This window comes from Oncorhynchus keta, unplaced genomic scaffold, assembly GCF_023373465.1.
Source record: "Oncorhynchus keta strain PuntledgeMale-10-30-2019 unplaced genomic scaffold, Oket_V2 Un_contig_6090_pilon_pilon, whole genome shotgun sequence".
Classification (NCBI taxonomy): Eukaryota; Metazoa; Chordata; class Actinopteri; order Salmoniformes; family Salmonidae; genus Oncorhynchus; species Oncorhynchus keta.
This window is the reverse complement of record NW_026288673.1, coordinates 60,125-132,213: the sequence shown is the minus strand read 5'-3', so window position 1 is coordinate 132,213 and position 72,089 is coordinate 60,125. Positions and strand designations below refer to the sequence as shown.

The 72,089-nt window shown below is 42.9% G+C and overlaps 3 protein-coding genes across 3 annotated transcripts; all 3 read right to left on the bottom strand.

Annotated features, from left to right (window-relative positions):
* Nucleotides 1-42,220: 42,220 nt before the first annotated feature.
* LOC118364794 (40S ribosomal protein S15a) lies at nucleotides 42,221-47,393 on the bottom strand. Its single transcript, XM_035746511.2, has 5 exons — nucleotides 47,265-47,393; nucleotides 46,180-46,317; nucleotides 45,859-45,938; nucleotides 45,543-45,628; nucleotides 42,221-42,353 (listed from the first exon to the last, which is right to left on the bottom strand). Exons 2-5 carry the CDS (start codon nucleotides 46,310-46,312, stop codon nucleotides 42,260-42,262), a joined length of 393 nt encoding a protein of 130 aa, XP_035602404.1. The 5' UTR covers nucleotides 46,313-46,317; nucleotides 47,265-47,393; the 3' UTR covers nucleotides 42,221-42,259.
* A 1,172-nt stretch (nucleotides 47,394-48,565) lies between these two features.
* On the bottom strand, nucleotides 48,566-55,968 carry LOC127925689 (carboxylesterase notum2-like). The gene is made up of 12 exons (XM_052510748.1): nucleotides 55,792-55,968; nucleotides 55,204-55,529; nucleotides 54,626-54,678; nucleotides 53,704-53,799; nucleotides 53,439-53,499; nucleotides 52,976-53,073; nucleotides 52,768-52,870; nucleotides 52,133-52,321; nucleotides 51,821-51,921; nucleotides 51,337-51,484; nucleotides 50,556-50,603; nucleotides 48,566-49,627 (listed from the first exon to the last, which is right to left on the bottom strand). Exons 2-12 carry the CDS (start codon nucleotides 55,515-55,517, stop codon nucleotides 49,321-49,323), a joined length of 1,518 nt encoding a protein of 505 aa, XP_052366708.1. The 5' UTR covers nucleotides 55,518-55,529; nucleotides 55,792-55,968; the 3' UTR covers nucleotides 48,566-49,320.
* A 12,101-nt stretch (nucleotides 55,969-68,069) lies between these two features.
* LOC127925690 (5-demethoxyubiquinone hydroxylase, mitochondrial-like) lies at nucleotides 68,070-71,905 on the bottom strand. The gene is made up of 6 exons (XM_052510749.1): nucleotides 71,713-71,905; nucleotides 71,175-71,356; nucleotides 70,817-70,931; nucleotides 70,402-70,541; nucleotides 69,911-69,979; nucleotides 68,070-69,361 (listed from the first exon to the last, which is right to left on the bottom strand). The coding sequence occupies exons 1-6, from the start codon at nucleotides 71,804-71,806 to the stop codon at nucleotides 69,284-69,286; spliced, it is 678 nt and encodes a 225-aa protein (XP_052366709.1). The 5' UTR covers nucleotides 71,807-71,905; the 3' UTR covers nucleotides 68,070-69,283.
* Nucleotides 71,906-72,089: the final 184 nt, after the last annotated feature.

Here is a 72,089-nt window from a genome sequence, read left to right as displayed (position 1 = left end):
TATTGTCTGTTCTCTTTCCTTTCCCCTTGTCTTATTGTCTGTTCTCTTTCCTTTCCCCTTGTCTTATTGTCTGTTCTCTTTCCTTTCCCCTTGTCTTATTGTCTGTTCTCTTTCCTTTCCCCTTGTCTTATTGTCTGTTCTCTTTCCTTTCCCCTTGTCTTATTGTCTGTTCTCTTTCCTTTCCCCTTGTCTTAATGTCTGTTCTCTTTCCTTTCCCCTTGTCTTATTGTCTGTTCTATTTCCTTTCCCCTTGTCTTATTGTCTGTTCTCTTTCCTTTCCCCTTGTCTTATTGTCTGTTCTCTTTCCTTTCCCCTTGTCTTATTGTCTGTTCTATTTCCTTTCCCCTTGTCTTATTGTCTGTTCTCTTTCCTTTCCCCTTGTCTTATTGTCTGTTCTCTTTCCTTTCCCCTTGTCTTATTGTCTGTTCTCTTTCCTTTCCCCTTGTCTTATTGTCTGTTCTCTTTCCTTTCCCCTTGTCTTATTGTCTGTTCTCTTTCCTTTCCCCTTGTCTTATTGTCTGTTCTCTTTCCTTTCCCCTTGTCTTATTGTCTGTTCTATTTCCTTTCCCCTTGTCTTATTGTCTGTTCTATTTCCTTTCCCCTTGTCTTATTGTCTGTTCTCTTTCCTTTCCCCTTGTCTTATTGTCTGTTCTCTTTCCTTTCCCCTTGTCTTATTGTCTGTTCTCTTTCCTTTCCCCTTGTCTTATTGTCTGTTCTCTTTCCTTTCCCCTTGTCTTATTGTCTTTTCTCTTTCCTTTCCCCTTGTCTTATTGTCTGTTCTCTTTCCTTTCCCCTTGTCTTATTGTCTTTTATCTTTCCTTTCCCCTTGTCTTATTGTCTTTTATCTTTCCTTTCCCCTTGTCTTATTGTCTGTTCTCTTTCCTTTCCCCTTGTCTTATTGTCTGTTCTCTTTCCTTTCCCCTTGTCTTATTGTCTGTTCTATTTCCTTTCCCCTTGTCTTATTGTCTTTTCTCTTTCCTTTCCCCTTGTCTTATTGTCTGTTCTCTTTCCTTTCCCCTTGTCTTATTGTCTGTTCTCTTTCCTTTCCCCTTGTCTTATTGTCTGTTCTCTTTCCTTTCCCCTTGTCTTATTGTCTGTTCTCTTTCCTTTCCCCTTGTCTTATTGTCTGTTCTCTTTCCTTTCCCCTTGTCTTATTGTCTGTTCTCTTTCCTTTCCCCTTGTCTTATTGTCTGTTCTCTTTCCTTACCCCTTGTCTTATTGTCTGTTCTCTTTCCTTTCCCCTTGTCTTATTGTCTGTTCTCTTTCCTTTCCCCTTGTCTTATTGTCTGTTCTCTTTCCTTTCCCCTTGTCTTATTGTCTGTTCTATTTCCTTTCCCCTTGTCTTATTGTCTGTTCTCTTTCCTTTCCCCTTGTCTTATTGTCTGTTCTCTTTCCTTTCCCCTTGTCTTATTGTCTGTTCTCTTTCCTTTCCCCTTGTCTTATTGTCTGTTCTCTTTCCTTATTGTCTTTCCCTTTCCCCTTGTCTTATTGTCTGTTCTCTTTCCTTTCCCCTTGTCTTATTGTCTGTTCTCTTTCCTTTCCCCTTGTCTTATTGTCTGTTCTCTTTCCTTTCCCCTTGTCTTATTGTCTGTTCTATTTCCTTTCCCCTTGTCTTATTGTCTGTTCTCTTTCCTTTCCCCTTGTCTTATTGTCTGTTCTCTTTCCTTTCCCCTTGTCTTATTGTCTGTTCTCTTTCCTTTCCCCTTGTCTTATTGTCTGTTCTCTTTCCTTTCCCCTTGTCTTATTGTCTGTTCTCTTTCCTTTCCCCTTGTCTTATTGTCTGTTCTATTTCCTTTCCCCTTGTCTTATTGTCTGTTCTCTTTCCTTTCCCCTTGTCTTATTGTCTGTTCTATTTTCCCTTGTCTTATTGTCTGTTCTCTTTCCTTTCCCCTTGTCTTATTGTCTGTTCTATTTTCCTTTCCCCTTGTCTTATTGTCTGTTCTTTTCCTTTCCCCTTGTCTTATTGTCTGTTCTCTTTCCTTTCCCCTTGTCTTATTGTCTGTTCTCTTTCCTTTCCCCTTGTCTTATTGTCTGTTCTCTTTCCTTTCCCCTTGTCTTATTGTCTGTTCTCTTTCCTTTCCCTTGTCTTATTGTCTGTTCTCTTTCCTTTCCCTTGTCTTATTGTCTGTTCTCTTTCCTTTCCCCTTGTCTTATTGTCTGTTCTCTTTCCTTTCCCCTTGTCTTATTGTCTGTTCTCTTTCCTTTCCCCTTGTCTTATTGTCTGTTCTCTTTCCTTTCCCCTTGTCTTATTGTCTGTTCTCTTTCCTTTCTCTTTCCTTTCCCTTGTCTTGTTCTGTTTCCTTTCCCTTGTCTTATTGTCTGTTCTCTTTCCTTTCCCCTTGTCTTATTGTCTGTTCTCTTTCCTTTCCCCTTGTCTTATTGTCTGTTCTCTTTCCTTTCCCCTTGTCTTATTGTCTGTTCTATTTCCTTTCCCCTTGTCTTATTGTCTGTTCTCTTTCCTTTCCCCTTGTCTTATTGTCTGTTCTCTTTCCTTTCCCCTTGTCTTATTGTCTGTTCTCTTTCCTTTCCCTTGTCTTATTGTCTGTTCTCTTTCCTTTCCCCTTGTCTTATTGTCTGTTCTCTTTCCTTTCCCCTGTCTTATTGTCTGTTCTATTTCCTTTCCCCTTGTCTTATTGTCTGTTCTCTTTCCTTTCCCCTTGTCTTATTGTCTGTTCTATTTCCTTTCCTTGTCTTATTGTCTGTTCTATTTCCTTTCCCTTGTCTTATTGTCTGTTCTCTTTCCTTTCCCCTTGTCTTATTGTCTGTTCTCTTTCCTTTCCCCTTGTCTTATTGTCTGTTCTCTTTCCTCCTTTGTCTTATTGTCTGTTCTCTTTCCTTTCCCCTTGTCTTATTGTCTGTTCTCTTTCCTTTCCCCTTGTCTTATTGTCTGTTCTCTTTCCTTTCCCCTTGTCTTATTGTCTGTTCTCTTTCCTTTCCCCTTGTCTTATTGTCTGTTCTCTTTCCTTTCCCCTTGTCTTATTGTCTGTTCTCTTTCCTTTCCCCTTGTCTTATTGTCTGTTCTCTTTCCTTTCCCCTTGTCTTATTGTCTGTTCTCTTTCCTTTCCCCTTGTCTTATTGTCTGTTCTCTTTCCTTTCCCCTTGTCTTATTGTCTGTTCTCTTTCCTTTCCCCTTGTCTTATTGTCTGTTCTCTTTCCTTTCCCCTTGTCTTATTGTCTGTTCTTTTCCTTTCCCCTTGTCTTATTGTCTGTTCTCTTTCCTTTCCCTTGTCTTATTGTCTGTTCTCTTTCCTTTCCCCTTGTCTTATTGTCTGTTCTCTTTCCTTTCCCCTTGTCTTATTCTGTTCCTTTCCTTTCCCCTTGTCTTATTGTCTGTTCTCTTTCCTTTCCCCTTGTCTTATTGTCTGTTCTCTTTCCTTTCCCCTTGTCTTATTGTCTGTTCTCTTTCCTTTCCCCTTGTCTTATTGTCTGTTCTCTTTCCTTTCCCCTTGTCTTATTGTCTGTTCTATTTCCTTTCCCCTTGTCTTATTGTCTGTTCTCTTTCCTTTCCCCTTGTCTTATTGTCTGTTCTCTTTCCTTTTATTGTCTGTTCTCTTTCCTTTCCCCTTGTCTTATTGTCTGTTCTCTTTCCTTTCCCCTTGTCTTATTGTCTGTTCTCTTTCCTTTCCCCTTGTCTTATTGTCTGTTCTCTTTCCTTTCCCCTTGTCTTATTGTCTGTTCTCTTTCCTTTCCCCTTGTCTTATTGTCTGTTCTCTTTCCTTTCCCCTTGTCTTTCTGTTCTCTTTCCTTTCCCCTTGTCTTATTGTCTGTTCTCTTTCCTTTCCCCTTGTCTTATTGTCTGTTCTCTTTCCTTTCCCCTGTCTTATTGTCTGTTCTCTTTCCTTTCCCCTTGTCTTATTGTCTGTTCTCTTTCCTTTCCCCTTGTCTTATTGTCTGTTCTCTTTCCTTTCCCCTTGTCTTATTGTCTGTTCTCTTTCCTTTCCCCCCTTGTCTTATTGTCTGTTCTCTTTCCTTTCCCCTTTTCTTATTGTCTGTTCCTTTTCTTTCCCCCTTGTCTTATTGTCTGTTCTCTTTCCTTTCCCCTTGTCTTATTGTCTGTTCTCTTTCCTTTCCCCTTGTCTTATTGTCTGTTCTCTTTCCTTTCCCCTTGTCTTATTGTCTGTTCTCCCCTTCCTTTCTTATTGTCTGTTCTTTTCCTTTCCCCTTGTCTTATTGTCTGTTCTATTTCCTTTCCCCTTGTCTTATTGTCTGTTCTCTTTCCTTTCCCCTTGTCTTATTGTCTGTTCTATTTCCTTTCCCCTTGTCTTATTGTCTGTTCTCTTTCCTTTCCCCTTGTCTTATTGTCTGTTCTCTTTCCTTTCCCTTGTCTTATTGTCTGTTCTCTTTCCTTTCCCCTTGTCTTATTGTCTGTTCTCTTTCCTTTCCCCTTGTCTTATTGTCTGTTCTCTTTCCTTTCCCCTTGTCTTATTGTCTGTTCTCTTTCCTTTCCCCTTGTCTTATTGTCTGTTCTATTTCCTTTCCCCTTGTCTTATTGTCTGTTCTATTTCCTTTCCCCTTGTCTTATTGTCTGTTCTATTTCCTTTCCCCTTGTCTTATTGTCTGTTCTCTTTCCTTTCCCCTTGTCTTATTGTCTGTTCTCTTTCCTTTCCCCTTGTCTTATTGTCTGTTCTTATTGTCTGTTTCCTTTTCCCCTTGTCTTATTGTCTGTTCTCTTTCCTTTCCCCTTGTCTTATTGTCTGTTCTCTTTCCTTTCCCCTTGTCTTATTGTCTGTTCTCTTTCCTTTCCCCTTGTCTTATTGTCTGTTCTCTTTTCCTTTCCCCTTGTCTTATTGTCTGTTCTCTTTCCTTTCCCCTTGTCTTATTGTCTGTTCTCTTTCCTTTCCCCTTGTCTTATTGTCTGTTCTCTTTCCTTTCCCCTTGTCTTATTGTCTGTTCTCTTTCCTTTCCCCTTGTCTTATTGTCTGTTCTCTTTCCTTTCCCCTTGTCTTATTGTCTGTTCTCTTTCCTTTCCCCTTGTCTTATTGTCTGTTCTCTTTCCTTTCCCCTTGTCTTATTGTCTGTTCTCTTTCCTTTCCCCTTGTCTTATTGTCTGTTCTCTTTCCTTTCCCCTTGTCTTATTGTCTGTTCTCTTTCCTTTCCCCTTGTCTTATTGTCTGTTCTCTTTCCTTTCCCCTTGTCTTATTGTCTGTTCTCTTTCCTTTCCCCTTGTCTTATTGTCTGTTCTCTTTCCTTTCCCCTTGTCTTATTGTCTGTTCTCTTTCCTTTCCCCTTGTCTTATTGTCTGTTCTCTTTCCTTTCCCCTTGTCTTATTGTCTGTTCTCTTTCCTTTCCTTTCTTATTGTCTGTTCTCTTTCCTTTCCCCTTGTCTTATTGTCTGTTTTCTTTCCCCTTGTCTTATTGTCTGTTCTCTTTCCTTTCCCCTTGTCTTATTGTCTGTTCTCTTTCCTTTCCCCTTGTCTTATTGTCTGTTCTCTTTCCTTTCCCCTTGTCTTATTGTCTGTTCTCTTTCCTTTCCCCTTGTCTTATTGTCTGTTCTCTTTCCTTTCCCCTTGTCTTATTGTCTGTTCTCTTTCCTTTCCCTTTTGTCTGTCTTATTGTCTGTTCTCTTTCCTTTCCCCTTGTCTTATTGTCTGTTCTCTTTCCTTTCCCCTTGTCTTATTGTCTGTTCTCTTTCCTTTCCCCTTGTCTTATTGTCTGTTCTCTTTCCTTTCCCCTTGTCTTATTGTCTTTCTCCCTTTCCCCTTGTCTTGTCTGTTCTCTTTCCTTTCCCCTTGTCTTATTGTCTGTTCTCTTTCCTTTCCCCTTGTCTTATTGTCTGTTCTCTTTCCTTTCCCCTTGTCTTATTGTCTGTTCTCTTTCCTTTCCCCTTGTCTTATTGTCTGTTCTCTTTCCTTTCCCCTTGTCTTATTGTCTGTTCTCTTTCCTTTCCCTTGTCTTATTGTCTGTTCTCTTTCCTTTCCCCTTGTCTTATTGTCTTTTCTCTTTCCTTTCCCCTTGTCTTATTGTCTGTTCTCTTTCCTTTCCCCTTGTCTTATTGTCTGTTCTCTTTCCTTTCCCCTTGTCTTATTGTCTTTTCTCTTTCCTTTCCCCTTGTCTTATTGTCTGTTCTATTTCCTTTCCCCTTGTCTTATTGTCTGTTCTCTTTCCATTCCCCTTGTCTTATTGTCTGTTCTATTTCCTTTCCCCTTGTCTTATTGTCTGTTCTCTTTCCTTTCCCCTTGTCTTATTGTCTGTTCTATTTCCTTTCCCCTTGTCTTATTGTCTGTTCTATTTCCTTTCCCCTTGTCTTATTGTCTGTTCTATTTCCTTTCCCCTTGTCTTATTGTCTGTTCTATTTCCTTTCCCCTTGTCTTATTGTCTGTTCTATTTCCTTTCCCCTTGTCTTATTGTCTGTTCTCTTTCCTTTCCCCTTGTCTTATTGTCTGTTCTATTTCCTTTCCCCTTTGTCTGTTCTCTTTCCTTTCCCCTTGTCTTATTGTCTGTTCTCTTTCCTTTCCCCTTGTCTTATTGTCTGTTCTATTTCCTTTCCCCTTGTCTTATTGTCTGTTCTCTTTCCTTTCCCCTTGTCTTATTGTCTGTTCTCTTTCCTTTCCCCTTGTCTTATTGTCTGTTCTCTTTCCTTTCCCCTTGTCTTATTGTCTGTTCTATTTCCTTTCCCCTTGTCTTATTGTCTGTTCTATTTCCTTTCCCCTTGTCTTATTGTCTGTTCTATTTCCTTTCCCCTTGTCTTATTGTCTGTTCTATTTCCTTTCCCCTTGTCTTATTGTCTGTTCTATTTCCTTTCCCCTTGTCTTATTGTCTGTTCTATTTCCTTTCCCCTTGTCTTATTGTCTGTTCTCTTTCCTTTCCCCTTGTCTTATTGTCTGTTCTATTTCCTTTCCCCTTGTCTTATTGTCTGTTCTCTTTCCTTTCCCCTTGTCTTATTGTCTGTTCTCTTTCCTTTCCCCTTGTCTTATTGTCTGTTCTCTTTCCTTTCCCCTTGTCTTATTGTCTGTTCTCTTTCCTTTCCCCTTGTCTTATTGTCTGTTCTCTTTCCTTTCCCCTTGTCTTATTGTCTGTTCTCTTTCCTTTCCCCTTGTCTTATTGTCTGTTCTCTCTCCTTTCCCCCTTGTCTTATTGTCTGTTCTCTTTCCTTTCCCCTTGTCTTATTGTCTGTTCTCTTTCCTTTCCCCTTGTCTTATTGTCTGTTCTCTTTCCTTTCCCCTTGTCTTATTGTCTGTTCTCTTTCCTTACCCCTTGTCTTATTGTCTGTTCTCTTTCCTTTCCCCTTGTCTTATTGTCTGTTCTCTTTCCTTTCCCCTTGTCTTATTGTCTGTTCTCTTTCCTTTCCCCTTGTCTTATTCTCTGTTCTCTCTCCTTTCCCCCTTGTCTTATTGTCTGTTCTCTTTCCTTTCCCCTTGTCTTATTGTCTGTTCTCTTTCCTTTCCCCTTGTCTTATTGTCTGTTCTCTTTCCTTTCCCCTTGTCTTATTGTCTGTTCTCTTTCCTTTCCCCTTGTCTTATTGTCTGTTCTCTTTCCTTTCCCCTTGTCTTATTGTCTGTTCTCTTTCCTTTCCCCTTGTCTTATTGTCTGTTCTCTTTCCTTTCCCCTTGTCTTATTGTCTGTTCTCTTTCCTTTCCCCTTGTCTTATTGTCTGTTCTCTTTCCTTTCCCCTTGTCTTATTGTCTGTTCTCTTTCCTTTCCCCTTGTCGTATTGTCTGTTCTCTTTCCTTTCCCCTTGTCTTATTGTCTGTTCTCTTTCCTTTCCCCTTGTCTTATTGTCTTTTATCTTTCCTTTCCCCTTGTCTTATTGTCTGTTCTCTTTCCTTTCCCCTTGTCTTATTGTCTGTTCTCTTTCCTTTCCCCTTGTCTTATTGTCTGTTCTCTTTCCTTTCCCCTTGTCTTATTGTCTGTTCTCTTTCCTTTCCCCTTGTCTTATTGTCTGTTCTCTTTCCTTTCCCCTTGTCGTATTGTCTGTTCTCTTTCCTTTCCCCTTGTCGTATTGTCTGTTCTCTTTCCTTTCCCCTTGTCTTATTGTCTGTTCTCTTTCCTTTCCCCCTTGTCTTATTGTCTGTTCTCTTTCCTTTCCCCTTGTCTTATTGTCTGTTCTCTTTCCTTTCCCCTTGTCTTATTGTCTGTTCTCTTTCCTTTCCCGTAGGTATTATTGTCTGTTCTCTTTCCTTTCCCCTTGTCTTATTGTCTGTTCTCTTTCCTTTCCCCTTGTCTTAATGTCTGTTCTCTTTCCTTTCCCCTTGTCTTATTGTCTGTTCTCTCCTCTTCTAGGATTCCATCCATGTCTTTCCTCCTCTGTTTTTTCTGTGACACGTCTCTAATCTCTCCAATTGTGTGCTTTTTTCGGCATCAGCGTTTTAGCCCCAACAAAGTGCTGTTATACCATGATCACATCTTAAATACATCTCTCTCTCCCTCACTCCCTCGCTCCCCCAAACCTGAATTACCAACAGACAAATCCAAAACTCACATTTACACAATTCCCCCCTCTTATTAAATCATGCTTATAACATTCTGGGGAGCAAATAATATTATTAGAAATATAATTGTCTGAGAATGAGGGAAAATATGACAACACAGTGGCTGGGGCAACCAACACTGCAGGAGGTGTGTGTGTGTGTGTGTGTGTGTGTGTGTGTGTGTGTGTGTGTGTGTGTGTGTGTGTGTGTGTGTGTGTGTGTGTGTGTGTGTGTGTGTGTGTGTGTGTGTGTGTGTGTGTGTGTGTGTGTGTGTGTGTGTGTGTGTGTGTGTGTGTGTGTGTGTGTGTGTGTGTGTGTGTGTGTGTGTGTGTGCACAATGTTGTTTTTTCCATACACCACTCCAGCTCCAATGTCATGACATAAAGTGTACCCCATAACTCTATGTACGGACTTCCTACTCCCTCCTTGACAGGAAGTGACATCTCAAGGGCTTTGTATTCGTTTTTTAAAAAGCATGAAAAATGTCCTCTGGTTCCCGGAACATACATTATGTGGCCCGTATACAGGAGACAACAGGAAAAAACAACCTCTTCCCTGTCCTTACTGTGTATACACATCATATGTCACTTGGGGCTGCATGTCATCTGGGCCCATCTAGTGCATCAACAATCATCCAGGGAGGGACTGTGTTCTAGAATGTACCGGTTGTATATCATTCCACATACCCTGAGTCGCTATTCACGTCATAAACAAGTCGTCCCCTGAGCAACGGCCACCGTTGGGGAAAAACCACTGCCGTTAGCCATCTGCGCCCATTCAAAATAGACTAGACTTAAGTAGGTATTTGTTCTAAACAAAAACACCTTTGTGCTTCATCATAATATTACAATGTTGTTGTTGTTATTATTTCTTGAACAGTCGCTAACATTACATTGGATTGTGATCTTGGCAAAATACCTATTTTGGATGCAGGAGTTGCTAGCTAGAATGCTAACGCTCATTGACATAGGCTGTTAGCCAAAGAGCATTTTTACTGGTTGAAGTTGAAGGGTTTTTTAATGTATTATGCAGTTGATTGGCAATGATGACACTAACAGTATATTAAGCAGGACATTCATACAAGTCTTGAGTGTGAAATCCCTGTACATGGAGGATTTTCCTGCTGGCGGTGTATGTGACCTTCCTCGTGGTGTCAGCCTTTCACGTAAAAGAGAAGAGTTATTCAATCAAATATTGTAACATATGACACTGTCATAACCTTGTTCTTACGCCACAGGAAAATGGGTTATAGAACAAAGACCATTGACTGCCCAAGACAACACAAATGTCACGTTCTGTCCATCGTTCGTATGTGTTTTCCTTGTTTTAGTGTTGGTCAGGACGTGAGCTGGGTGGGCATTCTATGTTGTGTGTCTGGTTTGTCTATTATGTGTCTGGTTTGTTTGGCCTGATATGGTTCTCAATCAGAGACAGGTGTTAGTCATTGTCTCTGATTGGGAACCATATTTAGGTAGCCTGTTTTGTGTTGGGTTTTGTGGGTGATTGTTCCTGTCTCTGTGTTTTGCACCAGATAGGGCTGTTTTTGGTTTTCCAAGTTTATTGTTTTTGTAGTGTTCATGTTTATCCATGTTTATTAAACATGAGTCAATATAACCACGCTGCGTTTTGGTCCTCCTCTACTTCACCACAGGAAAACCCTGACGACAAAACTAATTTCAATGTGTTTAAATGAATTACTCCCACCACACGGACTCCTAGATGGACCCTCCCTCCCAATAATATCGACTTCTGAAGTTCACTACTTCCCACAAGTCTTAAAGCATTGGATTGGACTGAGGGAGTTTTCTTTAACCAGTCATTTCCTTTCAAATCGGTGAAAGGAAGGGAACAAGTGCACACTTAGGGAGGAAGGGGAGATAATGGGGAGACAGCACAGCCCAGGAGAGGAGATAGAGGAGAGAGCGAGAGGGGAGCCCAGGAACAGGCTTAACCTGACAGAGAGATGGGGACATTCAGAGGAGCCTAATGATGGACTGTCTGTATTCCCACAGTCACCATATTCTCTCAATAGCCTCACCTGTCTCTCTGGCAGGCTCTCCTCCACAGTTCTCACCCTACACACTGACTGTGATGCCCAGCCCAGACAAACCTGTAGACAGGACTGAGGTGGGTGACAGAGAGGGATGGGGACATTCAGCGGGGTACCACTTAGTGCATACTGGCCTATTCTGTCCTCCACACCCTCTGAGCCCCACACTCCTAGCCCAGACAGCCTCGTCGACAGGAGACTGGTGGGTGACAGAGAGGGATGGGGACATTCAGCGGGGCCTGCTAGTTAATGGACTGATAAGTCTCTATTCCCAGGGCCAGGGTTAATTGCTCCACAGCAGATAAGGGTAATACATTATCAGGGGGGTAATGGCAGGATGCTCCGCTGTGTCCTGTTACACATTCATCATGGCTGAGCACTTACACACAAAGACGGGACAGACGTGGCTGGGCCACACAGAGACAGGACAGACCTGGCTGGGCCACACAGAGATAGGACAGACCTGGCTGGGCCACACAGAGACAGGAAAAGGCCAGGCTGGGCCACACAGAGACAGGAAAAGGCCAGGCTGGGCCACACAGAGACAGGAAAAGGCCAGGCTGGGCCACACAGAGACAGGAAAAGGCCAGGCTGGGCCACACAGAGACAGGACAGACCTGGCTGGGCCACACAGAGACAGGTGCTTCATTCCGGTAGGGTTGATAAAGAGGTGGGATGGATGCTAATATTCTTGGATGTAGGATTTACACATGTTTTAACATGACAAACTATTTTCAGTCACTTCATGTTAATACAATACAATTTCAATACACAGAGCATTCCATCTCAAAGGGCATTTCTCTCTCTGTCCCTCCATAGATACAAAGAGACAAATGCCTGCCTAGTCTCAACACTGAAGGGAACCAGGGTTGCCATTCACACTGTTGGATCAATGCAGTCCGGGTCTAATCACTACCAGCCAAATGAACGATGCCATTGGCACCAGCATCTGGCAACCCTGGCTGGGGGACTCTGTATGACGTTCCATTGCAGAATGGAGGATTCTTATAAAAGCCCACAATCAATCGGGACCCAAGCCAGGCTTCTTCTTTCCAAGCCCATGGCACACCAACACACATAAACATACACACACACACAAACGGACATGTCTCCAGTATGGCAACTGGTCGTGTAGTAAACTGCTGCTTGTAAGTATTATTTAAGAGTATGAAACAGGAAACAGGGATACTGTCTCTGTCCGATCAGCCAAGATTCAGTTGGATGTTGACAGCGTGACTGAACAGAGTGGACATTAAGGAGGCAGGTTTTATATGTATCCACGGAGGTTAAAGAGGTGGTCTTTACCTTTGGACGTGAGCTTTATTCCTTGGGAGTCGGAGAGCAAGTCATGTGAATTAGAGGGTGACACGGGAGTGTAAATGACAACATCCCTTGGCCGTTGCCAACTCTATGTGAAACAGTACACAGTTCTGTCTTCCCAAGCTTAAAGGGGAATTCCAAAACGTTTTACCCTCATAGCATCATACTGCTATGGTGCTGGAGGAATGGTGCTGGACATAATGAATATGAGGTTGAATAGTGGTGGATTTCCCCTTTAAGATTAAGTGACTGCAAATAGGAGAGACTTGGAATAGATACGGACTTATCTTCCAAGCAGAATGGTCCTGTTGACTGTTCTTCATTTGAAGTAACAGCACTGCTCTAACTACCCGGCGTCTTAGGGTAAACTTGGACAATAAATCTGTATGCTGTAGAGGGAAAGAGTCAGAGTTGAATCACAGCTTGCCCGTGTATATGCAAGATCTCTGTTTATTCTACACTCTCCCCTGACATTCCCCCAAGCTGCTGTGTACAGCTGTGTGAGTCCTACCGCCCAAAGGTGTGTGTGTGTGTGTGTGTGTGTGTGTGTGTGTGTGTGTGTGTGTGTGTGTGTGTGTGTGTGTGTGTGTGTGTGTGTGTGTGTGTGTGTGTGTGTGTGTGTGTGTGTGTGTGTGTGTGTGTGTGTGTGTGTGTGTGTGTGTGTGTGTGTGTGTGTGTGTGTGTGTGTGTGTGTGTGTGTGTGTGTGTGTGTGTGTGTGTGTGTGTGTGTGTGTGTGTGTGTGTGTGTGTGTGTGTGTGTGTGTGTGTGTGTGTGTGTGTGTGTGTGTGTGTGTGTGTGTGTGTGTGTGTGTGTGTGTGTGTGTGTGTGTGTGTGTGTGTGTGTGTGTGTGTGTGTGTGTGTGTGTGTGTGTGTGTGTGTGTGTGTGTGTGTGTGTGTGTGTGTGTGTGTGTGTGTGTGTGTGTGTGTGTGTGTGTGTGTGTGTGTGTGTGTGTGTGTGTGTGTGTGTGTGTGTGTGTGTGTGTGTGTGTGTGTGTGTGTGTGTGTGTGTGTGTGTGTGTGTGTGTGTGTGTGTGTGTGTGTGTGTGTGTGTGTGTGTGTGTGTGTGTGTGTGTGTGTGTGTGTGTGTGTGTGTGTGTGTGTGTGTGTGGTGTGTGTGTGTGTGTGTGTGTGTGTGTGTGTGTGTGTGTGTGTGTGTGTGTGTGTGTGTGTGTGTGCCGGACAGCGTGTGTCTTCCTCTGAGTGTTATCCTATGTGTGTGGGTATCCATCCACAACACTGCTATGTAAGACACCTATCTAAATCCACTGTCACCAAGATAAACTTCCCTGTTAGCGCTGATGGTAACACCTCCAGCACCTGCAAAATAAAATGTAATATCTGTAATATCCTGGACCAGGTGGGAAGTGCCCATGAAGATATGGGGTGGGTCCCAAATGGCACCCTATTCCCTATGGTCAAAAGTAGTGCAGTAAATAAGAAATAGTGTGCCATTTAGGATACGGTTGGGTGTACATCCCAAATGGCACCCTATTCTCTATGTAGTGCACTACCTTTGATCAGGGCCCATATAATAATTAGACCATGGTGCACTATGTAGGGAATAGGTTGCCATTTGGGATGATATCATGGAGAAGCCAGGGGGTACAGGGATCAGGAAGAGACAGACTCCTGCTGCTATACTGATAACAAAATAAACAAATAGTTCCAGTAAAATATCCAGCCTCGGCGCTCGTATCCTTCCACCTTCTGCGCTCGTGTCCCTCCTCCCCAAAATGCAGCTTCACTCCATGTGGGCGACGATTAGGAATCGTTCTTAGACACGCACCTCAGCCAACTGAAATGCTAACACTGACTTCTGCATATATACACTGAATGGACAAAACATTAAGAACACCTGCTCTTTCCATGACATAGACTGACCAGGTGAATCCAGGTGAAATCTATGATCCCTTATTGAGGTCACTTGTTAAATCCAATTCAGTGTAGATGAAGGGGAGGCGACAGGTTAAAGAAGGTTTTTTAAGCCTTGAACCATATGAGACATGGATTGTGGATGTGTGCCATTCAGAGGGTGAATGGGCAAGACAAAGATGCCTTTGAACAGGGTATGGTAGTAGGTGCCCGGAGCATCGGTTTGTGTCAAGAACTGCAACGCTGCTGGATTTTTCACACTCAACAGTTTTGCGTGTATCAAGAATGGTCCACCACCCAAAGGACATCCAGCCCATTCAACACAACTGTGGGAAGCATTGGAGTCAACATGGACCAGCATCCCTGTGGAACACTTTCAACACCTTGTAGAGTCCCCGACGAATCGAGGCTGTTCTGAGGGCAAAGGGGGATGCAACTCAATATTAGAAAGGTGTTCTTAATATTTTGTAGACTCAGTGTATATGTACAGTGCCTTCAGAAAGTACTCACACCCCTTGACTTTCTCCACATGTTGTTGTGTTACAGCCTGAATTTAAAATGGATTACATTTGGATTTGTTTTGTCACTGGCCCACACACACAATACCCCATAATGTCAAAGTGGAATTATGTTTCTCGAAACGTTTACAAATGAATTACAAATGAAAAGTTGAAATGTCTTTAGTCAATTAAGTATTCAACCCCATTGTTAGGGCAAGCTTAAATATGTTCAGGAGTAAAAAAAATATGCTTAGCAAGTAACATACTAAGTTGCATGGACTCACTCTGGGTGGAGAAATTGTGCTAAACGTGATTTTTGAATGACTGCCTCATCCCTGTACCCCACACATACAATGGCAGTGTATTCAGAAAGTATTCAGACCCCTGGACTTTTTCCACATTTTCTTACGTTACAGCCTTATTCTAAAATGGATTACATTGTTGGTCAATTCCCTGAACAAGGTCCTTCTCCCCCGATTGCTCAGTTTGGCCGGGTGGTCAGCTCTAGGAAGAGTCTTGGTGTTTCCAAACTTCTTCTATTTAAGAATGATGGAGTCCACTGTGTTCTTGGGCCCTTCAATGATGCAGAAATGTTTTCGTACCCTTCCCCCAGATCTGTGCCTCGACACAATCCTGTCTCGGAGATCTAAGGACAAATCCTTCGACCTCATGGCTTGGTTTTTGCTCTGACATGCACTGTCAACTGTGGGACCTTATATAAACAGGTGTGTGCCTTTCCAAATCATGTCAGTTGATTTTACCACAGGTGGACTCCAATCAAGTTGTAGAAACATCTCAAGGATGATCAATGGAAACAGGATGCAACTGAGCTCAATTTTGAGTCTCATGGCAAAAGGTCTGAATACTCTGTTTTTTGTATTTTATACATTTGCAAACATTTCTAAAAACCTGTTTTCGCTTTGGGGTTATGGGTTATTGTGTGTAGATTGATGAGGAAATGTTTTTAATGAATCCATTTTAGAATACGGCTGTAATGTAACAACATGTGGAAAAAGGGAAGGGGTCTGAATACTTTCCGAATTCACTGTAACTGCAAGGTCCATCAATCAAGCAGTGAATTACAAACACAGATTCAACCACAAAGACCAGGGAGGTTTTTCAATGCCTCGCAAAGGGCACATATTGGTAGATGGGTAAAAAAAAGAAAGAAAAGAAGCAGACATAGAATATCCCTTTGAGGATGGTGAAGTTATTAATTACACTTTAGATGGTATATCAATACACCCAGTCACTACAAAGATACAGGCGTCCTTCTTAACTCAGTTGCCGGAGAGATAAGAAACCGCCCAGGGATTTCACCATGAGGCCAATGGTGACTGAAACAGTTACAGAGTTTAATGACTGTGTAGTTACTCCACAATACTAACCTAATTGACAGAGTGAAAAAAAAGCCTGTACAGAATAAAAATATTCCAAAACATGCATCATGTTTGCAACAAGGCACTAAAGCAATAGTGCAAAACATTTGGCAAAGCAATTAACTTTTTGTCCTGAATTCAAAGTGTTATGTTTGGGGCTGTCACGGTCTTCCTCCTCTTCATCTGAAGAGGAGAGGCGAGAAGGATCGGAGGACCAATATGCGGCGTGGTTTGTGTTCATCTTGAAATGTAATAAAGAAAACACTGAACACTGAAACACACTATACAAAAACAATAAACAAAATAACGACCGTGAAGCTAAATGAGAACTGTGCTGACACAAGCAATCAACATAGACAATCACCCACAAAACCCAACACAAAACAGGCTACCTAAATATGGTTCCCAATCAGAGACAATGACTAACACCTGCCTCTGATTGAGAACCATATCAGGCGAAACACAGAAACAGACAAACTAGACACACAACATAGAATGCCCACTCAGAACACACCCTGACCAAACAAAACATAGAAACAGGGTGTGACAGAGGCAAATCCCAAAAAACACATCACTGAGTACCACTCTCCATATTTTCAAGCGTAGTTGTGGCTGCATCATGTTATGGGTATGCTTGTCATCCTTAAGGACTAGGGAGTTATTCAGGCCCAAAAAAATTTACTAAATGGAGCTAAGAACAGGCAAAATTCAAGAGGAAAACCTTGTTCAGTCAGCTTTCCACCAGACACTGGGAGATGAATTCACCTTTCAAAAAGACAATAACCTAAAATACAAGGCCAAATCTACAGTAGTTGCTTGCCAAGAAGACAGTGAATGTTGCTGAATGGCAGAGTTACAGTTTTGACTTAAATCTACTTGAAAATGTATTTCAAGACTTGAATTTCAAGACAGACAGGCAGGCAGACAGACAGGCAGACAGACAGTCAACAGCAACAGCTAGCTAACAGAGAGAAAGTTGGATGTTCGCTTAAGCAAAGATTAGCTCAGGGATCTTTGTCTGTTACAGGAATGCTTTAGCCTCCTTGAGGAGCACTGCCTCCACCTTCCTGGGGGTTCTCTCTCTCTCTCTCTCTCTCTCTCTCTACTCATTAGAGAGAACGAAACAGGGGATGATGTGCAATAGAGCAGGATGAGAGGGGGAATTAGATTCTCTGACATCTTCGCTAATTGTCTCCTTTGTGGCCGGCCCCGGCCTGCCAACTTTTCATTTGCCACTAATCAAATCAATATGATGCCTTTCTCCCTATGACCAACCAGAGGAGAGGAGGCATGGATTTTGTGGGTTATATCTGAATCATAGCAGCCAATGACCTATGACCTCTGAATGGTGCCTTTCTGCCAGACAACCACCCGGGAAAAGAGGAGAGGTAGCATCTCGATTGAATCCTGGGGTCCTGTATAAATCGTAACAGCCTACGACCTTTCAACTGCATTGGGGCCGTATTGCGTAAGACAAAAGTCTGACAACTAACTGGAGAGAGGAAAGGTGCATCTTGATTGGTTCGCAGGTGCCTGTATGAATCACAGCAGCCTGTAACCTTTGACCTATGAACCCTGGAGCGAGTCGTAAGGGAAAGGAAGATAAAGGGGCCCACTGTATGTAATGGATGTGAGTGTAATGCAGTGAGAGGTATAAAAGGCGTCCGGCAGACAGAATCCATGCTTATGACGGTTGAATGTCTCCCGTTTCAGGCCTTCAGACAGATGAACTGAACAACATTTGTTCACGACATGACCTAGCTTGGTTAAGTGCCTGCCTGGCGAGGAGACAGGACATTGAGACATCTATGGGATGGGAGGAGGGAGAGCGGCTGGAGAGGGCACCGCTGCTAAAGTGCTGGAGGAGAGGAGGGAGGCTGTCAACAACCCCCCCCCCCCCGAGGTGGTCCAGCTGGGGTTATCGACATGATGTCTCTCATGACGTCTGAGGCCCCCCTCTTCTCTCCTGCAGCTTCTGCCCCCTCGGCTCCTCTCATATCAAATCCTTCCCGCTCTTCTTCTCCTCTCTCTCTCCTCCTCCTATTCTCTCCTCCAGCTTCTGCCCCCTCGGCTCCTCTCATATCAAATCCTTCCTGCTCTTCTTCTCCTCTCTCTCTCCTCCTCCTATTCTCTCCTCCAGCTTCTGCCCCCTCGGCGCCTCTCATATCAAATCCTTCCCGCTCTTCTTCTCCTCTCTCTCCTCCTATTCTCTCCTCCAGCTTCTGCCCCCTCGGCGCCTCTCATATCAAATCCTTCCCGCTCTTCTTCTCCTCTCTCTCTCCTCCTATTCTCTCCTCCAGCTTCTGCCCCCTCGGCGCCTCTCATATCAAATCCTTCCCGCTCTTCTTCTCCTCTCTCTCTCCTCCTCCTATTCTCTCCTCCAGCTGCTGCCCCCTCGGCTCCTCTCATATCAAATCCTTCCCGCTCTTCTTCTCCTCTCTCTCCTCTCTCCTCTCTGCCCCTCGGGCTCCTCAGCTGACGCTCCCTCTGCTCTCTCGCACCCTACAATCCTCCAGCCTCCAGTCCAGATTCAAACTTCCCCAATTCTTCTCCTCTCCATCACACTCATCATCAACTCCTCCCAGTTCCCTACTAACAACTCACTAACTCATCATCATCAACACATTCTCCCTCCAGTTCCCTCACTATACAACTTCCCTAACTCATCATCATCAACACACACTCCCAGTTCCCTACTAACAACTCACTAACTCCTCATCATCAACACACTCCCAGTTCCCCCCCTACTAACAACTCACTAACTCCTCATCATCAACACACTCCCAGTTCCCTACTAACAACTCACTAACTCATCATCATCAACACTCTCCCAGTTCCCTACTAACAACTCACTAACTCTCACTCACCATCATCATCATCAACATACTCCCTCACACTCTCCCACCACAACTCCTAGTTCCAGATTACACTCATCATCAACACACTCCCAGTTCAACTCTCATCATCATCAACACATTCCCAGTTCCCTCCATCATCATCATCAACACACTCCCAGTTCCCTACTAACAACTCACTAACTCATCATCATCAACACACTCCCAGTTCCCTACTAACAACTCAACTCATCGACATCAACACACTCCCAGTTCCCTACTAACAACTCACTAACTCATCATCATCAACACACTCCCAGTTCCCTACTAACAACTCACTAACTCATCATCATCAACACACTCCCAGTTCCCTACTAACAACTCACTAACTCATCACCACCATCATCATCATCAACACACTCCCAGTTCCCTACTAACAACTCACTAACTCATCATCATCAACACACTCCCAGTTCCCTACTAACAACTCACTAACTCATCACCATCATCATCATCAACACACTCCCAGTTCCCTACTAACAACTCACTAACTCATCACCATCATCATCATCAACATACTCCCAGTTCCCTACTAACAACTCATCATCATCATCAACACACTCCCAGTTCCCTACTAACAACTCACTAACTCATCATCATCAACACACTCCCAGTTCCCTACTAACAACTCATCATCATCATCAACACACTCCCAGTTCCCTACTAACAACTCACTAACTCATCATCATCAACACACTCCCAGTTCCTACTAACAACTCTCATCATCATCAACACACTCCCAGTTCCCTATCATCATCAACACACTCCCAGTTCCCTACTAACAACTCACTAACTCATCATCATCAACACACTCCCAGTTCCCTACTAACAACTCACTAACTCATCATCATCAACACACTCCCAGTTCCCTACTAACAACTCATCATCATCATCAACACACTCCCAGTTCCCTACTAACAACTCACTAACTCATCATCATCAACACACTCCCAGTTCCCTACTAACAACTCATCATCATCATCAACACACTCCCAGTTCCCTACTAACAACTCACTAACTCATCATCATCAACACACTCCCAGTTCCCTACTAACAACTCATCATCGACATCAACACACTCCCAGTTCCCTACTAACAACTCACTAACTCATCATCATCAACACACTCCCAGTTCCCTATAACAACTCATCATCATCATCAACACACTCCCAGTTCCCTACTAACAACTCACTAACTCATCATCATCAACACACTCCCAGTTCCCTACTAACAACTCATCATCATCATCAACACACTCCCAGTTCCCTACTAACAACTCACTAACTCCTCATCATCAACACACTCCCAGTTCCTACTAACAACTCATCATCATCATCAACACACTCCCAGTTCCCTACTAACAACTCACTAACTCATCATCATCATCATCACACTCCCAGTTCCCTACTAACAACTCACTAACTCATCATCATCAATCATCACACAACCCCAGTTCCCTACTAACAACTCACTAACTCCTCATCATCATCAACACACTCCCAGTTCCTACTAACAACTCACTAACTCATCATCATCAACACACTCCCAGTTCCTACTAACAACTCACTAACTCATCATCATCAACACACTCCCAGTTCCCTACTAACAACTCTACTCAACTCATCATCATCATCAACACACTCCCAGTTCCCTACTAACAACTCACTAACTCATCATCATCAACACACTCCCAGTTCCCTACTAACAACTCACTAACTCATCATCATCAACACACTCCCAGTTCCCTACTAACAACTCACTAACTCATCATCATCAACACACTCCCAGTTCCCTACTAACAACTAACTAACTCCTCATCATCAACACACTCCCAGTTCCCTACTAACAACTCATCATCATCATCAACACACTCCCAGTTCCCTACTAACAACTCACTAACTCATCATCATCAACACACTCCCAGTTCCCTACTAACAACTCACTAACTCCTCATCATCATCAACACACTCCCAGTTCCCTACTAACAACTCATCATCATCATCAACACACTCCCAGTTCCCTACTAACAACTCACTAACTCATCATCATCAACACACTCCCAGTTCCTACTAACAACTCATCATCATCATCAACACACTCCCAGTTCCCTACTAACAACTCACTAACTCATCATCATCAACACACTCCCAGTTCCCTACTAACAACTCATCACTCATCATCATCATCACACTCCCAGTTCCCTACTAACAACTCACTAACTCATCATCATCAACACATCCCAGTTCCCTACTAACAACTCATCATCATCATCAACACACTCCCAGTTCCTACTAACAACTCACTAACTCATCATCAACACACTCCCAGTTCCCTACTAACAACTCATCATCATCATCAACACACTCCCAGTTCCCTACTAACAACTCACTAACTCATCATCATCAACACACTCCCAGTTCCCTACTAACAACTCATCATCATCATCAACACACTCCCAGTTCCCTACTAACAACTCATCATCATCATCAACACACTCCCAGTTCCCTAACAACAACTCATCATCATCATCAACACACTCCCAGTTCCCTACTAACAACTCACTAACTCATCATCATCAACACACTCCCAGTTCCTACTAACAACTCAACTCATCATCATCAACACACTCCCAGTTCCCTACTAACAACTCACTAACTCATCATCATCATCAACACACTCCCAGTTCCCTACTAACAACTCATCATCATCATCAACACACTCCCAGTTCCCTACTAACAACTCACTAACTCCTCATCATCAACACACTCCCAGTTCCCTACTAACATCATCATCATCATCAACACACTCCCAGTTCCCTACTAACAACTCACTAACTCATCATCATCAACACACTCCCAGTTCCCTACTAACAACTCATCTAACTCATCATCATCAACACACTCCCAGTTCCCTACTAACAACTCACTAACTCATCATCATCAACACACTCCCAGTTCCCTACTAACAACTACATCAACAACTCAGTTCCCTAAACAACTCATCATCATCAACACACTCCCAGTTCCCTACTAACAACTCACTAACTCATCATCATCAACACACTCCCAGTTCCCTACTAACAACTCACTAACTCATCATCATCAACACACTCCCAGTTCCCTACTAACAACTCACTAACTCATCATCATCAACACACTCCCAGTTCCCTACTAACAACTCACTAACTCATCATCATCAACACACTCCCAGTTCCCTACTAACAACTCATAACTCATCATCATCAACACACTCCCAGTTCCCTACTAACAACTCATCATCATCATCAACACACTCCCAGTTCCCTACTAACAACTCACTCATCATCATCAACACACTCCCAGTTCCCTACTAACAACTCACTAACTCATCATCATCAACACACTCCCAGTTCCCTACTAACAACTCATCATCATCATCATCAACACACTCCCAGTTCCTACTAACAACTCATCATCATCATCAACACACTCCCAGTTCCCTACTAACAACTCACTAACTCATCATCATCAACACACTCCCAGTTCCTACTAACAACTCACTAACTCATCATCATCATCATCAACACACTCCCAGTTCCCTACTAACAACTCACTAACTCCTCATCATCATCATTCCTAAACAACTCACATCATCTCACACTCCCAGTTCCTACTAACAACTCACTAACTCATCATCATCAACACACTCCCAGTTCCCTACTAACAACTCATCATCATCATCAACACACTCCCAGTTCCCTACTAACAACTCACTAACTCATCATCATCAACACACTCCCAGTTCCCTACTAACAACTCATAACTCATCATCATCAACACACTCCCAGTTCCCTACTAACAACTCACTAACTCATCATCATCAACACACTCCCAGTTCCTACTAACAACTCATCATCATCATCAACACACTCCCAGTTCCCTACTAACAACTCACTAACTCATCATCATCAACACACTCCCAGTTCCCTACTAACAACTCACTAACTCCTCATCATCAACACACTCCCAGTTCCCTACTAACAACTCACTAACTCATCATCATCAACACACTCCCAGTTCCTACTAACAACTCACAACTCATCATCATCATCAAACACACTCCCAGTTCCCTACTAACAACTCACAACTCCCAGTTCCTACCAACTCATCATCATCAACACACTCCCAGTTCCCTACTAACAACTCACTAACTCATCATCATCAACACACTCCCAGTTCCCTACTAACAACTCATCATCATCATCAACACACTCCCAGTTCCCTACTAACAACTCATCATCATCATCAACACACTCCCAGTTCCCTACTAACAACTCATCATCATCATCAACACACTCCCAGTTCCCTACTAACAACTCATCATCATCATCAACACACTCCCAGTTCCCTACTAACAACTCATCATCATCATCAACACACTCCCAGTTCCCTACTAACAACTCACTAACTCATCATCATCAACACACTCCCAGTTCCCTACTAACAACTCACATCATCATCATCAACACATCATCACTAACAACTCACTACACTCCCAGTTCCCCTACTAACAACTCATCATCATCATCAACACACTCCCAGTTCCCTACTAACAACTCACTAACTCATCATCATCAACACACTCCCAGTTCCCTACTAACAACTCACTAACTCATCATCATCAACACACTCCCAGTTCCCTACTAACAACTCACTAACTCATCATCAACACACTCCCAGTTCCCTACTAACAACTCACTAACTCATCATCAACACACTCCCAGTTCCCTACTAACAACTCACTCACTCATCAACACACTCCCAGTTCCCTACTAACAACTCACTAACTCATCACCATCATCATCATCAACACACTCCCAGTTCCCTACTAACAACTCACTAACTCCTCACCATCATCATCATCAACACACTCCCAGTTCCCTACTAACAACTCACTAACTCATCATCATCAACACACTCCCAGTTCCCTACTAACAACTCATCATCATCATCAACACACTCCCAGTTCCCTACTAACAACTCACTAACTCATCATCATCAACACACTCCCAGTTCCCTACTAACAACTCACTAACTCATCATCATCAACACACTCCCAGTTCCCTACTAACAACTCACTAACTCATCATCATCAACACACTCCCAGTTCCCTACTAACAACTCACTAACTCATCATCATCAACACACTCCCAGTTCCCTACTAACAACTCACTAACTCATCATCATCAACACACTCCCAGTTCCCTACTAACAACTCACTAACTCATCACCATCATCATCATCAACACACTCCCAGTTCCCTACTAACAACTCACTAACTCATCACCATCATCAACATACTCCCAGTTCCCTACTACTAACAATCTCACTCCCAGTTCCCTACTAACAACTCATCATCATCAAACACACTCCCAGTTCCCTACTAACAACTCATCATCATCATCAACACACTCCCAGTTCCCTACTAACAACTCACTAACTCATCATCATCAACACACTCCCAGTTCCCTACTAACAACTCACTAACATCATCATCAACAACACTCCCAGTTCCCTACTAACAACTCACTAACTCATCATCATCAACACACTCCCAGTTCCCTACTAACAACTCATCATCATCATCAACACACTCCCAGTTCCCTACTAACAACTCATCATCATCATCAACACACTCCCAGTTCCCTACTAACAATTCACTAACTCATCATCATCAACCCACTCCCAGGTCCCTACTAACAACTCACCATCATCATCAACACACTCCCAGTTCCCTACTAACAACTCATCATCATCATCATCAACACACTCCCAGTTCCCTACTAACAACTCATCATCATCATCAACACACTCCCAGTTCCCTACTAACAACTCACTAACTCATCATCATCAACACACTCCCAGTTCCCTACTAACAACTCATCATCATCATCAACACACTCCCAGTTCCCTACTAACAACTCACTAACTCATCATCATCATCATCATCATCAACACACTCCCAGTTCCCTACTAACAACTCATCATCATCATCAACACACTCCCAGTTCCCTACTAACAACTCACTAACTCATCATCATCAACACACTCCCAGTTCCCTACTAACAACTCATCATCATCATCAACACACTCCCAGTTCCCTACTAACAACTCACTAACTCATCATCATCAACACACTCCCAGTTCCCTACTAACAACTCACTAACTCATCATCATCATCATCAACACACTCCCAGTTCCCTACTAACAACTCACTAACTCATCATCATCATCAAACACATCTCCCAGTTCCCTACTAACAACTCACTAACTCATCATCATCAACACACTCCCAGTTCCCTACTAACAACTCACTAACTCATCATCATCAACACACTCCCAGTTCCCTACTAACAACTCACTAACTCATCATCATCAACACACTCCCAGTTCCCTACTAACAACTCACTAACTCATCATCATCAACACACTCCCAGTTCCCTACTAACAACTCACTAACTCATCATCATCAACACACTCCCAGTTCCCTACTAACAACTCACTAACTCATCATCATCATCACTAACTCAACACACTCCCAGTTCCTACTAACAACTCACTAACTCATCATCATCAACACACTCCCAGTTCCCTACTAACAACTCATCATCATCATCAACACACTCCCAGTTCCCTACTAACAACTCACTAACTCCTCATCATCAACACACTCCCAGTTCCCTACTAACACTCATCATCATCATCAACACACTCCCAGTTCCCTAACTAACAACTCACTAACTCATCATCATCATCAACACACTCCCAGTTCCCTACTAACAACTCATCACTCATCATCATCAACACACTCCCAGTTCCCTACTAACAACTCACTAACTCATCATCATCAACACACTCCCAGTTCCCTACTAACAACTCACTAACTCATCATCATCAACACACTCCCAGTTCCCTACTAACAACTCACTAACTCATCATCATCAACACACTCCCAGTTCCCTACTAACAACTCACCATCATCATCAACACACTCCCAGTTCCCTACTAACAACTCATCATCATCATCAACACACTCCCAGTTCCCTACTAACAACTCATCATCATCATCAACACACTCCCAGTTCCCTACTAACAATTCACTAACTCATCATCATCAACCCACTCCCAGGTCCCTACTAACAACTCACCATCATCATCAACACACTCCCAGTTCCCTACTAACAACTCATCATCATCATCATCAACACACTCCCAGTTCCCTACTAACAACTCATCATCATCATCAACACACTCCCAGTTCCCTACTAACAACTCACTAACTCATCATCATCAACACACTCCCAGTTCCCTACTAACAACTCATCATCATCAACACACTCCCAGTTCCCTACTAACAACTCACTAACTCATCATCATCAACACACTCCCAGTTCCCTACTAACAACTCACTCTCATCATCATCAACACACTCCCAGTTCCCTACTAACAACTCACTAACTCATCATCATCAACACACTCCCAGTTCCCTACTAACAACTCACTCATCATCATCAACACACTCCCAGTTCCCTACTAACAACTCACACACTCCCAGTCATCAACAACATCACAACACTCCCAGTTCCTACTAACAACTCATCATCATCAACACACACCCAGTTCCCAACTAACAACTAACTAACTCATCATGATCATCAACACAGTCCCAGTTCCCTACTAACAACCTACTAACTCATCATCATCATCATCATCATCATCATCATCATCATCACACTCCCAGTTCCCTACTAACAACTCATCATCATCATCAACACACTCCCAGTTCCCTACAAACAACTCACTAACTCCTCCTCATCATCATCAACACACTCCCAGTTCCCTACAAACAACTCACTAACTCATCACCACCATCATCATCATCAACACACTCCCAGTTCCCTACTAACAACTCACTAACTCCTCATCATCAACACACTCCCAGTTCCCTACTAACAACTCACTAACTCATCATCATCAACACACTCCCAGTTCCCTACTAACAACTCACTAACTCATCATCATCAACACACTCCCAGTTCCCTACTAACAACTCACTAACTCATCACCATCATCATCATCATCAACACACTCCCAGTTCCCTACTAACAACTCACTAACTCATCATCATCAACACACTCCCAGTTCCCTACTAACAACTCACTAACTCATCACCATCATCATCATCAACATCACTCCCAGTTCCCTACTAACAACTCATCATCATCATCAACACACTCCCAGTTCCCTACTAACAACTCACTAACTCATCATCATCAACACACTCCCAGTTCCCTACTAACAACTCATCATCGACATCAACACACTCCCAGTTCCCTACTAACAACTCACTAACTCATCATCATCAACACACACTCCCAGTTCCCTACTAACAACTCACTAACTCATCATCATCAACACACTCCCAGTTCCTACTAACAACTCACTAACTCATCATCAACACACTCCCAGTTCCTACTAACAACTCACTAACTCATCATCATCAACACACTCCCAGTTCCCTACTAACAACTCACTAACTCATCATCATCAACACACTCCCAGTTCCCTACTAACAACTGATCATCATCATCATCAACACACTCCCAGTTCCCTACTAACAACTCATCATCATCATCAACACACTCCCAGTTCCCTACTAACAACTCACTAACTCATCATCATCAACACACTCCCAGTTCCCTACTAACAACTCATCATCATCATCAACACACTCCCAGTTCCCTACTAACAACTCACTAACTCATCATCATCAACACACTCCCAGTTCCCTACTAACAACTCACTAACTCCTCATCATCATCAACACACTCCCAGTTCCCTACTAACAACTCACTAACTCATCATCATCAACACACTCCCAGTTCCCTACTAACAACTCATCATCATCATCAACACACTCCCAGTTCCCTACTAACAACTCATCATCATCATCAACACACTCCCAGTTCCCTACTAACAACTCACTAACTCATCATCATCAACACACTCCCAGTTCCCTACTAACAACTCATCATCATCATCAACACACTCCCAGTTCCCTACTAACAACTCATCAACACACTCCCAGTTCCCTACTAACAACTCATCATCATCATCAACACACTCCCAGTTCCCTACTAACAACTCACTAACTCATCATCATCAACACACTCCCAGTTCCTACTAACAACTCACAACTCATCATCAACACACTCCCAGTTCCCTACTAACAACTCACTAACTCATCATCATCAACACACTCCCAGTTCCCTACTAACAACTCACATCATCACTCCCAGTTCCCTACTAACAACTCACTCTCCTCATCATCAACACACTCCCAGTTCCCTACTAACAACTCACTAACTCATCATCATCAACACACTCCCAGTTCCCTACTAACAACTCACTAACTCATCATCATCAACACACTCCCAGTTCCCTACTAACAACTCACTAACTCAACTCATCATCATCATCATCAACACACTCCCAGTTCCCTACTAACAACTCACTCCCAACTAACAACTCACTCATCATCATCATCAACACACTCCCAGTTCCCTACTAACAACTCACTAACTCATCATCATCAACACACTCCCAGTTCCTACTAACAACTCACTAACTCCTCATCATCAACACACTCCCAGTTCCCTACTAACAACTCACTAACTCATCATCATCAACACACTCCCAGTTCCCTACTAACAACTCACTAACTCATCATCATCAACACACTCCCAGTTCCCTACTAACAACTCACTAACTCATCATCATCAACACACTCCCAGTTCCCTACTAACAACTCACTAACTCATCATCATCATCAACACACTCCCAGTTCCCTACTAACAACTCACAACTCATCATCATCATCATCACACACACCCAGTTCCCTACTAACAACTCATCATCATCATCAACACACTCCCAGTTCCCTACTAACAACTCATCATCTAACTCAACTCATCATCATCATCACACACTCCCAGTTCCCTACTAACAACTCATCATCATCATCAACACACTCCCATTCACTAACAACTCACTAACTCATCATCATCAACACACTCCCAGTTCCCTACTAACAACTCACTAACAACTCATCATCATCATCAACACACTCCCAGTTCCCTACTAACAACTCACTAACAACTCTCATCATCATCAACACACTCCCAGTTCCCTACTAACAACTCATCATCATCATCAACACACTCCCAGTTCCCTACTAACAACTCATCATCATCATCAACACACTCCCAGTTCCCTAACAACTCACTAACAACTCATCATCATCATCAACAACTCCCAGTTCCCTACTAACAACTCATCATCATCATCAACACACTCCCAGTTCCCTAACAACTAACAACTCATCATCATCATCAACACACTCCCAGTTCCCTACTAACAACTCACTAACTCATCATCAACACACTCCCAGTTCATCAACTCATCATCATCATCAACACACTCCCAGTTCCTACTAACAACTCATCATCATCATCAACACACTCCCAGTTCCCTACTAACAACTCATCATCATCATCAACACACTCCCAGTTCCCTACTAACAACTCACTAACTCATCATCATCAACACACTCCCAGTTCCCTACTAACAACTCATCACTCATCATCATCAACACACTCCCAGTTCCCTACTAACAACTCACTAACTCATCATCATCAACACACTCCCAGTTCCCTACTAACAACTCATCATCATCATCAACACACTCCCAGTTCCCTACTAACAACTCACTAACTCCTCATCATCAACACACTCCCAGTTCCCTACTAACAACTCATCATCATCATCAACACACTCCCAGTTCCCTACTAACAACTCACTAACTCATCATCATCAACACACTCCCAGTTCCCTACTAACAACTCACTAACTCATCATCATCAACACACTCCCAGTTCCCTACTAACAACTCACTAACTCCTCATCATCATCAACACACTCCCAGTTCCCTACTAACAACTCACTAACTCATCATCATCAACACACTCCCAGTTCCCTACTAACAACTCACTAACTCATCATCATCAACACACTCCCAGTTCCCTACTAACAACTCACTAACTCCTCATCATCAACACACTCCCAGTTCCCTACTAACAACTCACTAACTCATCATCATCAACACACTCCCAGTTCCCTACTAACAACTCACTAACTCATCATCATCAACACACTCCCAGTTCCCTACTAACAACTCACTAACTCCTCATCATCAACACACTCCCAGTTCCCTACTAACAACTCACTAACTCATCATCATCAACACACTCCCAGTTCCCTACTAACAACTCATCATCATCATCAACACACTCCCAGTTCCCTACTAACAACTCACTAACTCATCATCATCAACACACTCCCAGTTCCCTACTAACAACTCACTAACTCCTCATCATCAACACACTCCCAGTTCCCTACTAACAACTCATCATCATCATCAACACACTCCCAGTTCCCTACTAACAACTCACTAACTCATCATCATCAACACACTCCCAGTTCCCTACTAACAACTCATCATCATCATCAACACACTCCCAGTTCCCTACTAACAACTCACTAACTCATCATCATCAACACACTCCCAGTTCCCTACTAACAACTCATCATCATCATCAACACACTCCCAGTTCCCTACTAACAACTCACTAACTCATCATCATCAACACACTCCCAGTTCCCTACTAACAACTCATCATCATCATCAACACACTCCCAGTTCCCTACTAACAACTCATCATCATCATCAACACACTCCCAGTTCCCTACTAACAACTCACTAACTCATCATCATCAACACACTCCCAGTTCCCTACTAACAACTCACTAACTCATCATCATCAACACACTCCCAGTTCCCTACTAACAACTCATCATCATCATCAACACACTCCCAGTTCCCTACTAACAACTCACTAACTCATCATCATCAACACACTCCCAGTTCCCTACTAACAACTCACTAACTCATCATCATCAACACACTCCCAGTTCCCTACTAACAACTCACTAACTCATCATCATCAACACACTCCCAGTTCCCTACTAACAACTCATCATCATCATCAACACACTCCCAGTTCCCTACTAACAACTCACACTCCTCACTCATCATCATCAACACACTCCCAGTTCCCTACTAACAACTCACTAACACATCATCATCAACACACTCCCAGTTCCCTACTAACAACTCATCATCATCATCAACACACTCCCAGTTCCCTACTAACAACTGATCATCATCATCAACACACTCCCAGTTCCCTACTAACAACTCATCATCATCATCAACACACTCCCAGTTCCCTACTAACAACTGATCATCATCATCAACACACTCCCAGTTCCTACTAACAACTCATCATCATCATCAACACACTCCCAGTTCCCTACTAACAACTCACTAACACATCATCATCATCACACACTCCCAGTTCCCTACTAACAACTCACTAACTCCTCATCATCATCACACACTCCCAGTTCCCTACTAACAACTCACTAACTCCTCATCATCAACACACTCCCAGTTCCCTACTAACAACTCACTAACTCATCATCATCAACACACTCCCAGTTCCCTACTAACAACTCACTAACTCATCATCATCATCATCAACACACTCAACTCACTAACTCCATCATCATCCAGTTCCCTACTAACAACTCACTAACTCATCATCATCAACACACTCCCAGTTCCCTACTAACAACTCATCATCATCATCAACACACTCCCAGTTCCCTACTAACAACTCACTAACTCATCATCATCATCACACTCCCAGTTCCCTACTAACAACTCACTAACTCATCACCATCATCATCATCAACACACTCCCAGTTCCCTACTAACAACTCACTAACTCATCACCATCATCATCATCAACACACTCCCAGTTCCCTACTAACAACTCACTAACTCATCACCATCATCATCATCATCATCAACACACTCCCAGTTCCCTACTAACAACTCACTAACTCCTCCTCATCATCATCAACACACTCCCAGTTCCCTACTAACAACTCACTAACTCATCACCATCATCACCATCATCATCAACACACTCCCAGTTCCCTACTAACAACTCACTAACTCCATCAATAGCTTCCTTTCCTTCCAGGTCTGCATGCAAACAGCAGACTAAGGTGATGTGAATGTTTAAAGATACTGTCCATCTCTATTGAGTTTCAATATTATAATCTAACTCCTTCCGATTCACCTTGGTGAGTTAAGCATCATCAATGTTTCATATTTCCCCCATCAACTGTGAAAATAGGCCCAGGGCTGAACCACTTCTCAAACAGAAAGCCTAAGGCGACAGAGGCCCTAAAACCCTAAAGGTAGGACAATGGGTTGTTATGATGAGCTTGTCTTGATGGACACCCCGCCACAGTGCCACTGTTGAGCAGCATGTAACAGGTAATCAGATTTAAGTCATTTAATCAAGTGACAATGGAGTGATTTTAACACCAATTGTAAAATATGTGACTTGTGTGACATGGTTTGTTTATGTGTTTCTTAATGTTTTAACACTGTATTAAGTCATTAGTTTACAGCAGCACAGTACAGCACCTCTCATCTCAAGTAAGTAGCATTATAAACAGCTACTCTAATGCAAGGTGGTATATTATGTAGTGACACAGTGTTCATTTATGAACGGAATCGTTTCCCTCCACCTCTTGGCCTCCCCATTAATACATGTGCATTAACAGACTTTATAAACAACCTGTTAATTAATTGTTGCTTAACACGCTGCAGGCTGGCCACTGTGGCTTTTTACGGGGCAGAGACCCTGCATGTGTCCCAAGTGGTACACTATGTCCTACAGGTCTCTGGTCAAAGGTAGTGCACTATACAGGGAATAGCATGACATTTGGGATGCATACCCTGGATGTCCACAGGTGGCTGCGGATCCGATCCCCATAAACCCCCTTCCAGATCATCAGGCCCTGGAAAGATGATGCCCTTGAGGACAGGACAAATGGATGGCCTGCATTCACATCCATGAATTCACAGCTTTTCTAACTATCTCATTCATCATACGCCACACACTCTCTCTCGGCAGCGTCCCAAAATCCCCATCTCTCTTCCATCTCCCCCCCACCCCCCACCCCAGGTTTGCTACCTAGCAAACGCAACAGTAAGAGAGAGAGAGATATTGGGGACAGTGTATGACCGTATGATGACGTGAGACCTCCATTTCACCTTGGAATGCTTGAATCGCTTGGCTGAGGGAACAATATTGTCTCTACAATAGATGGCTACATTTCATGTCCACATCCCAATTGGCATCCTATTCCCCATGGGCTCTGGTCAAAAGAAGTGGACTATATAGAGAATAGGGTACCATTTGGGAAGCTGCAGCATATCTCCACACTTCTCTTAACGGGTTCTCTAGTCCCCATATGTTTGAATTTATTCAGGTATTTAGAGAGATAGGCTATAGAAGCAAACGGTGCCATATTGGGTTTTCAAATAATTCACTTTCTGTGTGTCTGAGGATTACCGGAGAGTCCAAAGGCAATGCAGAATACATTATGTCTTCATCCCAAATGCCATCGTATTTCCTAAATAGTGCACTACTTTTGACCAGAGCCTTATAGGCCCTGGTTAAAAGACGTGCACTATGTAGGGTATAGGGTGCCATTTGGGATGAAATCTAAAGCAACACCTGGAGAGGGAATGTAAGACACGAACAGGACAAGGTACAAAACACAGGTTTGGCGTCAAGGTGCAGTTTGAGATACATATGATGATTTCATTGCATAAATTTAATGTCTCTTTTTTTCTCCCGTGATCTCTTGTTACTTCCTCTCTCCCTCTCTCTCTCTCTCTGACTGCAAATTAATTTATGGACAAAAGACAATAGCAGACGGTCTGAATAAAGTAAAATGTATTTCATTTCCACCTAATTTTAAGTAATTTCAACCTATTCCACCATTTCAATATTAATTATGTTATCTCGGAAATCCATCTTAATTAGTCTTTGCAATACGCGTCTGGCAGCTGGCTCATAGAATATACTGAAAGGTCCAGCCTAGTGTTTAGTGAAAACGAGACAAGGACAATTGGCTGTCTCACGACCACCCCCAAGTGGCTGCCGTGTGTATTGCAGCAAAGGGAAGTAAAAACGGTGGAAGAGGAGCATCAATTGAAGAGACTGATTCACTACCCATTTATCATATGATAAGACCGCACTCTACTTTCCATAGTCATGAGATACAGTTGGACTGGAGACAACATGAATGCCAATTTCATACCCTCTGAATGCAATAGCAAACTAGATATTGTATATGAATATATTACCATGAATTTTTTTTTTTACCATGAATGTAGAATATTTGAATACATAAAAAATGTGAATAACCTTCATAACTCTTCCTCGACCTGTACACAAACACAACTGACTTTGACCCTGATTAACGTTGCCACGGTAATACAAGATGACAAACAGGTCAAACGGTAGGAAGGTTTACTAAAGCTTCCCTCGCTTCATTTAGATGTGTTAAATTGAATGTTTTTCTCGCTAATTCCTCCAGGATGAAATAAATGTGCAGGATTTAATACCACCGGCCATAATGTGCCATTCCCACCATTGTATCACGGCGCACAAGTAGGTTTTAGTCCCCGTGGCCGCGCTGCGATGATGACATGTATAGGTAGTTTGGTATATTGTCAGAGGAATAAGAAATAATGCGTGGTGGTGCAGAAGACAAATGTTCATAGAAAATGCTTTGATGCTACTATGATGAACTGTTTTAGGAGAACCGTGTTTGTTCAGAACGTGGAAGTAGCTTCCTGTCATTTCTGGTTAACTTCCTTCGGTAAATAATACCATAGAGAACTCCCAAAATACTTTCCAGAACTCTCAAACGTTCAGATCCATATTCATATCCGTACAGAACAGACGTCACAAACCCAAGGCACGGAAACATCTCAGTGCTGAGTCTCTTTTATACCTAGATAAAGGAGGCCAAGATAGCAGACTTTTTGTTTCAGTATTAATGTATTCCATTTGTTGCTCGTATGAGTGCAAATCCCTCTACTGGCATTCTTATGGGTGCTGCTCCCCACGACATATGGTGCTGTGTGTGTCTGCCATCAGGGGTTTCCGACCTCTGGCACCCACACAAAAAAATGCATATTTTTCTGCATATCAAAGCATTCCTCTTGAGCGGTCTATGTTTCTTTTTTAAAGAAACAAAATTAGCATCTCTGCTAAAATCTGGGTAAAAGATTGAAAGGAATTTCATTTGGATAGTTTCTCCCATTCTTCTCTGCAGCTCCTCTCAAACTCTGTCAGGTTGGATGGGGAGCGTTGCTGTACAGCTATTTTCAGGTCTCTCCAGAGATATTCAATCGGGTTGAAGTCCGGGCTCTGGCTGAGCCACTCAATGACATTCAGAGACTTGTCCCGAAGCCACTCCTGAGTTGTCTTGGCTCTGTGCTTATGGTCGTTGTCCTGTTGGAAGGTGAACCTTCGCCCCAATCTGAGGTCCTGAGCACTCTGGAGCAGGTTTTCATCAAGGATCTCTCCGTACTTTGCCCCGTTCATCTTTCCCTCGATCCTAACTAGGCTCCCCGTCCCTTCCGCTGAAAAACATTCCCACAGCATGATGCTGCCACCACCACGCTTCACCGTAGGGATGGTATTGGTCAGGTAGTGAGCGGTGCCTGGTTTCCTCCAGACGTGACACACTCTTTGGCATTCAGACCAAAGAGTTCAATGTTGGTTTCATCAGACCAAAGAATCTTGTTTCTCATGACCTGAGAGTCCTTTAGGTGCTTTTTGGCAAACTCACCCGAATACGCAGTTTGACTGGGCGGCCAGACCTTAGAAGAGTCTTGGTTGTTCCAAACTTCTTCTATTTAATAATAATGGAGATCGCTGTGTTCTTGGGGACCTTCAATGCTGCAGAAATGTTTTGGTACCCTTCCCATGCCTCGACATAATCCTGTCTAGGAGCTCTACGGACAATTCCTTCGACCTCATTGCTTGGTTTCTGCTCTGATATGCAATGACAACTGTGGGATCTTATATAGACAGGTGTGTGCCTTTCCAAATCATGTCCAATCAATTGAATTTACCACAGGTGGACACCAATCAAGTTGTATAAACATCTCAAGGATGATCAATGGAAACAGGATGCACCGCAGCTCATAGCAAAAGGTCTGAATACTTATGTATATGAGGTATTTATGTTTTTTATCTTTCATAAGTATGCTAACATTCCTAAAACCCTGTTTTTGCTTTGTCATTTTGGGGTATTGTGTGTAGATTGATGAGGGAAAATGTATTTAATACATCCTAGAATAAGGCTGTAACATAACAAAATGTGGAAAATGTGAATGGGTCTGAATACTTTTCGAATGCAGTGTCTCCCTTTCATACTAAGATGTTTTTCTGACAAGTTTACCATACCACCAAACTTTCTTTATATCTGAAAGGTATTGCCAGTATCGAAGACAAAACTTGTATTTCCGCCAAACAAGCTAGCAATCATTTTGGTAATGTTGAAAAGTGGCATGCACTACCCTCTTAAACTCCTGATGGTTGCTAGGCAGTTTTACCATCCTCCTGGCAGTTCTACACTTTGCAAAGCATGTCACTTCGCCCATCTATTCACATAGCCCACCACTCAGCATGCACTGTTTCCTTCACCTCAACCTGATGGATCCATAAAGAACTGAAGGCGAAAAATTGGAATAAAGTAGGCTAATGCAATTGAAGGCATGTATTCATTTCTTTGCTTCGTGAAACTCCCAGTCATCCAATCCACACAGTGTGGTCAACTAGATTATCATTTCAGAACCGATTTGATTGGGACAGAGTCATTATGCTGATTTGTGACAAGCATGAATATAGGTTAGGATATTAGCTAGGCTACAATTAGGCCAGGAAAATGTTAGTTCCTGATCCTCTTGTCTAGTTGGCTCATTTTTTAGAACATTTTGCCACATTATGTATATTTTTCTCTTTACTCACAGTCGCTTAGTATCCTAGACCTACTCCCAAACAAAAGCCTGTGACTTCACTGACTTGTCTGATAATCAATCAATGTGATTTTGTTTCACTGAATCTCTGTCTGTAAGGCTATTTGGTTAAATGGTTTCTGTCTGGGCAAATAAGTGGATGTGGTATAGCTCATTTATTTGTTTGATCCTCTATCACTGATTGGAAACATATAGCATGTTACATACATACATTAGCAATAATTCCGGGCTATTTTGAGCCCCACATTTTTAGGGGGCTTTCCTGTTTTGCATGTTATTTTGGCATTAATATGAGTTACATATCAGTTTGCAAACCATGTCAAATAAAATGTAAAAAAAAGATATAGCTCAGTGCTTTCTGTGGTGGTGGGGCAAGCCAGCAGAAAATACAGAGTGTTGCGCCGTGATTGGCTCAGTGTTCTGTCACTCATGGGGACACTACGTCACCGCCAAGTCTAAGGGTAGACCTCGAAAATTCTAGCCCCTTGGGGTGCTGCCATAGAGTTACATTATAAGTGCCTATCCAAGAAGGCTTAAGGTCATTGGCCACAGCTAAAATGACATGAAATCATATTATATCTACAGTAGCTTTGATTCGTACTGGTCATGTCAACATCATACTTTCAAAATCTTAGCTAGCAGTCATCATCATGAATCAAGTCGACAATCTACTGGCAAATCATTTTTAATCCTTGTCATATGAAGAGAAATAATGTAGATCAAATTATACATAATACATATCGGTGCTTATCGGCCATTGGACATAAACATTGCACAACAACTTGGAAACCAAAAATTCAACAATGAGTGCTTTGGAAGGAATCTTTGGCTAACTGCAAGCACTGCAAAGCTATCATTAGCCTGCTATTCAGTGGAGTGGCTGTGTGGTCCCAAATCTAAGATTGTGTCTCTTTTCCTAGTTTAAAATGATAAACATTCAACATTGGCTATGCTGTCAATGAAGAATGATTTGTGCCTCGCCCAGAACAACGGTTAACTCGGAACTGCAAAATCTTACTTTAGTGAGTTCAAGACAACTGGGAACTTGGGAAAAACTAGCTACGACTGCGAAAATAAGTTCAACTCTGAATTGTAAACTCTGAACTCGGGCCTCTTTATAGAGCTACGACGTGAAGATCATTATTTAACTATTTATTTCTTCGAGTTCCCAGTTGTCTTGAAAGCACCATGAATCCAGAGAATAACAGACTTTGATGACCAATTTGGCCACGAATGACCACCTTCATATTGTAAGAGCTTTCATTCTGCTTATATGCCCTCTGACTTGGTGTACAGGGAGAACACTGTAAGAACGGCCCATGTTCTGAATTCTGTTGCTGCACATTTCAAAAGTGCTGAACAAATAGTTATATTGACTACGTCTGTCATAGCTCGCTCATTAATGTCTTATTCTAAATTACGGATTGCCTCTTATCTACTCTTTGTCTCCTTATGCCATAGTTTGTACATCTCAGTTGTCAGTAGAAAACACATTTGTTTAAGCTGTTTTTTTAAAAGGCATTAAATGAGGCTGAATTAACTGTTTCGCTGCCAGACAAGGCTCCACTGATAGCCAGGTGTAGCAGTGGTAAGGTGTTGAGACTGCTTTTGAGACAGCTTTATGTAAGCCCTAACAGTTTGTGGGCACCGTTTGTCACCGTTATATTGCAAATAATGTATTGTTTAGTTTTGTGGCTTTGTTTTACCCCACCAAGATTTACATGCTAAAATCGCCAGTGGCAATAATGCAGGCTAAATCAAGAGTAGGCCTAAGCCTATTATTTTGCTCGACAGGCAACTCCAAAATCCTGCAGAGGTTGTGAAATACGAACAAGAGACTCACATGCTTTTAAAAACAGGATTGCTATTATTTTGTATTGGTATCATGACAAATATATGACCAAATGCCTGCTCCCTAACAAAGCAGAGTGAGGGGAGGAAAAAGATGAACCGCGGATCAAAAAGGCATGGGCTTGGACTCTGTTTCAAAAGATCATTTATATGACAGCGATTCCACACGTTACAGCCAAAATACAGTAAATCCTATGTGAAAGCAGTATTATTCAGTACATTTAGTTATTGCTTGCATTTCTAATGTCTACCAACCTTACTAGCAGGCTTGCCAGCTAAGATAGTTAGACAAGCTTCTTGGTAGCTAGTTATGAGGTTGATAACCTATCTGGGATAGCTAAAGCCAACTTCATAAAATTGCTAAGTGGTTAGTATTTTTTTTTTCCAGGACAAATCTGAGGGGCCACGTGCCTGTGTGGTTGGTTGCTATTGTGCTCAAACGGTCCCACCTTGGATCACAGCATACACCAGCAGCTGGGGGTTTCATCATTCCTGATTTCATGGTTTCTATTGGTCCTGACAAAACGTTGTGGAGTTTAGCTTCCAGGTCAAGCGAGATCGAAGAGTTCATTGCGGGCAACTGATTATAATAATACACTCGATACTTTGATAAAGCCAGGAAGATAACGACTCTTTAGTTGGTTAATATTTACTGTGAGCAATAGGAGAACGGACCCTGTATCCACCTCCAGGATGACCCTGGACTTCTCATCGTGGCCTTGTCATGAACATGCACCCCCTTGCTAAGTGGTGTAAAACCCCTCATCTCTCTTTATCTCTCTCTCTCTGAGCTTGGACACCCGTGTCCCAGCCCTCCCTGGGCTTCAAAGCAAAACAGCAACAAAGACTTTGGTTGTCCTCTTTACAGGGACCAGCGCATAGTGCTGTGAACCCATGAGGGAGCAAGACAGTCTCTGTGCACTTAGCCCATATAACATTGTCATAGTGCACTGTGTGCTGCTACCCAGCACTTTGGCGCAGATGCATTAGCTGTACCCTTCTACACCAAGTCTGGCGTAGGCTGCTAGGTTCACAACAAGCGGGCTCTGGGGTAGGAGAGGTTGGGATGTCTGTGTCCCATCGGTGAAGTAAAGTGGACAGCGACAGATATTCCACATCGTGTTGTGGGAAAGTGCTGCTTTTAGTTGTAAAAATAGCCACCAAGGACCAAGCCACCAGACGATGCGGACAAATGTCAAAGATTTGTCCGTTAAGAAAATAAGGAACTCATTTTATGGGTGCCTTTGCAGGAGACTGGACCTCGGGCTTTTTGTTGTGCTCCACTTTCAATGAATCCAACACAAGTTACAGCAAACTCATTACAGTACAGAAACATCATCCATTCCCACTGGGGCACACCCTTCCAAACCATCCATGAATAGGAGCACTCAATATTTCATGGAATGGCAGCATCGTGGAGCAACACACCATCTGCAGTGGGCATGAGGGACTTCCGTTGGAGCTGACTTGAAAAGACCTGCCATGATTGACACTTTCAGACAGTTGTTCCCCATTTCCCTCCAAGTCTTCCTGCCTGCACGGGCAATCAGGCAATTTTATTTCCTTGACATAACCAGACCAGTAAATCCTCCGCCGAGATACAGCGTATATAACCAAGGACCCATATACAAGTGATTCAGCCTCACTTGATGCTGGCGAACAAACGCTGGACTGAAAGTCTACTTTGCATTACAATAGGCCTGTTTCGTGAAACTGTAGCTTAAAATGCTTTCGGAAGAGGTAGAAAGCTGCTCCCAGCCTGATCACACTAAGTAATTACTACAGTGCCCGAGGGCAAAAGAGGGAAGGTTTCAGACTTCATTTAGTGTGAATCCACTAATTCATTAGCCACATCTGGGGCAGCTATAATGGGGGAGGTCAACCCTCCAGACGCATTTTCAGAATTCAGCTAAATAATTGTGGAGGCCACAACTGAATCCCAGGAACACTGGCTCAAATTGCCATCTTGCATCTACACAGCTTAACTTCAAGATTGATAACAGACATCTGAATACTGTGCTCTGAATACCACACTGGAAATATACTGAACAAAAATATAAACACAACATGTTGGTCCCATGTTTCATGAGGTGAAATAAAATAAAAAATCCCAGAAATGTTCCATTACGCACAAAAAGGGAGCATTTCTCATTTGCCAAGATAATCCATCCACCTGACAGGTGTAGCTTATCAAGAAGCCGATTAAACAGCATGATCATCAGGTGCACCTTATGCTGGGGACAATAAAAGGCCATTCTAAAATGTGCAGTTTTGTCACACAACGCCACAGATATCCCAAGTTTTGAGGGAGCGTGCAATTGGAACACTGACTGCAGGAATGTCCACCAGAGCTGTTGCCAGATAATTGAATGTTAATTTCTCTACCATAAACTGCCTCCAAAGTCGTCTTATAGAATTTGGCAGTACTTCCAACCGGCCTCACAACCGCAGAACACGTGTACCTGCACCAGCAAACGACCTCCACATACGGCTTCACCTGCAGGACTGTCTGAGACCAGCCACCCGGACAGCTGACGAAACTGAGGAGTATTTCTGTCTGTAATATAGCCCTTTTGTGGGGAAAACTCATTCTGAGTGAGCCTTGCTCCCAAGTGGGTGGGCCCCACCCCTGGCTGCACACTTTCCCAGTCATATAAACCGATATATTAGAGCCTAATTAAATTATTTCCTTATATGAACTGTAACTCAGTAAAATCATTGCATGCAGCATTTATAGTTTTGTTCAGTATATACAACTCAACATGTAGTATTGGCCTAATGTTTCATGAGGTGAAATAAAAGATCCCAGAAATGTTCCATACAGACAAAAAGCTTCTCATTTTGTGCACAAATGTGTACATCCCTCCTAGTGATAATTTTTTTGGTAAAATAATCCATCCACCTGAAAGGTGTGGCATATCAAGAAGCTGATTACAGGATGATCATTACAGGTGCCCCTTGTTCTGGAGACAATAAAAGGCCACTAAAATGTGAAGCTTTGGCACAACACAATGCCAGATGTCTGAAGTTGAGGGAGTGTGCAATTGGACATTCCTGCAGTCAGCATGCCACCAGAGTTGTTGCCAGAGAATTTAATGTTTTTCTCTACCATTAGCTGCCTCCATTTGAGATTTTGGGGCCGCAACCACAGACCAAGTATATGGTGTCGTATTGGCGAATGGCTCACTGATGTCAACGTTGTGAACAGTGACCCATGGTGGTAGTGGCGTTATGGTATGGGCAGGCACAAGCTACGGACAACGAACACAATCGCATTTTAAATCGCAATTTGAATGCAGATACAATTGAGATCCTGAGGACCATTGCCGAGCCAATCATCTGCCGCAATCACCTCATTTCAGCATAATCCACAGCCCCAAGTCACAAGGATTTGTACACAATTCCTGAAAGATGAAAATGTCCCAGGCCTGCAGTCACCATGCATGTCACCCATTGAGCACGTTTGGTATGCTCTGGATCAACGTGTTCCAGTTCCCAGCAATATCCAGCAACTTTGCACAGCCATTGAGTGGGACACCATTCCACAAGCAACAGCCTGATCAACTCTAGGCGAAGGAGCTGTGTCGCGCTCCATGCGGCAAATGGTAGTCACACAAGATACTGACTGGTTCTGAACCACACCCCTACTTTGTTTTTGTCTATTTGACCAACAGATCCATCTTTGTGAAATCCAGATTAGGGCCCAGTGAATTTAAATAAATTCATTAATTTTCTAATACGAACTCAGTAAAACCTTTGAAATAGTCATTTATATTTTTGTTCAGTATAAATCTGACTCATTCTCATTGTACCAATACATAAAGAGCTTTTGACTGTAGCAATCTAATAAGACAAAATACAAAGTCCCTGGATTTGGTGTTTTATTTTGCAGTTCTTTACATTTTAGAAAAAGAATCCAAGAATTTTCCCTCCTGTGTGTTTTCGTCTGGCTTCTTCATGGTCCATGATGCCAGCTGAGGTGGTCAGCACGATGTATCTGAAGAAACAGACATGGGGTGTAAGACATGAGTTTATAAAAACACAACATGCAGACTTAAATTCATTTATGGCAAGCAGTAGGGAAATTCTAGAACAAAAGCACATTTAACATTAATAGACTAAGACCATGAAACACCAGGAACAGCTGAGACAAATCCAGTTGAACCCCTTGTAAAGCAACATCAGTCGCTTCCATTAATGCCATACAACACTTAAACACTAAGCATTTCCCAACCTCGTCCTTCAAAAACCTGCGATAAACCAACTGCAGACCATCATTACCGTATCAAGACAACTTAAGGTACTGTTTCGCTCTCCACTCCTGAACCACTTTTCCGCAGTAATTATGTGGCCTCCATTTATATTGTATGGAGGCCATTATGATCCTAAACATTCAATGCTTTTCCAATCAAGCAATGTTATCAATGCATGTGGATGTACAGAGTGAAGCCCACCATAACAAGAAATGCATCGCGGCGGTAAAACTATTCCTGATAGTGACTATCCAAATCACATTCAATCTTCACTTTAAGAGTCATTCTCTTAGAAAAAGCTAGATGCAACAAATGTTATGAAGTCATACAGGGGGGACTGGAATAAAAGCCTGCACACCCATTAGCTCTCCTGGAGGATGGTTGACCACCCTTTATGAAAAACATTGCATGTCTTGCCTTTTGAAATCATTTGCTCATTCAATATATCAAATGGCTATGTAAGCTACTAATATTTGTATTAATCTGAATCAACCCCACAAAGTTTCTTCAGGAAATGTAGCTTTTCTAGTTGTCATATTTATCTAAGAAGTGTTTACTTTGCCGGCTGTCTAGCATCTATTGAGTTTCAATGTCCCATACATTGGATGCCCAAATCAACTGCAAGTATATACAAAACAAGTTCCTAAAATTAATGTTACGGGTTCACAAATAACCTTGATTCGAATCCCAACTAATGCAATGGCAAAGTGAATCATTTGTTTCTGCAAAAATAATTTAAATGAAACAAATTGTTAAGTGAATCAACTTTGCATGGCCTTATTCGCAAGTGTCAGAGGAAAGTTTTATGATAAAAACATGAATACACGTTATCCTTTGCTAAACCGTTAAGAGGGTACAAGATGTTTAGAATTGGCTACCTAGTATGTTCTCGATCATATTTTATAGACTAGGCCTACCTGCTGCTGCAACAGCCCACACTTCTCACACATGCAGGCGATGCTCGCAAACATTCTGATCCTGTCTGATGTAGATTGTTTGTGAATTGATAAAATATTTACACCATTCCTAAACAAATTACATTATCAGAAAAAAATCAAACTTGCCCTAAACTTTTGGGATCCTGGAAAACACCATTTTAAAATTCTATGACCGTCCCAGGATTTTCATGACTACTGATCATGTGGCCCCAATTCAGTCCATCTTCAATAGTGCAAACCATGTAAGTGCGCTAAGTCACATCAAATAAGCACCAACCACGCCCAACAAACCTTTTCCCCCTCACTGGCCTGGATATGGGGTAGTTTATAAATGCAGGACTTAGATTGACATGCTCTGGCTCCATTTGGTTATGATGGCATATAATAAAAAGCGGTGCAATATAATGTAGCAATGCAAGACATTCTATTCTGTAGAATTGCATTAATTATATAAAATGTTGTTTCTAAAGTACATCAATTTAATAGGACGTCGCCCCTTTAAGAGGAGGGCTTTCAAAAGAGATAGACATGGCTACAGCAGGCCAGCCAAGACGAATGCTAGGTGTCTTTTTGTAGCTTTCTTTATGCAGACCATCAATTGGTCACCATTAGCCAACCTATTGCAATTTTTGCAGTATTGAAGGTTTACTTTAGTATATCACTTCTTCTAAAACAAATAAGCGCAGTGAGTGGCTTGATAAATGCTTATTTTTACTCTTGACAGTTTGTGTGCCATGTGAACGCCTCAAGTACGGTGGAGTTCAAGAAGTTGCAAATTCAAGTTGAATGAACTGCCAATTATATTGGTCAAATACAAATAGCATGACTTTTCCGCCTGTAGCCTTCAAAGTTTTTCTATGGCAGACTGACACGGGTAAACGCCACAGATGGAATGCCAAAATGCGCCAACTGTAGATGGGTTAGCTGACAACAGCAAGAGAATGATGCACATGCTTTAAACGGGGCAGAAGTCCAAGCATTGTTGTGGATGGCCAGATAGCTAGCAAGAATGACAAGAAACTGCCCTGTGGGGAATCGTGACATGTTTCAGCTAGTTCATCTCGTTCTTGATGCCATATCTTGTTTTGACTGATTTCACCTCATTGCTAATGGCTAAAGTTCGCTAGTTAGCCAACCACTGTAATAATGTATTTGAGTGACACGTGCTTATTGTGCAAATTTAGGTTTTCAAGAAACAAAGGAGACGAAATACAGTCCATATGTCAACAACCTAAGCCAGCCCCGTCGGTTTTTCCCCATAGTTGCAGACGAGTCATTGTGACACACCCATTAGATTTTAGCAGTCCACACATATCAATAAATCTGTGACCGTGCCCTCACCACATCCACCATTGGACTTAAGTAAAGCTGAAAGCAATTTCATACGCATAGTGATATTGTCAGTACATACTCAATCAACCATATTCACCCCCTTTCCTACATGCAGGTCAAATCCTGTTCAAGAGGCTGCAGCAATCCTATTTCCATGGATACATTCAATAGAAAGTGGGAGCACACAGAGGACACTCAGTCCCAGGGACCCAAGTTGCCCATCCCCGACTTATGATACAAGTTTTAGTTCCCGTTGCCTAGGCAGCCCTCATCTTTTCAAAGTAAGTGCATTTCAAGGACTGTTCCAATCTCCATCCCAGCCAGCTCCCAGCATCTATAAATACTAGACTAATGCTGCATTTGCTTGCTCTCAATGTTATCGGAAGCTGAACATTCAGGCACGGAAATAAAAGGCGATTAGTTTACTTGCTTTGACATCCAAATAAAAGTTCAGAGATTTAAAGTATGCAAAACCCGGGGTACAATTTTATACACCCCAAAGGTGCACATTAACGACATCAAGAGATGCATTCATACGTGAAACACCGTAGCAAACAAAGTCACCACTGATGAATACCCTGTTCACAAAGTTCCACTGCACAACCGTGATACGGCCACTCCAACATTCATGCCACCATTAGGGTGCTGCTGACTGATTCTCACCCGAACTGTCTTGAGGGCAGGAGGTTGTTCTGCCACTTTTCCAGATCCTTCAACTGGAGGTCAAAACGAGGGCTGATCACACCACACTGAAATTAGCAAAAGAAAGATTAGAAGTGCCAGGTGCAAATATACAATTACACAGGTAGGCTGATAATGCCACAATGCAGAATATGACAAAGAAAAAAACATGTCAGAGAAGATGAGCAAAACAGAGGGGTCAGATAGTCTATCAATCTACCCCAATACAAAAGAGTGAAAATGAAGTAGAAAGGTCTGATGGTAGTCCTTGTGATGCAGTATATTGAGCGTTTTTTACCTTGTTCAGCCTGCCAGTGAGATTGACGACAATTTTCCCAGCTCTGTGGTCGTCGATGATCTCAAACTCACCAATGTAACCTAGGGAAACAAGGGAGGCAGGGAATCAAAACCAAGTACAGACAAAAAGCATTGTCGACAGGATGTTACAGGGCTTGAACTCAGATCCCTCAACCGGAGGTTAGCAATTCCCCCCCTGGAGGGAAGTGGGTTATGCAGTCTCCTGGTCCTACCTGTAACGGACACCTGCACATCTTGTTGACCTCCCCCTTGACTGGACCCATACCACTTACAAAACAAGTGATACATTTCAGTAACTCACCGTGCTTCATCATGACGGTCAGGAAACGTACAATGACCTTCGAACACGGCCGGATCAGAACCTGGCGTTTCCCACGTTTCTCAGCATTGTTGATGCTTTTGAGCGCATCCGCAAGAACGTTCATGCGCACCATGATGCCTGTCGATCAGAGATGCATAAAAAAGTTAGTTTCGGAGTTGTAAGGCAGCCAACTTACTGCCCAGCTAACTAGTTAACAATAAACAGTCTAATAGTGGTTAGTTATCCTAATAACATGCTGTGAAACTGGCAAGCTAACGTTAGCTGTCTAGCTAGCTAGCTATTGACTTGACAAATAAGTCAGCCAACAAACTGACTGTAAGCTAGCTCAAATGTAGGTAGATGGACATCATTGAGTATGCAATGACAATTTGAGTATAGGCTTACCTAACGTTAGCTAAGATATTGCCTAGCAAAGTATTGTCCAACTAGCTGGTTAGCTAACGTTACGTGGTTACTTTGGTAAAGAAAACAGAAGGCTACATACTAAGGTAGCAACCTCGACAGACATTATGCTAGCTATCCAAATTACCCGGTTAGAGCGAACCGTCTACATTTCACTGGTCAAGACATAACTTTCGAATGACAATTTCAAAACTGGGACAAGCGTTATGTCCTTAGATAAGAAATTAGAAGGTTTGCACGGCCATGCAAACGTTTAACCACCACCATCGTGACGGTCTACCACGCATGGAAGGACTACATGTACGGGCCAAGCTAGCTAGAAGAGTTGGTTGGCAAACCAAACTGTACTGCTCAACATTTATACCATATCTTGACAATATAGCAAATGTGTCGACTACTTCAGAACAAAACGTAATTAACCTAACAGTATTAATTGTCGGGTTTTATTCATGTTCTAGCTACCAATACAACACACCAGTAAACGGACAGTGATGGGGACTTTACGAATCACAATACAAAACACCAACATCTCGACACAATAACCATTTCATGACATTAGTACATTTTTAAACGTTTATATAATTTCATAAATTGTGTTTTAAACGGCTGGATGGGTTAGATTTGGGAAAGATTGACAATGAGATTTTAGAGGGGGCCCTTACCGGTTCTGCAATATGGCGGAAAGAGGAAGTAGGAAGACCAAGCGATGAATTATGGGAAAAAAACTAAGGTTTTTTACGACGAATTCATGCGATCAGCAGCTGAAAACCACTGGGTTTGTGAAAACCTGATTCAAAATAAGTTTGATAATTAAATATATATATATATTATATTTATTCAGACAGTAATTTAGATGCAAATGCATCCTTATTTTACAGTCTCATTACTTTATTTACCCTTTAGTCTAATGCAAACAAACTTCCAAGTTGATAAAACAGAAGCATTCAATTCATATTGCTGATTATATTTGTGCAAGAAATATAGATTTCTAAATTAAAGTCAAATCTACCAAGATATTTTAAATGTGTCAGTAAGCAAATGTAAACGTCCAAAACATATTACAGTCTTTCTGAAACATCTCTGGTGTCTCTCTTTTCATATTTACAGTAGCAGTTGGGAAGTCTGTAATCCCTTTTCAAACTATAGTATTTTACGTGGGGCTTTGGTTTAAATCTAAAATATCGCCATCTAGTGGTTGGAGTGTGGGAAATAAATACAGTATGATGTTTTACCACTAGGTTTACCGAGTAGATTATGCTTTATTGAAGCCTGATGGAGTTTTTTCTTTAAATCTCAGAGCTTTAGAATTTGAGGACGAATTTAAAATAATGATTTAATGACAGAAGGATCAATCAAAGAAAAAGTAACAAAGCTCACTCTGAACAGGTTTTCCAGGATAATCCAACCTTTTATTTATTGTTCTGTATTCAATTCAACATACATCCACTATATAATGCCTGTCAAGTTATAGTTCTGTTTACAAGGTAAATATTTCAAGCAAAATAGGGTTCATTACATACAATTTAAAACAGTAGCAAATCAAACAATTCTGATTATAATTACCATACAATAGATTAGATATAATCACATGAAATGATTCTTTAATTATGTAAATTATATAGATATTACAGTACATGACACACTAGCTGAGTAGTATCGACTACAGTGTTTTTGAAGAGGAAACATCACTTAAAAGGGTCCATGGGAAGATACATTAGGTTCAAACACACTTCACGGTAAACTCAAAGAAAGAAGAGATGGTCACAACCTTCTCTTGATAATATACAATATTAGAAAGTATGACAATTGCTCTTCATTTGGGCCACTTTTGCAAGATCAAACATCCCTTACTCCACATGCATATCAAATATATCTATATATAATATATAAAGTCAACGTTGTAATTGCAGCAGCAGTAGAAATGTGGGCAATATAAACTGTAGGCTGTGTGTGTGTGTGTGTGTGTGTGTGTGTGTGTGTGTGTGTGTGTGTGTGTGTGTGTGTGTGTGTGTGTGTGTGTGTGTGTGTGTGTGTGTGTGTGTGTGTGTGTGTGTGTGTGTGTAGAACACATTCAATAAAAGTTAGAGAATGGTCTGGGCACTTCAAGTGTCCTTGCAAGTGTCCTTCATTCTCGGGCAGTGTTTGAGCTTGGACATGGATCTAAAACAGCAGACTCATATAATATATCCTTCCAGTCAACCATCTACATAAAAATTTACATTTCCTCTGAATACTGTACCAGTCCTATGTTGGCAAGATGATAAAATGTGCCAATAGCTTATTCAAAAATCCTCAAAAGCAGTACGTTTCACTTCACAAAATGTTGTTGAAGTTCTGTATAGTACATGTAGTTGGGTGAAAGTGTGTTGCAGGTTTGGTGTCTGACTGGTTAGCTACAGGTACCTGGCACTCCTCGTTCTCCCTTGAATCAAATCAAATGTGAGACACAACCCAGGAGTAAACTGGAATCACTCCCCTCCCCTCTTTAAATTGTCCAGGTAGAGTGATCCTGGAGGCAAACTGTAATGTTACAGACAGACATAGTGTAAGCCCAGTGACATACCCACCGGTCAAGACGGCATGGTAACAGTGGAGCACAATGGAATGGCTGAGCGGCACAACAGAAGTAACCAGATTCTGTACCTTTCATGGTTATGTCATAACTCATAAAAAATGTCCCTTCACTAAGCCAGAGAGTGGGCTTCTATACTCCGTGTCTTAGCCACCGTTACTGACCATGCTAGTTATAGAGCTACTGTCCCTCCTGAGGTCCAGACCTAGTTTCTGGAGGTCCAGGCCCATGCCCACTAACATCTGGAGCAGGGTGAGCTCCTGCTGGGTGGCCTGGTCCACCAAGGCTGGGCAGGTGGGGTTGCACTGGGGCCAGTGGCAGGTGTCGATCAGGTGGAAGGGACATCCCTTCAGGGGGGTCTTGCTGTTACGGTTGGCTTCTTGGAAACTCTTATCCCAGCACTGCAGAGCCCGCGGCAGGGAGGTGCCTTTGACTTGAAACGTCATCCAGTTACTAATGTAAAGAACGAGGGAGAGAAGGAGAGGGGGAGGGAGAGAGAGAGAGGGAGAGAGAGAGAGGGAGAGAGAGAGAGAGAGAGGGAGAGAGAGAGAGAGAGAGAGAGAGAGAGAGAGAGAGAGAGAGAGAGAGAGAGAGTGAATGGGTGCCAGAGAAAGGGGAGATGATTGAAGTAGGTAACTGTGAGAAGAGAGAGAGCGTGTTGGGCCACTTGAGCCCTGTATCTTCTCACAAGCAGTTTGCCTTGGCAGGCTGCGTCTCAATTAGTTCCCCAGCTGTGCCCTCCTTGTGTCCAGCCTCCAACACCACCACCATAACTACCATCAACATAGCCCTGCATTAGATTACAAAACTGTGAAAATATGATCCACCTACCTCACACTAGTATGATTAGGCAACCAGCTCCTCCCCTACAACCCTGAGCTAATCACTCCTCCCATCTCCAACCCTGCCCTTTACCGTAACATAGGCCCCACCTTCTGCCCTGTCACTGACCCTATGTCCAGCTGGAGAGGCAGGTGTTTTAAGTGTGCGTGATTTTATGAGTGTGTGTGTGTGTGTTCCCTTTTAAGTGTGTATGTGTTTGCTTGCTTAAAGGGCTGAGTTTGTTTGTGCACGTTTGTGTGTATGTAGGTGGGTGGGTGGGTGCGTGTGTGTGTGTGTGGGTGTATGTGTCCATGCGGGTGTGTGTGCGTGTGTGTGTGTGTGGGTTTGTGCGTGCGGCTGTGTGTGTGTGTAAAGCGTGCTGGGGGGTTAGTAAAAGTGTGAAATGTCATTCAGTGACACGCAGAATGCGGTTTGATGAACGAGCTACACAAAAAGAGTAGCATGAGCTCACTGGGTAGAGATGGGTCAGGGTAGGGGTGAGGGGTAGAGGGGACAGTGGATGTGCTTTTCAGGGCCCCCAGGGAGTCAGATGTCCTACCTTTTAGTGATCAATGTGTGGGACAGGCAGGAGGGTGCGAACACAGCCCTGCAACACACACCACAGCATAACGTCAGCACTGAGCAGCGTGACATATTTGATAGTGTTGGGAACATGTGTAGAATATTGCTGTTGATTCATTTTTGCTAATTTTCCATTTCAGCTGATCAATAGTATACACTGACAGGAGAAAACGTTAAGAACACCGGCTCTTTCCATGACAGACTGACCAGGTGAATTCAGGTGAAAGCTATGATCCCTTATTGATGCCACTTGTTAAATCCACTTCAATCATTGTAGATTAATGGGAGGAGACGGGTTAATTACTTTTTTGAAGCCTTGAGAAAATGTAAACATGGTTTGTGTAAGTGTGCCATTGAGGGTGAATGGGCAAGACAAAACATTTAAGTGCCTTTGAACAGGGTATGGTAGTAGGTGACAAAAAAACACACCGGTTTGAGTGTGTCAAGAACTGCAACACTGCTGGGTTTGCGTGTATCAAGAATGGTCCACCACCCAATGGACATCCAGCCAGCTAGACAGAACTGTGGGAAGCATTGGACTCAACATGGGCCAGCATCCCTGTGGAACGCTTTTGACACCTTGTAGAGTTCATGCCCTGACGAATTGAGGCTGTTCTGAGGGAAAAAGGTGCTCTTACTTGTTTTGATCACGAAACGTAGGTTTTGTGAATTCTTAGCCTATATGTCATGGATCAATCTCAAGCTCAGCTGTCTACCACATTCCACAGTCACGTCTGTCGCTGCAGCTGCACACTTACGTGACATCTTTGAGTGAGTTCTTGATATCCTTTCCCAGGTTCTGCATGTAGGTCCACTGCTGTTCTGACAGGGTCTGACCCCCCAGGTAGATATTCTCCACTCGCAACTGCTCCTCATCAAACAGCCACTGCACCACAAACAGAGGGGCTATGACACACACACACACACACACACACACACACACACACACACACACACACACACACACACACACACACACACACACACACACACACACACACACACACACACACACACACACACACACACACACACACACACACAGCATGAGAACAGAGTTGGGGTGTTGCTTGTACCTATAAGTGTTTTATTGAGTAACATGAGGGACGTAACATTTATTGGTATCTTGATGGGTAACACGATGGACATAAAGTTTACAAGCATTCTGATTCATGACCCTTCAGCTTTGATAGATGAAAGACACATTCTTACAAGATGATGGTAGGTAGTAAAGACACTCACAGGTCAGGGAGGAGTAGAGTTTGTGGCTGAAGAAGCACTGCCACTCCTCTCCTTTCTTGTACTGCTGCCGACACTTGTCTGGGACCACCCCGTTCCACAGCCTAAGAAAACAGCCATTGGAGAAAAATGGCTTCCAGTGCGCATTGAACATAGACAGGGCAACTGTTATATGCTAAAATTATTGGTGAACTTCAAGCCAATGGAAATAAAGCTACACGTGTGATGAGATGCAATGCTTTGTTCAGGGCATCTGTCATTATAAGGTCATAGAGACATGGATAAGCTGAAGGGAGAGAGACAGATGTGTTTTACTTGAGTCCTCTCTTGATGGCGTCTACAGGTGAGCAGGAGACACTGTCTGGGCAGTCAGGAACCCTCTGCTGTTTACTCTCCAGAAACCAGCCCGAATCCACCAGGCCTCGAACCTGGGCCTCTGCCCCCAGCTGCTCCAGCTGACTGGACACCCTCTCAATGTTCAGTAGCACTCCCGTCCCTCCCGCACTGCAGGGGAGCAAAGAAACTGGGTAAAAAGTCTGTGTCTGTGACCGTTTCCCCGAATTGGCACACTGCCAATTGGAGCCAAAATGGCCGACAGCTAGCCACAATAATGCTATGCTGTCACAGTCAGACTTAACTGTGTGTTCTTGTTTTAGTCCTCAGGGTGTCTCACCAAACATGTTGCTAACCTGGGAAGAATCTCCAGAACTGTGTCCTCCTTTATGGAAGAGGCCCCTAATAGACATGATGTCATTGTCCCACACTCTACGGCCAATACAGGACAGCAGGGCTCGTAAACATCTTTATGGTAGACAACAGTAACAGGACGTCCTAAAATAGACTCACTCTGTCAATGTGTGTGAGTGTGTGGAGCTGGGTAGCGGAGACAGATGGTGCCAGACAACGGGGCAAGATTGGGAACAGACCCAAAGCAGAGGAGAGGAACTCACCTTGTGCCAGCCAGCATGACAACCTTGGCCTGTTTGATGCCTTTAGGGACTAGGTCTTTGATGACCTCACGGATGATCAGGGAACCCATGAAGGTATACTCAACTGTAGGGAAACATAGATATGCAATCAATAGAACAAACCACCGTATTGAAATGGCTTTGGTGTTGAGGAAAATAATGAGGATCTGCTGGTGGTGAGAGGACCTACTGGCATCTTTCTCCTTCTCTTTTCCCGGGCCTCTCTTCTCCTTGGTGGCTGTGGGCCCTGTGCCACTCCACACGTCGCTGGAGCAGTACGGGATGAATCTGCAGAAGAGGAGATACACAGCTGGGTCAGAGCCACACACACACTCACACACACTCTCTCTCACACGCACTCTCTCTCTCTCACACACATACACAAACCCACACACACACGCACGCACGCATGCACGCACACACGCACACTCTCACACATACTCATGTACATATGTAATAGTATTAATGGGACTCCATCCCTCATTGTGAAGCAACCTGTCATGTTTGATATTCATCATCTCAGCCTGCAGTTGGCTTCTTCAATCGCACAGATCCTGAGAACTTTAGTTAGCAGTACAGTATGAGCAGTACAGTATGTAGGACAACATGTACCGGTAACATACAACAACCAGCGTGTTAACAAGCATACTTACACAATATTACTGTTATACCAATGAGGATTTTCTTCTGCCTGGGCTGACAATATTCCACTTCCTGTAAAGCAACCAATAGAAAGTCAAGCAGAGACAGTGGTGACCTTTCATTGGATATACAGTAGGACACAACACTGATGTCATATGACAATCAACAACCCATGACACAATGTATATTGGGAATGGGACCAAACATGGACGCCCATGTAAAACATGTATGATGAACGACGAGGATGCATTCTAAAACAGAAGGACCCCTACCTACCTTTGCGCGTTTGGGGCCAGTCGGATGAGGTCATGAGTCGTGGGATATTTTTATATCTGGTATCGCAGGAGTCTTTGTTGTAGCAGCACCAACCGCCTAAAAATAAGACACTAATATTAGCTTCTCACATCCGGTTTCAGAAGCTCAGAAAGGGAGACCCCCTTGTTAGCCCATTTCAGAGGCCTGAGAGGAATGGGGGTTGGGAGGAATGGGAGAGGGAGGGTAACTGAGGCATCCACCTGCAGCTCCATCTGCTAGCCTCTGGCCAGGCTCCCGAACTGAGGGAGTGTCTGTGGGGTCTGATGCACATGTATGGCAATGGACTGTTGAATAGAAACGGCAGGGATATAAATTGGTGGCTATTATGTGACTGCTTCCTAAAATCCCACCTGGGGTCCATTAATGGTTGAGTTATAATCTTATCCATACCTATGCTTATATGCATATTTAACATGTAAATCAAATGTAAGTCAAGTCTTTTGGAGCCGTACCACCTGCTGAGAAAATAAACAAATGAACAAACTGTGGCATTTGTGACCTAATCAGATCCTTGCCATATAAAAGAGTGGATATCTTGGTACTTGTTGACCTGTATCCAACAGTAAAGTACCTCTGATGTAGGATATGTACGTTGTGACATTTCAACCTGCTGAAATGTTTGTTCTTAGAGGATGTGACACATCCGGTTCTAGGTCTCAGAATACACGTGTGATGTCACAACGCAATCCTCATAAATATCCCATAGCGACGGAGGGGTGAATGCCAGAGGAGGCGTCCAATCAGAGTTACAGACAGCCGCCGAAAAAGACGAAAAAGGGAAAGGAGACCACCACCGGTCCAGATGCCGATGAGGGCGTTGCGCAAACATGCCACACGCTGACCTCTCAAGATCAAATTAACCAGATGAGTTTAAAATACACACCTTCCAGAAATATCAGCCATCTCTTACTCCCTTTGAACTCCTTTAGGTAAAACCTGTGGACCACAAATAAACATGGATGAAGGGCTGTGAATGGTGAAACCTAGAGAACACTGCTGTATAGTGTCACGAGTTGGCCGATCTTCCAATCATAATCACTCATCATTGTAACTCCTTATCAAAACAATGATGCTAAGTACCATAAAGTACGTGACAATTCCTGAGTTCTTTAATTCCTTCAAAGTTCAACCACAAACTCTAATTCAAAGTCCTTTGATAGTGATTAAAACCATCTACCATCTACCCCGTCACCAACTTAGATAGCTGAGGACTAGATTACTACTTTATCTAATATCAAAACACATTACAGTGTAATTACAGCTGTAATAGCACTGACAAATACAAAAAACATCAACTGATTAGTTATTTCAATGTTTTCACGGCACTATATGATTCCTTATCACATCCATTTTTTCTGAAATTGATAGATTGTCTTATGTCCTGAGTACAATCTCTAGAGCTTTTTTATTATCTAAACAGCCATCATTTGCCTCCATAAATAGTTTTCCAGAGCATCTTACCCTGCCGCTGTTCCATCGTTGCATGTGACCTGAGTATTCTTGAGGACATGCAGCTTCATATCATCTGAAGCCTTGTTGTTCTGTGAAGCTGACTGCTGGGCTGCCGCCCGACCTCCAGAGTTACCCTCCCTGCCCGACTCCACTGGCCCAGAATGGGGCTCATCTTCTGGGGCCGACTGGGCTGCCTCGGCCCCCTGGTTCTGGTTCCCCTGGTTCTTCTTAGATGACTTGCCACTAGGTTTGGCATTGCGGTTGTTCTGGCAACAAATCCCTCCTATCAGCAGCAGGAAAACCACATGGCCCAGGATCTTCATAGTCAATCCAGCCTAAGAGTTTAGCACAAAACATGCTACATGAAACACTCAACTTATAGACACTGAAACACACCATCCTTACTCAATGGTATAGGCGAGAGACGCAGTTTGGTTTAGAGTAATTGGGCACCAGCATTGCAAAACGAATGAAGGTTAATGATATGTTAGGCAAATTGACTTAAAATACCAAACATCCTTCTCAAAAGTTAAAAGAGATTAAAGAAATGATCAATAACAATCAGGATCCATTAAATTCCACAGAAAATCAACATACCCCTTTCAGTATCCAGTCCTGAAGAAAGTCACGTGTGAGGAAGGATCTTGGGTAAAACAGAGCAGCGATGCTACTGAGGAGACAGGTGAGTAGAGACTGTAGGTGAATGGATGCTGGCGTTGAGGACGGCTTGGCCAGTTTTTTGGTGAAGGCTCGGGGTTGGCGGTGCACTTTATAGTGCCACCATATGGATCCTATTTCCCAGCATTCCCTTTGAGCTGCCGCCAGGTTCTGACTGTGCGATGTGACGACACGCTAAGGGTGTTGGATGGTTAGTGGCGAGGAGAAAAGATAACACACGCTCTGCTGAACATATTTCAAGCGCCCCCACCCACTCCCGACTCACACCCACACATCCACCCACCTGACCCAGTCCCACAACAAGAAAAAGCTATACCTCCCTCATCCCCTCCTCTCATCCCCTCCTCTCCCCTCTGTTCGCCTGTGCTTTGATTTAAACACCTACATGTCTGGCATATCTGCAGCATAATCCTTCCGTGTGCCGTGTACCCCGGAGGTCAGTGGAGCACAAAGCTCAGACACACTCCGTAAGACTGCCCCTGTATGTTGACCTCACGTTGAAAGATCCAGAGGACACACACAAAAGTACAGAGGGGTTGATACATTGGGTGGAAAACGTGGCTGTCTTGTTGAGCGATGGGTTTCCAGCTGAATGATATCAGATAGAAGCTCTTAAATGAATGTTTATCAAGCTGCACTTTACCCCCTGTGCCGCAAATGTTCAATTTGCCAACTGAAGGAAATGTGTTGGTAAACAAATGACAGCAATAACAGTTATGTGAAGTGGACTGTCGCTACGTATATGTGTTTAAAACGGCAAAATCAATGCACTACAGTAAAACGTTTAGACATAACAATAAGAAAGTGTGTTGAAGGAAGGCTATTAATGTTCATATATAAAGTTATTATAAATATATTGATTCAAAGTTTACAATATGTGCAATTGAATTTGCTATGTGTGTATTTTTAATTTAGTCAAATTCATCGTCATTTTATGACAGAATTCAAATGCAAAGCCTCGAGCTAAAGCCCTCCAAAAAGCATTGCGTGCAAAACACTGCCATCAAAACCTTTTCTAATCGTGAAGGGTTGTTCATCTTCAAACAGTGCCTGGCTTGAAACACTCTGAAATATAACTGTCTAGAGTATAAATCATTGTTGCTGTTATTACTGCACCTGCTGGGGTAGCCTATATTGTTTGAGACTTGAATAGGACAAGTGACAGTAAAAACCGTTAGGAAATGACTCATATGAATGATAAAGATCCCCAATAACCTATATTACAACAAATATAAGGATAAATCATCAGGAAATTGCGAGATAAAACCATTGAGGGTTGTGGATTATTTTATATTGTATCCGGCACTGTATTTACATATAGATAACATAGGGTAAAGTTATAACACTATTGTTTACTACTACTAATAATCATTTGTTTCTTTAGGATTCGTTAAAGCAAGAAACGTTATGTATAATTTGGTAGTTACCAAATCTGTTTACAGAAGCACCAAAAAGTACCCACTGTGACCGCAATATCTTAGTATATAATTTCCAGGCAAATACTTGTTGAAAAAAATAAAGCATTACCAGTAAAATACCCAAATCCCCTTTACACCCTTTGCAATATATTCTCAAGATATATATTACAGATCTCAGCATACGCACAGTACAGAAGTAAATCCAAGTTCTACACGGTGTGGCGGTAGTCGACCGGCTGCGAGCTGCTTTACCTTTCGCTGTGCTCCTGCGGGGGCCAGGTTGGGCTGGGGGCTCCTGGACAGGACAGAAGGTTTGCCACTGAGGGAAGAGGCAGGGTATTTGAAACCGATCTCACGTCCCCCCTGGGATAGCTGTGGGGTGACGTACTGATCAGTACAGAAGAAGTTCACGAGCCCGGCCTCTAAAATTCTCATCAATGAAATGCACACCATCCTGACGTGTCAATCAAGTCCCTTAACGAGGCCCTGGGACTGGGAGAGACAGCAGAGAGGCTGGGGTTATGGGACTGGGATAGGGGCTAGGGATTTTGGAGACTGGGGCTGGGGACTTGGAGGGAGGCATGGGATAGTTGCATACGATACTTGACACAAAAGCATTGATCGCAGCAATAGTCAGCCTAGACCATTAGCGTTTCGACTACCTACAAAACACTCTCACTATTTCTTTAACTGAGGTTCGGGTACCTTCATCTAAACGGCTAAGGGTTGTGCTGTGTTTGGACACTATACACCAAATAGTTACAGCAGACAGTAATCCAGTTGTATCTACAACACAGATTCTATATCCAGAAATGTTGGTATTTTGGAACTGGTATTTATTAGGATCCCATTAGCCGCTGCAAAAGCATCAGCTACTCTTCCTGGGGTCCACATACACATGACATAATACATAGTACAGGACATTATTCGTCAAGGACATCAATTATATCCAGAAATGTTGGTGTGTTTAGTCTCGTAAACGAAATGTTATGTATAAAATCAGACATTTATAGTTAGTGTTATTGCTTTGGCATGTTCTAGAAAGGTATTTAAAAAAAATCTCATTCTGATTCACATTCTCACTTCTCAATAGAAAGCTTCTTCTCTAAAGCATTTTTTTTTTTACTTTCAAGTTATGCCAGAAGGAACATACGTGAAAATATGTCTGCGAGAACGTATGTGTCGAAACAATAAAATGAAATCTAATGACACTGCTATTCTGAACTTGATCTACTGAGCTGAACAATTTCTTCATTCCTTCGGTCGTCTTGAAAGCATGCACACAACCATCTGTCTTCCCAGAAATCAATGCAACAATCTGTTTAACAGATACCTCAAATAGCTGAGAAACGAAAGAAAAAACTTGTTGTAAATCTATCACCTTTTCGCTAGAACGCCTTGAGCAGAGCGCTCGAGATGGCATTGCTGCTATTTTGTTTTCTTTGATATGGGATTCGAAAGATGATCATTTTTTACGCACCGACGGGCTTCAGATCAATAGCGAAAGCACATTGGATGTTCTCGGCTCCCCATGTTGGTTTCAACTCTCTGAACCAGCTAGAGGACAGGGGCCAAGCCTCTCCAAACCACAGTGAGGACACACACACATCTCCGAGGTCAATTACCTACTCCATTACCTACTGCATTTTACTTGTAAAGAAAAACATTTAGCATAACCTCACACAGAATGTGCCGAGGCCGTAAAGACCTTGCTGAACTTAACACTAGCAGGGTTAGAAGCTTGACCCCTGGGCACATAAGAGGCATACTTTCTCCCTGTGTTGTTTTTTTCTCACGTACCCTACGCATCTTCAAGGTCAGGCTATAGACACCTAAAGCTTGGGTGGTCCAGGGCACTTTGTCTGCTGAGCATGTGTGTCATCACCAGTGTCAGTGAGCTGATGGCGAGCTAGAATATCTGTCGGCAGAGAGCATCAAAGAATTGACATACACCACATTTTATGGGGACACACCACAACACAGAAAAGGTTATGACCCTCTGGTAACAACTTCAAAATGAAGCACACGGGCATTAAATGACCACCAGATGCTGGCCACATGCGTGTCCAACGGTGAACAGTATTCATAGCAGCTTGAAGTCAACTTGTAAGAGGACAGAATACAGAAGCTCTGTGGGTGTGAATACTGGCCGCAGTGACATATAAACCACACAGGAACTTAAATTGGCAATCTGCTACCACATCACCCTGATATCAGGGTTGTCACCAGCGTTGTAGGGCATCGGTGAGGGGAGAAGGCCCGTGACTGATGAGCCAGGAGAGTGGCATGTTTACGAGCTGCATGAAAGCCGGGCTCAGCGGAGAGCAATGGAGCCCAGTGAGAAACAGCATTGCCAGGACACACCCTTCAATCAGCCCAGTCGACAGAAGGGACTTGACCGGGATTGGTGCAAAGTGTGAAATGGTCACTAAAGAGGACTAACAGGTGGAGTGGGCAACGCCCTCGACTAGAGCCAGGTGTTTAGAGGCCATGCATGACAACCTTCTGCTAACTGTCAACCAGTCAGCGTGATGGATGGAGGGGACTGATAGCAGTGAGAATGGGATCGGCTTCAGGAGCAGGGTAATGTAACGGCCATAGACACGGTGGCATGACATACTGTAGGCCCATAGGTATGGTGGGTCCGCGAGAGGCCACAGAGGGGTGCATCGAATGCTCCCACCTCTCAGCCCATTGTCGGCGTGCCTGGCGCATCTTTGCCAGAACAGATTTCATCAGTAGATGAACTGCACAGCCCCTATCCTCCAGCTAGCAACTGTAGTGCGAGTAAAGAACGAGGCAAGACAGAGAGACTTCAGAAGAACAGGCCTCTTTGGTTTCATGCAACATACACTGGAACCTAAATGTGTGAAAACAAATTACATTTTGAAAGCAAATACTTTTGTCAACAAAAACAAGTTTCAAAAATGTATCAATTGGGTCTTGAAAGGAGCCCTGTGGCACACCGTTTACCAAAAAACACCCTATAAACCAAAACAAACTCAATGAATACACAATAAAATACTAATTTTGTCTGACGCAACATACAATGGATGGAGCCCTGTGGTACACCTAGTACCAAAAACAAATTGCAAACTTACTAGCAGAGTATTGCAGAGTCCATGAACGGTCTCCTGTTGCCCAGGTCATTGTCCTCTTGCCAGGGTCCCAGGGGGGCCTGGGGACATGCTTCAGTGAATAGCTTGAAGAGTCGTTGGGGCTCATGACACGGAGGAGCAGCAACGTGGCCTTGGAGTCATGCTTGAGCGGCCGAGCACCCAGCCTGTCACTGTGCTGATGTATGTGCCCGCAGGGTCACGCTACGCTCAGAGGGAAGCAGGCAGCAGGGCCTTGGCCCTCACATAAGCCTCTCCCCAGCTGATCCACAACACAGGGTGCCAACTGCCAACACAGCTGCCCAGGCCTGGCTGCTGAGGACAAGCACACGTAATGATTGCTACCACCAATGAATAAGAGAGCTATCGGAGTCTTGGGAGTTAATGTTAATGTCCTGAATCTGTAAAAGTAGATTCATGTTAATATTAAACCTAATATTCACATAGTCATCCATTATGACTATGTGAACCTGCTAAACGCTTCATAGGCAACATATAACCCAGATACAGAACATGACCTTGGCTGGATTTCTCTGGATCTGGTAGGTGGCGGTCTTGCTCATGTCGGGGCGGCAGTAAATCAGGGATTCCTGCTGAGGTGATGTCAGTCCTTTACATCATGTGTTGTGGCTCCCCACTGTGTGGACACGTGGGCACAGCTTTTCTAGAGCGCTTTCACAGGGGGAGGGAGGGGACCCACCAGTCTGACCATTTACTGGAAAGAGAAGTCAGTTTATGTATGAATGTACGGTATGTTTCAAAAAACATGTGGGCCCCGCTTGTCATCTTTCACTCCCACAGGCAGTATAGATTTTTAAAAAAAATGTTTTTTTACTTTGACAACCAAATTTGTGTACAGAATTGGCCACAGGCCAACACCATTGTGTTCAGTGCTGCACTGGCTCAGATCAAGCTAATGGCCCCTCGCTTCTCAGAAGCTCTTATAAAGGCTAAATGCATGAATGCTGTGACAAACAAGAACAGAATTCGAACATACAAACACTGCGTAGGAATTCTGCTTGAATTTATGGTAACGTGACAGCTGGCATCTGCGCTAGTACGCTCTGATAATAAATGAGGGACTCTGCCACTGGGCTGACTGATGTTATACAAACAAAACAAAATATGATTGGCTAGTTGCCCTTGTTATAGCCTTAATCTATCGAAACAACTGTTAAAAGATATGTTATATATATATATGTTTAATTTTAAAGTCAAATCAGTCTTTTGAAAATAATCGTGAATTATTTTTTTAGGTCAGTAAAACCCCACATTACAGTACCAAGCACTCGCACCTGGTTTTGCAATGTTTAAAACAGATCAAACCCAATAACTTTACAAAGAACATGGAAATTAACCAGAAAAAATGTACACAAAGAAGACAGATAGGAGGTGCTACTTTCTATTTAACATCAGAAGCATAGGTTTGTTCGGCTTAAAAGTCAATGTCCAAAAAGTATCAGCATACAGGATTATGGGAAAGTTGGACATGTCATTTTGATACAAAGTTTATTTTTTACAAAGAACCTCAAAGAAACAACATTTGTATTTATTATTAGGGTAAATACCAGGTATATAGCAGGCTGGAAAATACCAATCGGCTCAAAACGTCTATTACATTTTAGGAAGTTAAGACGGTCCATTGGGAAGCCTCTTGAATACACAAATAAATGAACGGTGTCTTAACCTAACGAGTGGCTTCTTCATATCAAGAGACTCCGGTTCCAATATCCACACATTCTTTCTTAGTATGATAGTGTGGGTTTCAGAACTGAGCTCTATTGTGATCCTGCTGAGAGAATGGCACCGTACGATAAATGTCAGTCAGATTTTATCCCAAGGCAGGTGATGGACAACCCTGTAGATCTAGGTCAAGAAACAATATGCTCTGCATCCGAAAGATTTTATGACTTATATGAATTTATATTGTCCACATGCACAAAATTTACAGCCTTGATTATTCACGGTCCCATTCGGGAGTTTTATTGCTATTTTCAAATTCTTGTTGCTGATTTCTCGGTCGATATATCAGCAGATTCCTTCTGAGGTGAATCTAGGCGAAGAAGCCGAACATTTCAACCACAGTTCTCCCGATTGCCAAGTTTGGATGCTAAAAATAGCTTCATAATATTATGTCAAATGTCAATGAAGAACGTTACGCTGCGTCATAAAAAAAGATGCATTTCTTCTTGTGTCGTAGAATCGTAACGGAATCCTACTGCTTATCGAGTATCGTTGCTAATTTAGACGTTGGGTTTTATGGTTAACTGTTATTAACACCTGCATCATGACGGAGTCGTCACTCATGTTTTTATTTAACAGCAAGTTTGTCACCCAAAGCTGTGCCAAAAATGCAGTTGTACACTTGTTGCTTTTTTAAAAGACTTGCATATTGGCTACAAAGCTGTCAAGACTATTAATCTGGAACAGAAATAATATGTGACGATCAAACTTTAGACGCAAAAAGCCCCCCTCCCAACAGAGCCCCACCAGAGCCCCACCAGAGCCCCACCAAATGGGTAATGTATCTTATTGATAGAACCCAACTGTCTCATGCAGCTTATCTATAGGTGGTAACTTCCTGTTTCAATAAATAGTACGCAACATACATTTTATTTCTCGCTGTGACAAAGAAAGATTTCATCCCACAACATCAGGTATCCTAAGCCTGCTAAATATAATAAACTCAGCAAAAAAAAGAAACGTCCCTTTTTCAGGACCCTGTCTCACAAAGATAATTCATAAAAATCCAAATAACTTCACAGATCTTTATTGTAAAGGGTTTAAACACTGTTTCCCATGCTTGTTTAATGAACCATAAACAATTGATGAACATACACCTGTGGAAAGGTCGTTAAGACACTAACAGCTTACAGACAGTAGGCAATTAAGGTCACAGTTATGAAAACATAGGACACTAAAGAGGCCTTTCTACTGACTCTGAAAAACACCAAAAGAAAGATGCCCAGGGTCCTTGCTCATCTGCGTGAACGTGCCATAGGCATGCTGCAAGGAGACATGAGGACTGCAGATGTGGCCAGGGCAATAAATTACAATGTCCGTACTGTGAAACGCCTAAGACAGCGCTACAGGGAGACAGGACGGACAGCTGATCGTCCTCGCAGTGGCAGACCACGTGTAACAACACCTGCACAGGATCGGCACATCCGAACATCACACCTGCGGGACAGATACAGGATGGCAACAACTGCCCGAGTTACACCAGGAACGCACAATCCCTCCATCAGTGCTCAGACTGTCCGCAATAGCCTGAGAGAGGCTGGACTGAGGGTATTGTAGGCCTGTTGTAAGGCAGGTCCTCACCAGACATCACCGGCAACAACGTCGCCTATGGGCACAAACCCACCGTCGCTGGATCAGAAAGGACTGGCAAAAATTGCCCTTTACTGACGAGTCGCGGTTTTGGTGATGGTCAGATTCGCGTTTATCGTCGAAGGAATCAGTGTTACACCGAAGAGGAGGGTCCGTCATGGTCTGGGGTGGTGTTTCACATCATCATCGGACTGTGCTTGTTGTTATTGCAGGCAATCTCAACGCTGTGCGTTCCAGGGAAGACAACCTCCTCCCTCATGTGGTACCCTTCCTGCAGGCTCATCCTGACATGACCCTCCAGCATGACAATGCCACCAGCCATACTGCTTGTGATTTCCTGCAAGAGAGGAATGTCAGTGTTCTGCCATGGCCAGCGAAGAGTCCGGATCTCAATCCCATTGAGCACGTCTGGGACCTGTTGGATCGGAGGGTGAGGGCTAGGGCCATTCCCCCCAGAAATGTCCGGGAACTTGCAGGTGCCTTGGTGGAAGAGTGGGGTAACATCTCACAGCAAGAAGCACCTCTGGTGCAGTCCATGAGAAGGAGATGCACTGCAGTACTTAATGCAGCTGGTGGCCACACCAGATACTGACTGTTACTTTTGATTTTGGACCCCCCTTTGTTCATTTCTGTTAGTCACATGTCTCAGTTGTTGAATATTATGTTCATACAAATATTTACACGTTAAGTTTGCTGAAAATAAACGCAGTTGACAGCGAGAGGACGTTTATTTTTTTACTGAGTTTATTATCACAATTCCAATGATATTCAACTCCTAATTGTTGCGCAAAAAAAACATGAAACCATGTGCAAAGCTGCAAAGTCATACACTGAACGAAAATATAAACCGCGACAGGCAACAATTTAAAAGATTTTACAGAGTTACAGTTCATATAAAGGAAGACAATCAATTGAAATAAATACATTAGGCCGTAATCTATGGATTTTACATGACTGGGAATACATATATGCATCTGTTGGTCACAAATACCTTAAAAGTACCTAATGTGACCACCATTTGCCTCATGGAGCGCGGCACATCTCCTTCGCATGGAGTCGATCATGCTGATGATTGTGGCCTGTGGAATGTTGTCCCACTCCTCTTCAATGGCTGTGCTAAGTTTCTGGATATTAGCGAGAACTTGAACATGCTGTGAACACGTCGATCCAGAGTTGTGACATGTCTGGTGAGTACGCAGGCCATGGAAGAACATTTTCAGCTTCCATGAATTGTGTACAGATCCCTGCGACATGGGGCCATGCATTATCATGCTGAAACATGAGGTGATGGCGGCAGATGAATGGCACGACAACGGGCCTCGGGATCTCGTCACGTTATCTCTGTGCATTCAAGTTAACATCATAAAATGTCATTGTGTTTGTTGTCTGTAGCTTACGCCTGCCCATACCATAACCCTACCACCACGGGGCACTGATAACGCTGACATCAGCAAACCCCTCGCCCCCCACACACACACTGTCCGCCACCTGCCTGGTACAGTTAAAATCGGGATTCATCCATGAAGAGCACACTTCTCCAGCGTGCCAATGACCATCGAAGGTGAGCATTTGCCCACTGAAGTCAGTTATGACACTGAACTGCAGTCAGGTCAAGACCCTGGTGATGAGTGTGTGTTTATAGTGTATTTTTGTTTGGTGTATATTAGTAGCTAATTAGCAATTCTCTTGCCAGATATCAGTAAGCCTATTAGCAGCGTTTGCCAAATGCTTGCAGAGACGCTTTGTTTGTCCAACCCTCAGATTTATAGACTGTTTTGCAACAAGAGCTAAAGCAGGACCTTTATGATTGATGATGGGTAGCCTATAAGTCAGCGTTTATTAATACTGAAAGAGACTCATTGGCGGTTCAGATAGGTACACTTGTATCTTTATGCTGTGATATCATAAGGTATTAAAAGGTACATGAGAACATAGTACCAAGGAAGAGGGGAGGGGGTATGGGACTAGGTCACAGAGCAAACCAATCCATGTCAGTCTGTGTATCCCATCATGCCAAAAAGACTTCACCTACATACATACAGTTGAAGTTGGAAGTTCACATCAACTTAGGTTTTCAACCACTCCACACATTTCTTGTTAACATAACTATTGTTTTGGAAAGTCGGTTAGAACATCTACTTTGTGCATGACACAAGTAATTTTTCCAACAATTGTTTACAGACAGATTATTTCACTTATAAATCACTATCACAATTCCAGCGGGTCAGAAGTTTACTGTGTCTTCAAACAGCTTGGAAAATACCAGAAAATGATGTCATGGCTTTAGTAGCTTCTGATAGTCTAATTGACATCATTTTAGTCAATTGGAGGTGTACTGGTAGTCTGGTTCATCCTTGGAAACAATTTCCAAGCGCCTGAAGGTACCACGTTCATCTGTACAAACAATAGTACGCAAGTATAAACACCATGGGACCACACAGCCGTCATACCGCTCAGGAAGGAGACACGTTCTGTCTCCTCGAGATGAACGTACTTTGGTGCGAAAAGTGCAAATCAATCCCAGAACAGCAGCAAAGGCCCTTGTGAAGATTCTGCAGGAAACAGGTACACAACTATCTATATCCATAGTTAAACAAATCGACATAACCTGAAAAGCCGCTCAGCAAGGAAGAAGCCACTACTCCAAAACTGCTATAAAAAAGCCAGACTACAGTTTGCAACTGCACACGGAGACAAAAGATTGTACTTCTTGGAGAAATGTCCTCTGGTCTGATGAAACAAAAATAGAACTGTTGGCCATAATGACCATCGTTATGTTTGGAGGAAAAAGGGGGAGGCTTGCAAGCCAAAGAACACCATCCCAGCCATCAAGCATGGGGGTGGCAGCATCATGTTGTGGGGTTGCTTTGCTGCAGGAGGGACTGGTGCACTTCACAAAATAGATGGCATCATGATGGACAATTATGTGGATATATTCAAGCAAAATCTCAAGACATCAGTCAGGAAGTTAAAGCTTGGTCGCAAATGGGTCTTCCAAATGGACAATGGCCCCAAGCATACTTCCAAAGTTGTGGCAAAATGGCTTAAGGACAACAAAGTCAAGGTATTGGAGTGGCCATCAAAGCCCTGACCTCAATCCTGTAGAAAATGTGTGGGCAGAACTGAAAAAGCTTGTGTGAGCAAGGAGGCCTACAAACCTGACTCAGTTACACCAGCTCTGTCAGGAGGAATGGGCCAAAATTCACCCCACTTATTGTGGGAAGCTTGTGGAAGGCCACTCAAAACATTTGATCCAAGTTAAACAATTTAAATGCTATGCTACCAAATACTAATTGAGTGTATGTAATCTTCTGACCCACTAGGAATGTGATGTAAGAAATCAAATCTGAAATAAATAATTATCTCTACTATTATTCTGACATTTCACATACTTAAAATAAAGTGGTGATTTTAACTGACCAAAGACAGGGATTTTTTACTAGGACTAAATAATTGTGAAAAACTGAGTGTAAATGGTTTTGGCTAAGGTGTATGTAAACTTACAACTTCAACTGTACATACATGCGTGTCTCTGTTTGTGTCGTCATAAGTCATCGCGGACTGCTAATAGTACGCCGGGTGGATGGGTAAGGTTTAAACAAAGTGTTCCCGGTATAGGACTCGTAATACGTTTGAGTAGTTTTGTCCATCTTGGGGTGTGTGCCAGCCGGCCCGCTCTGTGATTTACATGAGGGGGGAGGGGCTATTTTTAAGGCAGAGGGCACAAAAGGAGCACAGTTACAGCATGTTAACCTTTAGGGTCAGGTCCGATACGTAAACCCACCCCATCTAAAAAAAACTCCTCTGAACTCATGCTGGGGAAAATAACTCCCTGCCTGAGAACCAGCAGCCTAGCCCCAGTGAGAAATGACTCCTTAGTGGGCCGGTAGGGGCAGAAAACAGCTGGGGTACAGGTGGCGAAAAACACACACTGACACACACATACACATAATGCCTAGTGAAGTTTAAAGGGACGTTACACTTTCAAATGAAAGTTTGTCATATTTTTTCAGACATTTACAGTAGTCTCATGTCAAGACAAAAGCATGTCCCCCGACATTGGGGCAGAAAACAGTTCAGTGGGCTGTTCATGGGCCTTGGCTGGGGCGGCAGGAGCGGAAACAGTTCAGTGGGCTGTTCATGGGCCTTGGCTGGGGCGGCAGGAGCGGAAACAGTTCAGTGGGCTGTTCATGGGCCTTGGCTGGGGCGGAAACAGTTCATGGGCCTTGGTTGGGGGCGGAAACAGTTCGGCGGGCCGTTCATGGGCCTTGGTTGGGGGCGGAAACAGTTCGTTCATGGGCTTGGTTGGGGGCGGAAACAGTGCCAGGGGCAGAAAACACATAAGTGGGCTGTGGCTTGGATGCCAGAGGCACCCTCGCATACAAGGCACAGAGCCAAAGTAGGATCGGTACTGTCGAAGAATAATATACGTCAAAAACATGATACCACACTGTTCCTTTAAACCCTCTTTGTTACACCAACAACAACGCAGCTACCTTGTATTCTCTCTTTGCTACTTTACATTCTGTCGTAGACATTGCACGTGGAATGGAGGTCAATACGTCTCTCTGTGCTAACTGATGTGTACTATACACTGCATCTGAAGTGGCTAGGGCAGATCTCAGGCACTAGGTCAGTACAGAACATACTATAAGGACACTTCAATCCCTATAGTCAATACAGGGGTCTCTGGGGAGTAAACTGAACCACCGGAACACTTTTCTCTGCAGCGCTGAACGGCATAGATTAGCTAGACCCCCCTGCCAGCACCCGTCAGTTGTCAATCCTTCTTTCACTCTGATCTAATGTACTGGAACAGCTGTGTAAGAGGCTTAACCATTCATCTGGACTGACAAGCCATTGTTCATTGTGATTTATGACACATAATGTGTGAAAGAGGATAGTTTGTTGAAAGGTATGGTGATGGCATAACAATGACAATATCGATATGTCCTCGGTAGAGATATGTTAGATATTTATCTTTCGGGGAATAACAAAGGCACGGTGGTGGGGGGGGGGGGGTTGCAGTGGAAAGGTGATTAATCATTCAAACAATTAAACCTGACAGATAGGTAATTACAGTATGTAGTACATTACTTAGTATCGATGATGCTACAAAATAAACTTGATAAGGAAGGTAGGTTCCAGCTCTGTCAGTGATGACCACAATACCTTAGTATAGCAGGATAACACACTATCCCCATCACCTAGAGGGTAGAATTACACCAACTTTCCCACCAATATCTCTTTGACAACTTGCTTATTCTAGGATGCCAACTCAGAGAGGTTTCAGCATTGAGCTGGTACCTATATGGTTTGGCTGCTAGTGGTAGCGTTGAAGTAAATTACAACATCTCGGTTACAATTGGACAAATAACACAACTATTTTTTATGGGAGTCCTTTTTTGAAAAAGTGCACTGACTATTAGATTGTATAAAGTAGCCAGGTTCACTTTACTAATACAATATACATATCCATTTACATCACCTAAATCATTATATTTTTTAGAAAACCATCTTTGAGAAACTTAATTAATTATTACTTTATAGGCGCTGAGACACAAATATTGCGGCTGTGCAGCCAAGTTGTATTGCACTCTTCAAAAGATTGTATCCGGGTAGCTGAAACAAAAGAAAGAAAACACAAGAAAACCTTTATCAGAAGAGTTCAAAGCATATGATGTTTGACAGTAAGCAGTGAAGGAATGTAACACCACAGTGCTCCCAAGCCACATGCAATCTTTCCCACCATGACCCAGTTTTGGAGGAATCAAAGCATTTGAGTGGGAGATAATGAGACAGAATCCCTTCCTTGTTTTCATGGAATAAATTTAAAGGAAAACCCATAATGATCCAGGGACAATAAACCACAACATAAAAAGACTGGGAAACACTGAGACATCACCATGCAACAACAACATAACACAATAACATCATTATTGACCGATCATAATATATTGCTTGCTTGATTTTTGCTCGAGGCGCTTTGAGATTCTATAGAAAGCACTTTAGAAATGTAACAAATGATGATTCCCTATTATTAGAACTGAACTCAATTAAAGGTTCACTCCACCAGCCATAGCTGTTGTCAATAACAGCATAACAACAGAAGCTTAACCAAAGGATTAAATAGAGGAAAACCTAAAGATCAAAGTGGGAAAGAGGGCTTACAGATTCAGCATCGTGCTCCAGTCCTGTATCATGATGTTCCATCTCATCATCTCGGAATTCCTTTATTAACTGTATGGAAAATAAATGGCCACATTCACTTCTCAGAAATCAAGACAACAAACACTCAAGACAAAGTACAGTATGCATTAGTAAATTATAGGGGTAGGGTTTTACCTGACCAGGAAAGTATGAGGGTCCTCACTAGCTACTATAGCCACAAAGTCATAAATCCCACCCATTTCTACAATTTCTCTTCTTGAAATCTGATTTTAAAACTTACCCTAACCACACTGCTAACCTTATGCCTAACCTTAAATGAAAGACCAAAAAGCCTACATTTGGCCTTTTTGGCTGTGGAATCTGACTTTGTGGCTATAGAAGCTACTGTAAACCAAGTAAGAGCCCTAGCTGGGGCACAGAGTTTTTCTCGATAGAGCCCAGAGATGTTCCTGGTCAGGGCCCATGGTACGAGGGATGGTTCATTATCTTACTTTTAACAGCTCTACGTATCTGTCTGGGTCCTCCTCCATGAGGGCTCTGATCTGGCTGTTGTAGTGCTCTGAGATGCTCTCCTCCACAGCCACAGTACAGGCCATGGCCCCTTCTTTACCCAGTAGAGCGGTGCCCGCTCCTGCGGGGATACACCACAGAATATGGTCTATCCACCGAGTGCCATATGTATCATACTGTTGTATTGGATTATTGTCTCATTGCAACAGAACTCACAGACACAGTGTAAGTGTACATTACAATGGCACTTTTTAAGTACTTACCTACAGACCCATTTTAAGTCATTAAATCTAGGCTACTTATTTTAGAATGTAAAATATACATCCATTACCTTTGTTTATTTGTCAGGCATATGTGACAACTGTTGACTGTATGGAGTGAAGCCTTGTTCCTTACCAAGTAAAAAACCTGCAACGTTCCAGAGGGGCAACAGCAACGTTGGGCGAACTCTGTTCTCTGCAAGAATCTCATTGAATTTGGCAAGATGCTTCTTCTCTTGATCCCACATTTCCTTGAAGCATAGTGAAAATGAATATATAATTGAGGATGCTGGAATGTCAACATTTTGTTTTTGTGGGTCACCAAGCACTGACAACATGATTACATCCATTCACTTTAATTGTTGCCATAAAGTTAACTTTGGGGATACTGGAATGGTAGCCAATCATCTAAAAAACAAAACAAGTAGTTAGGCTATTGTCGTCTGCAAGAATGTAAGAAAAGTAGCTACATCTGTAATGCAGACTACTTATACCTGAATAAGCGGTCCTGTCTGTGACCTTCCCAACACTGCCATCTGGCCGGCGTAGATGCGGTTGGCACCGTATTCCCCTGCGTGGTCCACCCGCAACATACTGTGCAGCAGAGCCTTCTCTGCTTCGTCGCGCGGGGGCGGTATCACACTGTATGCCCGAGAATTGAGCTGTACTGGTAGTGCTTCAAACAGGACGAAAACGTTTATTAAAATATGTAGCTATTTTACTTTGCAGTCGAACATGTCACCTGCATTACATGTTTTTCTGCAGATCAACATAACTGTTAGCTATAACGACTGGTGTCTCACACCTTCCAAAAGCACCATGAAAACTAAATGTGAAATTGCCAGCGAGGTTAGTTAACGTTAGCTAATAACTAGCTCTAGCTGCAAAGCTCACTTGAGCTGCTATGAGGATGCAAGCAAGACAGAAACTGACCACTGACAAATTATATATTCGTAGGTCAGCATTCATGTATGGACACTGAGCAGACTTGTTTTTAGCATTGTAGCTAGCTAAACAGCATTGAGTGCCTACCTCTGTGCTTCAAACAACATTGTCGTATCCTCAAAGGACTGAAAACATGCGTCCAGTCATGCAATGCAATGTGTGCGAAAACGGCTCGTTGCATTGTTATGTGGCTCTATTATTCTGTAATTAATATATGTTACATATGCAGGTTGTCATTGAAATGTGCCTGCTTGTGGAGATGGCGCAGTCAAATGACGTAACTTCTTCTATGGTTTAATACCGGCCCGCAAATAAAGGTTTAAGGTGCATGCTGCCACCTACTGTCCTGGCATGTGTGGTCAATCACGGTTTACATTAACTCTACATTGTTATATACAGTGCATTCGAAAAGTATTCAGACCACTTGACTTTTTAAACATTTTGTTACGTTACAGCCTTATTCT

Coding starts and splice junctions, on each gene's coding strand:
- LOC127925690 (XM_052510749.1), bottom strand. CDS start 71,806: ATGCAACGAGCCGTTTTCGCACACATTGCATTGCATGACTGGACGCAT. Junction 70,932..71,174: donor AGACAGGACCGCTTATTCAG/GTATAAGTAGTC, acceptor CTATGCTTCAAG/GAAATGTGGGATCAAGAGAA. Junction 69,980..70,401: donor GATACGTAGAGCTGTTAAAA/GTAAGATAATGA, acceptor TTTTCCATACAG/TTAATAAAGGAATTCCGAGA.
- LOC127925689 (XM_052510748.1), bottom strand. CDS start 55,517: ATGAAGATCCTGGGCCATGTGGTTTTCCTGCTGCTGATAGGAGGGATT. Junction 53,074..53,438: donor TGGTATAACAGTAATATTGT/GTAAGTATGCTT, acceptor CCTCTTCTGCAG/ATTCATCCCGTACTGCTCCA. Junction 51,922..52,132: donor GCCATCAAGAGAGGACTCAA/GTAAAACACATC, acceptor CTGTTTTCTTAG/GCTGTGGAACGGGGTGGTCC.
- LOC118364794 (XM_035746511.2), bottom strand. CDS start 46,312: ATGGTGCGCATGAACGTTCTTGCGGATGCGCTCAAAAGCATCAACAAT. Junction 45,939..46,179: donor GACCGTCATGATGAAGCACG/GTGAGTTACTGA, acceptor TTGTTTCCCTAG/GTTACATTGGTGAGTTTGAG. Junction 45,629..45,858: donor TCACTGGCAGGCTGAACAAG/GTAAAAAACGCT, acceptor TGCTAATTTCAG/TGTGGTGTGATCAGCCCTCG.